The 64,119-nt window shown below is 41.5% G+C and overlaps 1 protein-coding gene across 2 annotated transcripts; it reads left to right on the top strand.

Annotated features, from left to right (window-relative positions):
• The first annotated feature begins 27,542 nt into the window (after nt 1-27,542).
• Nucleotides 27,543-38,740, top strand: UBC32 (ubiquitin-conjugating enzyme 32). Of its 2 annotated transcripts, XM_087679252.1 has the most exons (6): nt 27,543-27,874; nt 37,019-37,150; nt 37,351-37,435; nt 37,536-37,699; nt 37,799-38,205; nt 38,352-38,740. In XM_087679252.1, exons 1-5 carry the CDS (start codon nt 27,764-27,766, stop codon nt 38,174-38,176), a joined length of 870 nt encoding a protein of 289 aa, XP_087535378.1. In that variant the 5' UTR covers nt 27,543-27,763; the 3' UTR covers nt 38,177-38,205; nt 38,352-38,740. The 2 variants fall into 2 exon arrangements, with proteins under 2 accessions (XP_087535378.1, XP_087535377.1); XM_087679251.1 differs by having other exon boundaries at nt 37,799-38,740.
• The last annotated feature ends 25,379 nt before the right edge of the window (nt 38,741-64,119 follow it).

Genomic DNA, 64,119 nt, shown 5'->3' on the forward strand with positions numbered 1-64,119 from the left:
TCGGACACGCGGACCCTAAGACCCCCACTTCGCCCTAACATACCTGGTCCGATCCCCACAATCGGACCACTGGTAAATCGGACGTTTGATTCCCAGAGTCAAACCAAAACAAAACCTGACCCATCCAGGGACACACTGGGGCACTCCCCCAGTGACCCACCCCCACGTGAGCAACAAGAAGCAGCATAGGGCCCTGTGACCCATAAGACGGCTAGAACTAGAGTAGCAAAGCCTGTCAGGCCCAAAACGAGCAAGAGTGAGCAAGACGCAGGGGAAGCACTCACATCACTCTGATTGAATTTCTGCACTTGAAGAAGTCGAAAGCCTGTTTGAGCACGAGTGCACGAGTGACCCTAAGTTGAGCACTGTATTCAAAAATTAAAAAGAACTCACTTAGATAAATTGCCAAAAAAACCCACCATTAGGAGAAAACCCAAGCGTAACAAACGCACAGAGCGCAGGGCAGGATCAAGTAAGGAGCGACAACGACAAGGATCTGACTTACAACCAGGCGTGAGAATTTCACCATGACAGAGGGAGGCTCAGATCATCAGTTTGCAGGGGAGCTAGATGTTAGCGCATTTCCAGAAGCCATACAGCAAATGGTGAGCAGTCACGATGCGCATGCCAGGTACAAACACCATGGCAGGACAGTGGAGGCAATCATTGCGGACCTAGAGGAAGAGAGGAGGCTAGCCCGCAAGGCATTGCAGGGCATAGCAGACTATAATAGGGACCAACAAGCCAGGAACCTAAGGCAAAGCATGGAGTTGCATGAGGTGCAGCGAGTGTTGAACTTGGTTGGCCAAAACCGAACGGACCAGGAAAGAGCACTCGAGGAAGACCTGACGCTGGGCGAGCTCCTCATGAAATGGTTGCTCGATAACACCGCGGTGGAGCAAAGTGCCACTGCGCTAGCAACCTCACTACTTGCAGGGCTAGGGGCAACCCAGGGTTCTAAGAGCCAAGCCAAAATACCTATCGTCGCTAAGCAACTCGACAAGTACCAGCCACCGGACGACCCGTACAGCTTTGTCGAGCAATTCGAGCAGGTCTACGAAGCCAATGGCCTCAACGACCAGGCCCAACGTGCACAAGCATTCGGACTTTGCTTAAGCGATAAGGGTAGGACGTGGTATACGAGCCTAGATGCTATAGAACGAGCCAACTTCAATAACCTCAAGGACCTTTTTGTCAAGAGGTTTGCCAAACCCAGATACTCTGACAACATGCTAGTGCGTCTGATGAACGTCAAGCAAAAGGAGAAGGAGGGCATCCGCGACTATGTGACCCACATGAGAAGCCTCCTTAAGAGAATCCCCTTGGGCGAAAGACCGACGGACAGGGCAGTGTCAACTGTGTTCATCAGCGGGATTCGGAATGAAGAATTGTACAAAGCACTAGCAGGCAACTCGAGCCTGCAAAGGGATGTAGTGGCTAGGGTTTTTGAGGAAGCCATTAGGGTCGATGACCAACTGAGGGAGCGGAGCTCCAGGAGCTCGAACCCAGAAGAAATCAACCCACGGAGTTTAGAATGAGCGCCAACCTCTAGCGAGCGATCCAACGCATCATCCCACGATAAGGGGAAGGCCGCCGAGACGGACCACGGCTTGGCCGAGGTCAAGACGGAACTGGCCAAAATACAAGACGTGTTGAGGCAACCTACGCGTCCGCACGTCCAGTGCGTGTACTATGGAGGAAACCACCTGCCAGCAGTATGTCAGGACCCTAGGTCAAGACCCTGCGCTAATTGTGGAAGGTTCAGCCACGATGCCGCACACTATAGACTACCACGAAGACTACCATACACGCAACCCTACGGCCAGCTCTACCCGACTAATAGGCCATAGCCGTTCTTCGGAAGGGGAGCCCCGTTAGCCCTACCAGCACCTAACGACATGAAGCCAGCGCTCCCTAGGCTGGACATAAATCCTATCGGTATTCCTAGACCGCCTGGTCCCTACGTGACCCACCCACCGAGCGATGCTCCCGTGCACTATGTAGAGGAGCCCAGTGACGAAGAAACCTACATATACCCTTACGTCTCGCATGACGACGAGGGCAATGCAATCCTCATGGATTACCGACCGGTGCCGATGATGGCATTAGGACGAGGACGGCGGGGTAGAGGCCTGGGAGGGCAGCCACAGGATACGGTCACTTGTTGGACGTGTGGACATCCCGGTCACGTCTCATCACGCTACCCAAAAAGAGAGCAGCAAAGTAGGGACAAAGCTGACCAAAGGTGTGCAGAGTGCGGAATCACTCATCTTTTCATAGATTGCCCAAAACAGAATCCGCCTTCTAGTACAGCTAATTTACCGTCTGTCCCGCTGGGACTGTTTGGTGTTGAAAACCCCGATGGGGAGGCCACACCTATCCCCCTACGAGTGATGACCTGAGCACAAACGAAGCAGCCCGGCATCTCTCTACCAGGACCTAGCAATCTCGACGCTACCTCAGTAGGAAAGAAAAGCCGTAGGCGGAAAAAGAAGAGGTGAGAGGCTAAGGTCGGCACTAAAGACCGACAGCATTACGACCTTACCCCATGGAAAGAAAGTCTCAGACGCAGAGGCAGAGACTTCAGCCCCTAGAACTGCCCAACAAGAAAGCGCTAAGGTAGGGGAATACCCACACCCCAGGCGGCAATTGGAAGCCATAGAAAAGGTTAGGGAATGGGTGAGGGAGGCTCAACAGCACCTCAAGGATGTCGAGCCCATCATGGAGGATGAGATTGAGGACCTCTCCAGCATGAGTGCGCCGTTATCGCTACCCCAACCTAAGTCTGTCGAGGCTGTTACGCCACAAGCAGTGCCGACAAGGCCAAGCCTAGACGTGACAGAACCACAGGACAGCCGTGGCCATTGGCCCGGACAGTCTGAACAAAGGGAAGGACGAGTGTTTAGCAATCTCCTAACCACACTAGTGACCACACCTGTAACTGTTGGACTGGGAGAGTTGCTCCGGCAGCACTCTACCCTATGGCAGGACCTCAAACAGTGGGTCGAAAGACCACACGAGCGAGCCCCGGCAAATGCTCAAGACCAGGATACGGAGACGCACTTACCAAGTTTGACACTACACTCAGACCCTAAATCCTTGCACGTCAACGCCTTCTGGGAGGGCTCGGAAATGCACGCTGTCCTGCCAATCCTAGCTCTGGGGGACGCAATGAGAAAGGGGATCGTAGACACAGGAGCTGGGGTCAGTGTGCTTAACCATGCGGTGCTATAGAAGTGGGGAAACCCACCTGTCGAGGCTGCTCGGTTTAACGTCACGCTAGCAAATGGCATGCGAGTGAGACCATTCGAGGTCTTGAGGAATTGGCCAGTGAAGATTGCAGGAGTCCAGTTCTCTGTTGACTTCATCGTCATGAAGGGAGTGGACTATGACATCTTATTGGGTCGACCCTGGATGCGCAACGCCAGAGTTATCGAAGACTGGGGTAGCAGCCTGATCTTCCTGGGCAACCGAACTGACGCTCTGAGAATAGAGATGGACACTTGTCAAGATTGTGGGAGAGAAGGAAGGAGTCTTGCTTGAAGCTTTCTTGCTTGCACAATGGGGGAAGACACACAAGGGTGGAGGCTGAAAACAGTTTTCCTCTTCTTAGTTGTGTAAGCCAAAAGAACTCTCGTACAAAGAAATAGAAGAACCCTCTATATGGGTCTCAAACCAAACTCAACTAACTAAGGTGGCATACTAACTGAGCCACGAACTAGAGTAGATAAGGATAGCTATCATGTAGCTATTATTCATGGGCGGTGTACCAACTGCGTCTGCAACTGACAAGTCGGTGACATAAATACACAACGGTCACCCTGGTGTATCACGAGTGGAGCTCGATATCTCAACACTCCCCCTCGAGCTCAATCCCAATTCCTGCACACCAAGCAGGTCTCTGAACTTGCGCAGCTTCTTTGCGCCCAATGCCTTCGTGAATATGCCAGCTACCTGATCCTCTGTGCTGACATAAACTAGATCAATAAGACCTAGTAAAACCCTCTCTCGCACATAGTGATAATGCACCTCAATGTGCTTTGTTCTAGCATGATAGACTGGGTTATTTGCCAAGTGTATACTACTCATGTTGTCACAATAAATGACAACTGGCCCATCTGTAGACTGATGCATATCATAAAGTAGCTTATGCAACCAAGCTACCTCACATGCAGCCATTGCTGCACCCCTGTACTCAGCCTCTGTGCTCGACAAGGCAACTGTAGGCTGTTTCTTGCTGCTCCAAGTGACTGCAGCACTCCCAAAAGAGAATACATATCCACTGGTAGATCGTCTATCAGAAATACTACCAGCCCAATCAGCATCAGTGTATCCATGCAACTGTATCTGAACCCCAGTCTCATAAAATAGTCCATACTGCAATGTGGACTTCACATACCTAAGTATGCATCTAGCCGCATCCAAATGTGGTTTCCTTGGAGCCTGCATAAACTGACTTACCAATCCAACAGCATAGCTCAAATCTGGCCTGGTAATAGTCATATAAATCAAACTTCCTACTATGCGTCTGTACATAGTAGGGTCTTCCAGAAGCTCACCTGCATCTGTGCTCAGCTTCACATTCTGCTCCAAAGGAACTGAAATAGGCTTACAGCCTGTCATCCCATATTTGGACAGCATGTCCAATCCATACTGCCTCTGCAAGAGCTGTATCCCACTTGGTGATCTAATCACCTCAATGCCCAAGAAATAACGCAGCTCTCCCAAATCCTTCATCTCAAACTTCTGCTTCAATAGCATTTTCACATGAAGGATATCTTCATCACTGTCACCTGTCATAATCAAATCATCAACATAAATGACAAGCATCATAATACCTTTCTCTGTTTTTCTCACATAAAGTGAGAAATCTGCCTTGGAAATCTGAAAGCCAATAGTGACAAGATACTGTCCTATCTTGTCAGACCATGCTCTAGGTGCTTGCTTCAAGCCATACAAGGCTTTCTTCAACCTGCAAACAAACTCAGGATGAACAGCATGCACATAACCTGGTGGCTGCTCCATATAGACCTCTTCTTGCAAATCACCATGCAAGAAGGCATTCTTTACATCCATCTGATGTAAAGACCATCCCTTTTATGCAGCCATAGCAATGACTGCTCTTACAGTTGCCATCCTTGCAACTGGACTGAATGTTTCTTCATAGTCAATGCCATATGTTTGTGCATACCCCTTGACTACTAATCTTGCCTTGTATCTGTTCACAGAACCATCAGCATTGTGCTTCACCTTATAAACCCACTTACAGCCAATTGCATTCTTACCTTTAGGCAAAGGTACTAACTCCCATGTAGCATTTGCTTCCAAGGCATCCATTTCTTCATCCATGGCTTTCTCCCATTTTTCTTTTCCCATGGCTTGCTCAAAAGATGTGGGTTCTGGTTCCTGTATCACTTTGACCATATATGCATAGTGAATGGCTGTAAATCCATCATATTTCAGCCTATCCACAGGATACCTAGCTCTTGTAGACCTGCGCAAAGTAGGTTCACTCCCAGGTGCTCTCAAAACATCCCTGGTCTTCCTTACTCCAGGTGTAACAATAGAAGGAATACCCAACTCATCATCAATGCTCTGTTCTGAGCCACTGGATTCACCATCCACATAAGAGTGACCTGCATTCACATCAAACATGGGCTGATCAACCTTCTCTTTTCCTTTTCGTGATACCTGCATACCACTATCTGCATTGCTTTGAGAAGATTCTCCTGATCTCAATCTGCCTGTCCATGGCGAAGAATGTGAACCACTGCTAGAGGACGCTCCAGGTCCACTAATATTTTGTGACTGCTGCTGTGAATTCTGTGTAGCATTACCATTTTGTGCATCTTCATCATCAATCACATTTACTGGTTTATACCAGCTACTCATCTCATCAAAAACAACATCTCTGCTCACTGTAAACTTACGAGTAGAAGGGTTATAGCATCTATACCCTTTTTGCTGCAGAGAGTAACCAATAAAGATGCACTTCTCAGCTTTTGGATCCAACTTGGATCTCAGCTCATCTGGCACATGTACATAGGCAATGCAACCAAAAATTTTCAAATGAGAAATATCTGGTTTCCTACCAGTATACCTCTCCTCTGGAGTCATTCCATGTATTGCTGCAGTGGGAGTCCTGTTCATTATGTAGACTGCTGTAGCAACTGCTTCAGCCCAATAAAAATCTGGCAAGTCTTTTTCATTGAGCATGGCACGAGATACCTCTCCAATATGCCTGTTTTTCCTTTCTGCAATTCCATTTTGTTGTGGGGTATAACTGCATGAATATTGCTGCTTTATGCCATGCTCCTGCAAGAACTTTGCAAACTCATTTGAGAGGTACTCTCCCCCTCCATCTGACCTTAGGCATTTTATCTGCAAGCCTGTTTCTTTTTCAACCATAGCTTTAAGAGTTTTGAAATGCCCAAAAACTTCACTTTTCTTTTTCATAAAATACACCCAAACTTTTCTGCTATAGTCATCAATAAAACTGACAAAATAATGACAGCCTCCAAGAGATGCAGCTTTAGTTGTCCACACATCAGAGTGAATTAATTCCAATGGCTTCTCACTCTCTTGAACATGTCTAGGAAATGGTTTCCTTGCCTGTTTTCCAAACTGACAGGCTTCACATACCTTATGCATTTCTGCAACCTTGACTTTGGGCAATCCTGCAACAATATTTTGGGCCTGCATTGATTTAAGTCGCTGTACATTAACATGACCAATGCGTTTATGCCAGATATCAATATCTGCAACTACACCGGTCCCATGTGCAAACATTGCTGCACTCAATTCAAACATGTCTGCATCCAATGTAAACATTCTGCCCTTCTTCTTTCCTTTTGCTATCAAGCAACCTTTATTTTTCATATCCTCAACAAAGCATCCATGAGGATTAAATCTGACCTGCAAGCCCTGTTCAACCATTTGACCAACTGAAACCAGATTCTTGGTGATATTCGGGACATGAAATACATCGGACAGGTATTTCTTTTTCCCACCCTGCATAGACAAGGGAATTTTTCCAATCTGCACAATAGGATGTGCAGTATCATCACCAGTCTCCACAAATCCTGGTTTTTCCATTTTCCTTGCATCCTCCATCCAATCTGCATGACCTGTCATGTGGTTTGATGCACCTGAGTCAACATACCATACATCATTGCTTTCTTCTGCACTTGTCATAGAATTGTTCATGTGCTGCACCATGAACAAATGCTCATTTCTGTCATCACCCTGTCTATTAGAAGATGCATAATTCCCTTGTTGCAGTTTTCCATTCATGATGTCATTCTGCTTTTTATAGCAGTCTTTAGCCATATGACCTATTTTACCACAGTAGTAGCATTCAACATTACTGTTTGCATTTTGGCCTCTTTGCCATCCACCACGACCTCTTTGGCTCCCCCTGCCTCTAGAGTTTCCACGTCCTCCTCCATAGGACTGGTTTTCTTGAGTTTGCTGCATATTCTGATTTCTGCCACGGCCTCCAAATCGGCCTCCTCTACCTCTGCCTCTACCTCTTCCAGCATTTGAGTAGAAGACAGCTTCTTTTGAAGTTCCTCCTGAAGAAGATGCACCACCATTTCTCTGTTCCTCAGAAATTAGAAGAGCAATCAACTCCTCAAAATCAGGAAATCTTTCACGAACTGAAATGGATGTCCGAAACTGTGCATAATCCTTTCCTAGACCATTCAAGGTCACGGAAACTAAATCATCATCTTCCACTGGCGACCCAATGGAAGCAAGTGCATCTGCAATCTTCTTCACCTTCATGTGGTAGTCGTTGATGCTCATACTTTCTCTTTGCACATTATGCAACTCTTGCTTGAGCTGCATTTTCCTGGCTTGCGTATTTGTGCTATACATTTTTGACAAAGTATCCCATGCCTCCTTTGGCGTACTTGCATCCTGAATATGCACAATCATAGAGTCTGAAATACTGATAGACAGCCAATACATAACTTTCCTGGCTCTCTCATGCCATGTTTTAAATGCCTGCATTTGTTGTTGATTGGGAACATCAGGAAGAACTAGTTCTTCTTCATTTCCTGCAACAAATTCCCAATATCCTTTTCCCATAAGGAAATTCGTCATTCTAAACTTCCATGCCTGGAAGTTGTTCTTGTCAAGCTTTTCAGTGACAATCTGTGAAAGAGAATCAGACGCCATTACAAAATACTGCAAGAAATTCTGTCACTGCAAAAAACACAGCTTCACCCTCACAAGGAAAAATCTGCAAAATTGGCGAAAGTGGTATTTGACCACACAGTCACTTCCTAGTGACGATTTTGCATCAACAGGCAACAGGGATGATTCTGTAACTCCCAATGTCTCTGCGCACAAGCATACAATGCAATTTCTACAGTAACTTTTCACCGACCTGTAGAACAGTGGCTGCACAGCATAAAACTGAGCCTTTTCTTGAGTGCGTGCAGAAAACTTCCGTCTGCAAAACAGGCCCCAAAATGGCCTCAAATCAAAATAACAAGGTCGCCGAGGGCTAAAGCCCTCGCCCGCAGCATATACTGCCCTTTTGCTTCACCGCGAAGGGCGTCTCAACCTGAGACAATGCACTCCTGCACTTTCCGGCTGTGCTACCTGCAGAGATCTGCTCCCAAAAACAGAAAATGAAAGCAACACTGCTCCTCTTACCAGACCACCGCGAGCTTGGCTTGCTTTCTTGAGCTCCTTACCACGAACAAGGCTCTGATACCATGTCAAGATTGTGGGAGAGAAGGAAGGAGTCTTGCTTGAAGCTTTCTTGCTTGCACAATGGGGGAAGACACACAAGGGTGGAGGCTGAAAACAGTTTTCCTCTTCTTAGTTGTGTAAGCCAAAAGAACTCTCGTACAAAGAAATAGAAGAACCCTCTATATGGGTCTCAAACCAAACTCAACTAACTAAGGTGGCATACTAACTGAGCCACGAACTAGAGTAGATAAGGATAGCTATCATGTAGCTATTATTCATGGGCGGTGTACCAACCGCGTCTGCAACTGACAAGTCGGTGACATAAATACACAACGGTCACCCTGGTGTATCACGAGTGGAGCTCGATATCTCAACAACACTTGGAAGACCTCACCAGTCGACCTGGATGCCATCTCTACTCTACTCAAGGGAACCACCCAGAGCAAGGAACCCTATGGGTCCTTGATGAGGTATATCCCCTGCCCAGAGGACGAGCGGGATTGGATGCACGTTCTCGCTACACTTGATCTGCCGTTCTCAGATCATGAAGCGTATGAGGAGGCTGTCAAAACAGTTGGCAAGCCAAGAGAAACACAGCCTGCACCTGTCTACATGATGACAGCAAGCCTCCATGACGGGCCCAAGCCTGTCGCCTCCCAAGTGCCAACCAACAGGAAAGAACTCCAGGGAATACTGGGGCACCTAACGGACCGACTGGCGCGCAACACAGTCGCCAATCTCAAGCCGCTCCAAGACCTCTTGGAGGAACCCGAATGGAAGTGGACCAGAGTGCACGAACTAAATATCAGATACAACTGGGCATTGGTCCCCGACCAACAAAATGAGGCAGAGCAGGCCTTGGGGGACGATGAGCAGTCCAGTGAGGCGGATTCCGGTGACGAATACGAAGATTGCCAACCCTTCGATGAAGGAAGTGAGGGTGAGATGGACACCGTAGAATATGACACCGAAGGGCGAGAGATTGAGCAAATCCGAGCAGATGCAAAACCGCAACCGAGGCCGGCCCTTAGACTGGACCAAGGAGCCATGTGTGCAAAATGCGATCGTTCTTGGTTGGAACAGATGGGAGCTGTGGATTTTAAGCAGGCCGGCCTGACCCAACCAAAAACGGCAGGCATGCTTAGAACCGAGTCGCCATCCGAACTGCGGCCGCCAGGAGAGACCACCTCCCCTAGTGAAAATGGGAAATTTGACTGTGAATCTGAAGTTGCTTCAGAGGATGACCCAGAAATCCCTAGGCCACCCATGGCCAGACGCACCAGGGGAGACTTACCCATCCACCTGAGGCGCCGACGGTTACAGCAAAATGAAGCAGAGCGTCCCGACAATGTGCGATCGGAGAAGCAAGGGAAGCCACAAGACCTCCCTAAGAGCTTTTCAAAATTCAAAAGAGGGGACAGGGTGGTGGTTCTGCTAAGTGCCAAGCGCCAAGGGCAAACCCGCGGCCCATCGAAGGGCCAGCCAAGGTCAAGGAGATAAACCTAGCCCTGAAACGAGAAACACCCCGACCAGTGTTCATTGCTGAGGACCTGACCACAGAGAAAGAATCCAGCCTCATCACTCTTTTGCAGGAGTACCGGGATGTGTTTGCTTGGTCTTTAGATGAGTTACGTGGGGTAGATCCGAGTGTTGTGACTCACAACATACCCATGACAACGGATGCAACGCCAGCCAAGAAGCGACCGTACCCCATGAATCCAAAGCACGCCCATGCTGTCAAGGAGGAAATTGACAAGTTGATGCGAGCCGGATTCATTTACGAAATTGAGCACACAGACTGGGTATCACCCATAGTCATTGTGATGAAGAAAAACGGTAAGATTCGAGTGTGCGTCAATTACAAGAAAGTAAACGCAGTGACAAAGAGAGATAACTACCCCTTACCGTACACCGAGCACATGCTTGAGAGGGTGGCAGGTAAGGAAGCCTATAGTTTCCTGGATGGCTTCTCGGGATACAATCAGGTGCAAGTGCACCCTGCGGATAGGCACAAGACCGCCTTTGCCACTGAGTGGGGCGTCTTTGCCTATGTGGTCATGCCATTCGGGCTAACCAATGCCCCCGCCACCTTCCAACATCTCATGTGCACCATATTCAAGGACATGCTTCACAAGGAGTTAGAGGTCTTCGTCGATGACCTGTGTGTCCATTCGGCCTGGAACCAACATCTCGAAAAACTCCGCGCGGTCTTTGAACGGTGTCGTTTATACCGTCTCTCCCTCAACCCCCTGAAATGTCAGTTTTGGGTAAAGCACGGATGCATCTTGGGACACGTGGTATCCAAGAACGGCATTACCACGGACTTCTCAAAGGTCAAGGTTATCGTGGACCTTCCACCCCCAAGTAATTACAGGGGAGTTCAATGCTTCTTAGGTCACACAGTATACTACTGGCAGTTTGTACTGAACTACGCGTTGATCGCTAGGCCATTGTACAAATTGCTAATTGTCTTCGAGTGGACTGCAGCCTGCCAACGAGCCTACGAGGAACTGAAAAAAGCCCTAACAACGGCACCTATCCTACGACCCCCAGATTGGACTATGACATTTCACGTACACATCAACGCCTCTAAGTTTGCCGTGGGGGCAGTGCTGTGCCAACCTGGTGAGCATAACTTAGATTACCCAGTGAGTTTTGCGAGCAGGCAGCTCACTGAGACAGAGATGAATTATTCGACAACGGAAAGGGAGGGATTAGTCATGGTATTCGCCGTGAAGAAGTTCCGGCATTACCTACTAGCCACCCCCTTCACCTTCTTTGTAGACCATCATTCCCTGCTCTATCTAGTCAACAAACCTTGCACTACAGGACGTATAGCCCGATGGCTTCTCTTGCTCCTGGAATTCGACTTCTCAGTGGTGGTACGGAAGGGAAAACAACACTACATGGCTGACCATCTGTCCCGTATACCCACAGGAGAAGCTGCTGGACAAGGCATCGTGGACGAGTTACCAGACAGCCACTACGCGGCCCCCGCCGCCCAGTCTTCTAACTATGTAATATTTAAATATGCACACGCACGGCACTCATATAATACCTACACAGAACTAATTCACAGTTTGGGTCCTCAAGTGCAGGACGATACTCTCAGCTTGCTTAGAGTTCGACCTGTCTCCCAAACTAAGTCTTGTGCACAATACAGAGACTAGCACTACCCCTAGGGAGAGACTACCTGACGGGTTTTCAATTGTAGGTGTCAACAACCGCAACCCAAGTGGCATTCGTTCTTCATTGACCTCCAATGTTCATTGCCCACCCAACATCCAGCGAGCTGGACAAATCATCCTATGCGGCATCCCCAACCAACCCCCACGTAACCGGTCACCAGTGCAGACCCCAAGCCCCTGTCCCCCCGAAGTCTTCAGTGCATACCACCACTTGCTCCCTACGCCAGTAAGTGCCATGGGACTGGCACTCGTCTAGGAGGGGGGTAATGTTAACCCCAACACGAAGAGAGCAAAAGAAAGTGGAAAAGACGCAGGGCAAAGGCGGAAAAAAGGTAACCCAACGGAAGGAAAAGAAGGAGAAAAGGCCAAAAGCGCAAGGACAACCGTTAAAGACCAAGGCAACCACGAAAAGGGAAAGGCACATAAAAAGCGCACCCTAAAATCTTGTAAAAGAGTGCCGGGCTCTCACCCGTGCTATTTGTAAATATAGAAGGGTAGTGAAAAGGAAGCAAGGAAGATAAAAGGACAATGGAAAACAGGGCCTAGGCTATGACCGGCCATGTAAAAAAGGGAAAAAGGGAATGACCGCCCAAAAGGGAAGTAGGGTTTTGTATATAAAGTTGAAAAGTGAATGAAGAGCTCATTCTTTGGTGTGGCAAAACTAATCTTCTTCTTCCTCTCTTCTTCTCTCCTTCTTGCTTGTGTATGCTCTTGAGAGAGGGAGTGTGAGAGTGTGAGGGAGTGAGTGTGTGAGAGAGTGAGGAATCAAGAGGGTGAAGCTCTCCACCATCTCCTCTTCCCTTCTCCTCTTCTCTCTTCTTATCTTCTCTTGCGCGCGCGGCTATGGAGGATGAGGCTTGGAGATGGAGGAGGCTTGAGGATTCTTGAGCTAGCATCAAGAATCGTGGAGCTACCGAAGTGTGAGAGAGAGTAGGGTACTCGATCAAGCATCAAGGTAAGTTCACTGCATTCGTAGGATTGACGGCGCATCGGCTAGCTGAGAGATGGCCATGAGAGCTCGCTTGGAACGCTTGAAACAATAAGCGGTCCATGGGTCTTGGCGGTTGAGCGAAAGCTCCCACACTCACAGTAGCTGTCATGAAGCACCCAGTGCAGCTGGCATGCAAGGATGCTATACGCCATTGGAGGGAGCATATGGCACAAGCTCCTGTGCCAAACTGCTATGTGCCTACCCTTAAGAGGTACGCACCGTAAAAAGGCCCTAAGCGACACCACCCCAAACACATGCCAAAAACTTCCCAGGCCAGGAAAACGAAGGCTCAAGGGAACACCCGGGGGGCGGCAACCCCGACCGTGGAGGCCCTCACCAGACGCTCGAGCACTAGGTGCTCGAAAGAGGAGAAGGCAGCTAGAAACAAGAGGGAATTTGATGAATTATTTAAAAGAATTCTTGAAACAGATGTGGCCAGGGACTACACCATTCGAGTCCCGGTTGATATCTTCCCTCCCCGGCCTGATGGGAGCCCCTCATCGGTATAGCCCAGTCGCCTGACCATCCGAACTCACCCTGCCTCATACAAAAAGAATAGCCCCTATGTTGTATAAGCTACTTAACAAAGGCCATCTTGCCATAACTTTTTGTCCTTAAGTGGTTAAAGGAGCAAGCTCCCCCCAACTGTATAAACCTCTCTTATTATTGCTAACACATGGCATGTCTTTAACAAGCGCCGATGAGATGCATCGTAGTTAACACCATAGGATTTAGATGAAGTAATATCTTTTTGCGTTGCATCTGTTCATCATAATTGACACATGTGATTTGCATATACTCTCATGAAGCGTCAAGTGGATGCAAGATGACACAAATCTTCATAATGAAAGTGTTTAGGGCCCAAGTCACCACAAGACCACCAACCTCACAAGGAGCCATGACAAAAGCCTCGCTGTTGAAAGTGAAAATCACCCTTGCCAATCACCTACATCACATGACCTAAAGAAAGATCAGGGGCCACTCTCTCTTTCGAGATTAAACTCTACACTTGTCACTCATAGCAGTTGTTACCTCAATTGTACCAACATCGCACGGTACAAAGAGGTTTTGCAAAATCTCCAGTGTATCTCCCCATCTCAACAAGTGTCTCTCTAGCAACGAGGTTAGTAAAACAATCATCTTTGTAATATCCATTTTTCACACCCTTTGGATCTCCACATTTCTCAATCCAAATGAAAGGCTGATAGCCTCAACGTACTATAGTGGTTGCATTCATTTTATCCACGCAAAAAAAACCAAAATAAAATTAAAAAACAGAGAGAAAATAAAATAAAATAAAGAAAAAAGAAAAGAAGCACCCACGATTACAACACAACACCTAGGGGTACTTAAATTAGGTACGTCCAGTGATCTTGGCCGGCTAACTCCGTTCCTAATCCCTTAGCCCTTTAACATCACCCACAATTGTTCAGGGCACATCAATGGTAGGACATACCTAGGGAGCTCGTCTCGCCTATGGTTAGGCAGCCTGTCACCCTGAACCATATTTGCACAATTCTTTTTCGCACCCCATCTCAGTGCCATTGCAATCAACAGTGGTAAGCAAGGCATGGAAGACCACATGGAAAGTACATTGTACTCTTCAACCACTACAAGTAGCCACCGGCTACTACCAAAGCTAAGGCATCAATGAGCTCAATTATACTACATCATGTTGTCAAAATCACAAATGATGTCTCAAGAAGCCTTCAAGTGTACTTCTCCTCAACATCAACAATTTTTTCCACCCCATCGAACCCTTGCTTCATCCACCCATTGCTACAAGGAACCAAACCAATGGCCTTTTAACTACATAATATCTAAGTATGCACATACACTCACATAATATCTGCAGCGCAATATATACACAGTTTGGATCCTCAAGTGCAGGACAATAGTCTTAGCCTGCTTAGAGTTTGTCATGTCTCCCAAACTAATCAAACTACATCTTGTGCATGATAAGAAGACTAGCACCACCCCTAGGGAGAGACCACATATGGGAGGTTTTTAATTGCAGGTATTGAAAAATCCAACAAAAGTATTGACATCTCTTCATCAACACTCAACTTTGAATTCTTATCCTTCATCATTATGCATGCCCACCAAAGAATCGTCACGTGCAGAATCCCCAAAAAACAACACCTGTGCTAGCCCTTAGTGCAATTCCCAACAAAGAACAACCCTATCACCAACTCCGACAACCCTATCACTAGCCAAGCAAGCCAACAACGTGCTTCCAACGACCTTCATCCGCACCATCACCAAAACTCCTCCAAGAAGGCAAACCACAGATGTCTCTTCCACCCATGTCTTCAGTGCATGCCAAAGCCTATTATCTACGACGATGAGTGCCATGGGACTGGCACTCATCTAGGAGGGGGGGTAACGTTAACCCTCAAACAAACAAGTTGGAAAAGCTAGAAAATCTAAAGCAGGAGACAAGGCCAAGGCAAAAGTGAAACGGAAGACGAAGGCTCACCAAGAACAAATTGGAAACATAAAAAATGCAGAAAAGTCCTAAATCAAGGAGAAAGGCGCACAAGAAAAGGCACAAGTCAATACTTTTGTAAAAAAGGCGCAAGGCGCACCATGATTATTTTAAGAGTGCCGAGCTCTCACCCGTGCAATTTGTAAAGGTAGATGGGTGGTAGGAAGAAAGCTAGAAAGATAGGAGGACAATGGGAAAAAGGGCCTAGGCTACGGCCGGCCATGCAAAAAAGGGGATAAGGGGATGACCGCCCAAAAGGGATTTAGGGTTTTGTATATAAAGTTGAAAAGTGAATGAGAAGCTTATTCTTGTGTGTGGCCAAAAGTGGCGCTCTTATTCTTCTTCTTCTTCTTCTTGCTTGCTTGAGCTTGTGCTTGAGAGAGGGAGTGTGAGAGTGTGAGGGAATGAGTGTGTGGGGGTGAGGGACCGAGGAGGAGAAGCTCTCCATCTTCTCCTCTCTTCTTCTCTTCTCTTCTCTTCTCTTGCTCGCAGCAATGGAGCTTGGAGCGTGGAGCTTGAGGATGGAGCTTGCTTGAAGCTTGCACTTGGATCGTGGAGCTACCGGAGTGCTCAGGAGAGGAGGTAACTCGATTAGGTATGGAGGTAAGCTCACTACACCCGTAGAGATGGATGGCGCATCGGCTATGTGAGAGGTAGCCATTAGTGCTTGGCTTGTAACGCTTGAAGCAATAAGTGGTCCGTGGGTCTTAGCAATTAATCGCCACTACAATTGGTAGCATATCAAAAGCATAGTTGGAATCTTTGATGCATGTCATGTCTATATTAGCGAGAGTAGTTGTCATTACTAACCTTAAAAAGGTTATTAGTTGAGGAAGGTACATTCTTTTATGATATACTTTACAATGTACCATTAAGCATGATAGGATATGGATGTATCTAACCTCTTCCACTCCAAACTCTAGATAGCATAGAATGGTTGATTCCGCAACCTAAAAACATGTGAGTCTTTTAAATTAAATATTTATGCAGATATTTAAATATATATGCAGCGCAACACGTCGATAAGCAAAGATCATAGTACTCATACCATTAGATGTTTTTGTGGACTTCTTTAATGATGAGAAAGTTTTAAAAACATCATCATCAATATTCATATGCAAATATCAAAGAAATGCATGGACTTCTTAGGTGAAAGTTGGGATACAAAAAATTTGTGTAGGATTATATCTAAAGTGTGCTGGAAATTGATTGTCTGTAAATATATGATTGAATTGCAACATTCTATATTGACTTTATATTATGTGAGATGGCATTATGAAGATGAAAAGATTGTAATGATTGATCAAGACTTATAAAATGACATTGATAATCCTATGATGATGTTAGAGGTTTGGTTAGAGGATGAGCTCTTAATGATGCTCCATGTAAGGGCAAACATCTCTTTAGGTCACGGCAAATGGACCTAGCAAATAAGGACATAAGTATCCTTGCTACTTATTCGTTCAAGTGAGATATCATAAGGTAAATAAAAGACGCAATCTAAAATTGTATTGCATTGTCTAATATACATGCTTTTAAATTACTAATAATGCTAATCATGGTGAACCTTATGTGTAGGTGCCGTAAAGAAAAGAGAGAAATGCCTTATGTGGAGAGATTATTACGAAACAAATTTTCCTCTAATAGGAATACACATGCAATAGTTGTAACAAGGATAAAATGTAATTAAAAAAATTGTGGCATATTTAAAATCTTTGCATCCTCTCTATATCTTAGCTCTCAAAACCATCAATGATACCTCTACTTTGTCTCACTGAGCTCCACATTATCCAAATGTATAGTATTCAGATGGGATTCTACCCTTCTGACTTCTTTGGGCATTAGGCGAGGTGGTGAAGGTGCATAGGTAGGTGGCATTGAGATATTTCTATGTGTTGTGCAATCGATCAGATTTTCAACCATTTATGCTCTAAATGAAAGAAGGTCGTCATCTATATAGTCTGCCAAATGAATACCTTGCATAAAATTGTATAAAATGAGGCTAACTATAAAGTTATTGATGTCAAAAACAAAGTTTTATAGCATGGAAGGTCATAGTGACATGGACAATGAATAGACCAACTATTACACAAGTGGATTAAGTTCCAAGATGAAAGCTTGGACTCATAAAGACATTATTGTGTAGGATGGACAATGACACTGACAATGACTCAAACTGATAGTTCCATTGCATTGAAATGAGTGTTAAGTACATACTTATATAGCTTTTGGATAGTACCACTCTATCTCACTTTACTTATGGGATTCTGTCATCTCTTTCCTAGAGTATACATCATATGTCTATCTTTTATACAAAGCCACTTATGGACACACATCTAGCCTCTATGGGCATACATATCAAGTATCATTTGCTATTCTCAACACCACCCTCCCCAAATAACGAGTTGCTATACTTGATGGCTTTTGTGCCTCCCCCCCCCCCCCTCCTCCCACACCCCCCTACATGATGACATGGCCCAGGAGACTACCTCATAGGTAGCCTAGTCAAGTTAAGGCTTGAAACTTTACATATCTCGAAAGGGTTTGTTTTACAAAGCAAATCCACTAAGGGAAAAAAAATCCACAATGGGAAAACATAATATCTTCTATGGGAAAACATAAGATCCACTATGGGAAAACATAAGATCCACTATGGGAAAGATAACTTCAAAACAATCTGTTAGAGTTGTTGTTAATGGGGCAGAAGCATCTTCCATCTTCTTCATTCATGAACTGATTTTGATGGTTACCATTTTGCACCTGTTGTGCTAATTTTTTATGGAGACATTCACTGGCCATGTGCCCAGTCTTACCACAATAATGACATGTGACCTGATCCTTGTTGTTGGTATTGAATCCTCATCCACATCCTTTTGCTCCATAAGTTTCCTTGGTGTACAAGAGATTGTCCTTTGAGATGATCTTTTTGGTCTTCTTCATGGTCTTCTTGACTTTTCTTGCATTAGTCTTCATGTCCCCCTCAAGCAAAGATATCACCATTTTTTAGGTATCAAAATTTTCTTTAGAGTCTTCAAATAAGATAACTGATTGCACTTTAGTATGGGTTATCTATATACCTTCCTAGAAGTAGGTCAAACAAGTCTTCCATGTAGTTGAAGTGAGGAACAATGATTATGTCACTCTTCATGAGAAGTATCCTCATAAAGGACTTGATTTTGGTCATTCCCATGATGGAAATCAACTTCAAATAACTAAACTCTTGCAAATCCCACAATAGTTGATTTATACCAGAATCAACAATATCAAGTGACCCAAATTGTTACACTTGGTACACTAGAGGGTTTTTGTTGCAAAAAGGTGAGTATCCTCTTAGGATTTTAGGTCCTTGTCCTTCTTCTAGGACTTTTTGGGATTCTTGCCTTCCTCCTCCTTAGAGTCTTCCTCATTACTGCTATTGTCTCCATTAGAGTCCTCATCTGAATTTGAGTTGTTGTCATCTAAACTACAACTTTTTTTTAAATCGATGGACTTATTGGACTTCTTTCCCTTCCCTTTCTTATTACTTGAAAGAACCAATTCCATCTATAGGTCTTGTTGAACAAAATGGTTCAAATATTTTACTACTAGATCTTTCATAGTTAATGCTCTATGGATGTTATGATGTAGCCCTAGAAATACATGGAATGTAATATATCTCACACAAGCTCATTAGCCAAAGTATTAATTCTAGCCACCAATACTCGAAATCGAGCACTATAATTTTGGACATCGGAATCCCCTTGCTTAAGGCTTTGCAAACGATCCAACTTCTAGGTATCCATCCAATCTTGCTGAAATCGCTTTGTGATGCCACTGTCATTACATCAGGAGTAGTCCACCCTTGCTTTTCTGCCAGCCACATCACTACCTTCCTTTGCATGCATGATTCAAACACTGCTTTTTGATGGAGGAGATGATTTTGATTAGGGAAATTGATGTCATAGGCCACCTCAAACTACCAAATAAAGGCATCCACATCCTATGACACTGATCCCTTGAACTTAGGAAAGAGGACTCTAGGCACCATGAAACAATAGTTAAGGGGAATAGAAGGAACGACAACCAGGATTGCCAAGGAGAAGTATTGACTAACTAACATCAATGGTGTCAAAGGGGCAATTAGCACAGATGGTGGAGATTCCTAGGAGGAAGGAAGTGACTACAATCACGCAGGGTATAGTCATGCAAGAATCCTGACCTCATTTGGCTTCTCATCAATGTGGGAGGTGAATAAGCCAGAAACCTCTAAAGTGTATACCCAACTGATGCTCACACTGCAAATGTTGCCCAACCATAAGAGTAATGAGGGGTGTCTGTGGACCTTGCAATGCTTGCACATTTAGACTCACGATGTTATTTAGAATGCACAAAGAAGTCTGAAGCATAGAAAATTTTGCTCATCATATTGCATTGCATTTTTCATTATATTTATTTCATTATAGCATTCGATTACATTCTGCTCAATCGGCAAATTCCTATGTGCTTGACTTATTCAACTACATGACTCTTATCTCTTTGGTATTTGGTTTGCCTAATAGTAGTCATGCTTGCTGATCAACACCCAACAAGCGTAAGTTTGAGTGAGGGACTAGTGAAGGTGAAGCTTATCTTCACCTCTTTCTTCCCCTCTTGCTTCCATAGCTCAAGGGAGAGAGAGAGAGAGAGAGAGAGAGAGAGAGAGAGAGAGAGAGAGAGAGAGAGAGAGAGAGAGAGAGAGAGAGAGAGAGAGAGAGAGAGAGAGAGAGAGAGAGAGAGAGAGAGAGAGAGAGAGAGAGAGAGAGAGAGAGAGAGAGAGGCCATTGGAGGGAAGCTCCCCTATTAATTTCTTCTTCATCTTCTTCTTCTTATGTATCATCTTGTCCCAACATTGGAGCTACACATTGTGGATGCAAAGGACTAGGGTGGCAACTTGAAGTGAAATACATGAATCATGAGGCTATCCATGAACATGCAATGCATCGAACTATAACAAAGTGAAGACAAGTAGGTGAGTCTACTACACCCTTTGTATCATTTTGGTTTCTTACTTACATGAAGAGCATGAAGGGAAGATATGTAATTCAAAGCTAGAGTATGAGCCATTGGATGAGAGATAGCTGAGCTCTAAGAATACTAAGCTCTTAAAATATAAGAGACTCCCTCCAATGTCCCAATTTCGAGCTCTCATTGAGCCTAACAAACTTTGAGCTAACAAATTCCTTAAATGGGTCAAGATAAGGTTGTGACATTGTGACACACTTTGTGATCTCGATTGCATGATTTGGGATGGAAGACCTCAACTTCTATATAGAGATGTTGTGGATCCCATTGTGTAATGGTGGTGCAACTCTATGTGAGTTGGAAATCTTAATCAAAAGGAATCCAGATAAAGGTGTGCTTAGATAGTAAACTATGGTATGTGAGTCGAATGAAGACTGGGTGGATGTGATCTCTATAATTGCATCTTGTGCACGAGTGGACCTAATGAGTGTAGAAGCTTTCCAAAGTTAAGCTCATAGTAGATATTAATCAGGCTAATATGCATGGAACCCTTTTTAGGGAAAATATGCACAAACATGTCTACTAATTCAATCCACAAATAGATTACAATATGCACATAAGATATATCAAGCATCATATTTGTCTAGAATAGATTAACGAAATAGAATTTAGCCACACACAAGCTAAGCATGCATCAAGGAAAGGTTCTAAATCATACTTGATTCTAATCAATGAAATCCAAGCTAAAGAAGCAAGAATACTCCTAAATAACAAAATTTCCTTGATGCATTTTTTGATTATTTTGTTGAAGATTTACCATTTGGCTTACCATCATCTAGACTCTAAGACCATACAATGTGTTTGACCATACAATGTGTTTGACTCTAGTAAGTCAACCACCTTGTAAAGCCCCATCTAGGCATAATCAAATAGAACAAAAAGAAATTACAAATCAAGTTGAGGAATTAATCAACCAAGGACTTGTTAGGCCTAGTAGTTCCCCATTTGGAGCTCTTGTCTTTTAGTTAAGAAAAATGATAAAACTTAAAGGATATGTGTTGATTATAGGCCTCTCATCAAGGTCACTATTAAGAATGCTATCCTATCCCTCATCTTGATGATCACCTAAAAGGCTTTGAGGGGGCATGTGTTTTTAGTAAATAGATCTCAAATCTGACTAACACTAAGTTTGTATGGCTACACTTAATATGTGTAAGAAGGCCTTTAGAACCGAGTTTGACCACTACAAAATGTTAGCCATGCCCTTTGGCTGAATTAATACCCCAATCACTTTAAGTTAAATGAATTATACATTTTTGAAGTTCCAACCTTAAATAGTTGTTTTCTTTGAAGTATTCATGTTTTCTATAAAAGTGAAGCATATTGTAAAGAGCATTCATCATTAGTATTTAGTAAAACAAAGTCAATTATAGGTGAATCTAGAAAAGAGTGATTTCTTTCAATCTAAATATAATATTTAGAACAAATTGTTTTGGGGAAGGCATTAATATAAATCTAAGGAAAGTTGAACCCATCTCTAGTTTGTTAAAACCTAAACATGTCACAAAGTTACATTGTTCTTAGTGTTGGCAAGTTTTATTGAAAGTTTCTTCGTAATTTCTTCTTGCGTGCCTTACTTATGACCATGTTGCTTAAGAAATGAGAATTTTTGGTTGATATGAGAGCCAACAAAAGTCTATTGAGTTATCAAAGCATACACTAGCCCACACACCTATTTGTAATTTTCTAAATTTAATTTTCTTTTCTTTTCAATTGTTATGGATGCAATTGCTTCTAGTATTGACATTTTTCTTAATGTAGGCTTTACACCCATTTCATTTTTCAATTGCAAACTTAAACATATTGAACTTACATACATTACCATTACAAAAGAAATTTTGGTTAATTTATGATTTAAGGATATGGAAACCCTATTTACTTAGCTCCAAATTCATGATAAAAACTACTTAGCAAATCTTAAAACATTTTCTCACCAAGCCTCATATGTTTGATTGCCATATTAGATGTGTTTCTTCATTTAATGTTTGCATCTCCTCATTCATTATCAACTTGGCCATGAAAATAATATCAACAATGCTTTTAAGCCATCAACCTTCTTTTCAAAATATTTCTATGTTATCTTTTACATCTCTTAATTCCTTGAAGAACACCCAAAGAACACTTATTTAAATGATGTTAACTTTAGTGAACCCTTGCTTAAGTTATCCCATAAAAATTGGATTCCTTTGGTTCTGTATTCTTGTTAGAAGTATAGCATGAGAACATCCCTATGTAAGCAGGGGTGCATGAGGAAAGGTGAGGTGTGAATGGACTAGAGGACTAGGAAAACCCTAACCCTAGCTCATTCAGTGGCTATATAAACATGGCCAAAGGTCACTATTACTAGACGAGAGAGTGTACCAATTGTACTTAGATGAGCAACTAAATAAGCAAGATCTTCTTCTTGTACTTTGTGAGTTCTCTTCTCCCTCTTGTGAACACTCTTCCATGCTGCAACTGCGATATTCCAACATGGTACCAAAGCCATATCTAGTCCATTGAACTTCCCCTAGCTTCATCTTTGCCAAGTGCACACGAGAGTTCCATTTTTCATCTTATCCTCTCAACCTCCATAGCCCGTTCTGGACCTGCAAACCTTGGAGGATTTGGTGTGGCCAAGGGACGGCATTTCAGCTCATGGTCTCTTTTGGAGACTTCTTTCACACCTCAAGGTGCAGCATCCCATCAGACTATCATGACCTATGTTGATATATCCATAAGTTGATGGGAGAGATTTCCATCCATGGCAAGTATTGGTGAAATATAAAATGATGGAGAGGGGTTACTGACCCTTCATCAAGGGGACCAAGGCCATTGACCCATCCAACCTTATAGATGTAGAAGATGATGAAAGAGCCCAAGCTTTAATAATGTTGCACCTAGATGAATCCTTAATCCACCACATTGATCAACTTGCAACTGCAAAGGAGAAGTGGGATGAGCTTGAGAAATTGTATGGTGTAAGAGGAAAGAATGCCAAAATCTTCCTCAAAATAGAGTTCTTCACCTTGGAAAACAAGCAAGGAGAAGACTGAGAAAGTTCATTTTCCACATGAAGGGGCTAATGGCCCAACTAGCTACAATCCAAGCTCAAGTTGTTGAAGAAGATGCCATTGCAATACGTTTAAAGGCTATTATAAGGGGAGTCTTCCCAACTCTTGTAACTACTCTAGCAAATGTACCAAATCCTATACTTGAAGGTGTCATTCAATCTTGTTTGGATGAGGAGAAAAGAAATCAAAAGGAAGGGATGACTAGTTTAGCATCTACCTTAACAACCCATGATCAACTCTTAGTTCATATAGTTTCCACTAAATGTTCCTTTTGCAATAAAAAATGACATGTTATAAGCAACTAGTGGAAAAAGTATCCCAATAAGATGAAGTGCAACAAATGTAAGCAAACAAGACATATCACCAGTAAATGTCCTAACTCCACTAAAGCACCAAAAGAATTGGAGGCCAACTATGTCTCCAAAGCACCTAATGACCACCTTTTCTAGTATCCTTTGTATCATCTTTCCATAAACATCCTTGTAGCCTACTTTATAAAGGCATGCCATTGATTGATTGAAAGGGGAACATTTACATGCTATGTAATCCAATGCCACCCTGGCATTTGGGGGGGAAGGGTGTTAAAAGTATAGCACGAGAACCCTATGTAAGCAAGGATGCATGAGGGAAGATGAGATGTGAATGGACTAGAGGATTGAGGAAACCCTAACCCTAGCTCATTCAGAGGCTATATAAACATGGTCAAAGGTCACTCTCAGTAGATGAGAGAGTGTAGTAGTTGTACTTTGATGAGCAACTGAATAAGCAAGATCTTCTTTTCTTGTACTTTGTGAGCTCTCTTCTCCCTCTTGTGCACATTCTTCCATGTTGCAACTTTCAGATATTCCAACAATTCTTTTGTTGATAGTTTCATATTCTTTAAGAAATATATTTGTGTTGCCTCTCCATTTTGTTCCTCTACATTCAATAAAATTTATAATCACATTATCAAGGCCATTGTTATACCGTTTTTATTTTTTATAGTCTTTGCAAATATTTATTTTGGCTTGAAATGCAATATGATGCAACTTCTTTTGTTTCCAAATGCGAGTCTTGTCAATGGGTTAAGTGACATTGTGGGAAACAACATGGTCCTATAATGCCACTTCGAATTCCTAATGCACCTTCAAATCATATTTTAATGGATTTTATCTCTAGTTTGCCTACTACTTATTCTCATCATGATATGATTTGGATTATCACTGATTTTTTAGTAAGAAAGCTAACTTTCTCCAATACAAGGAAAATATTACTAAATATCAAGCCACTTCTTTATTTTGTAAGATTGTTGTCTTGAATCATGGTGTGCCCAATTTTATCATTTATGATCATGATTCTTGCTTTTGTAATCTCTATTGATCACTCTCTTTTCTAACTTGGATATTAAATTTGATTTCGGTTCACCCTTCCATCTTGAATTAATGGACAAACTGAAGCTACTTATAGCTTCATTTTTTATCTTCTTAGACCTTCCACTATCTCTCGTCCAAACACTTGGGATAACCTCACAATATACTTCAATTTAATTATAATAATACACCATTCTATTCAACACATAAAGCTCATTTTGAAGTTATGCACAGTATCTTGCTACTAAGCATTCGCATTGTTCTCATGGATGTCTATAAATCTTCCATCCACGTGTGCACATATGGAAATCTTGTTCTCTCTCTCTCTCTCTCTCTCTCTCTCTCTCTCTCTCTCTCTCTCTCTCTCTCTCTCTCTCTCTCTCTCTATGTGTGCTCCAAAAACTCAAGTAGTATTTGTTGAAGTAGCTAGTAGCACCACCTTGGAGAGTGCTAAGTAGCAAAGTACTCGACATTTCCTCAAATCTCTAGTGACATAGCTCTTATCAAACCCCTCGTTTTTTACTTGAGAACCCACTACCTCAAGTGGGCTCCTTCACCCCTTGACTTGAGAACCCACCTTAGGGGATTGATACTAAATGAAGCTCTGGAGAGGACCATTCAAGGCAATCATCTCCTTGAACACATGCCTTGCGTTGAAGGAGAACCATTTAAGGCGCCCATTCCTTCAATGACCCACACAAGGGGGAACCATTTTAGATGTTCACCCCCTTGTGTAGGTGCCTTCTAGCAACATACCCTCGGTATGGGGTAAACTATTGACCAAGATAGCAAGGATAAGCATTCATTGTATGGGTGGTCATGTGGTTAATATTCTAAATAGCCTCAAGTTCTAACATCTCAAATGGCTAGTCATAAATAGGATGAGTAGATAAGGTCACTTAAAAGGCCCTAAAACGACTAACATGGAGGATATGATTGATTGTCTAATGAGAGAGGGTGAATCTACCTTGAAATCAACCTTATGAATAATACAGAAAGGGCCATGAAACCTAAGGGTTAACTAGACATTTTCTCAACACTTATCAATCTTCGTATTTTAATATAGAGCTAAACATAATCATTAATGTTAAAAGCCATTGCTTTTCTTTTCTTGTTAGCTTAGTTAGTGAATGATTGTTGGGCTAGCAATCACTTCATGTAATTGAGTCAAAGTAGAAGAATGATACTGTACAATGGTATATATTGGCTACTTAAACCTTATGAAACAAATGTTTGGTGATAGTGGGAGAGGTGATGTTTTGGGGCCACCCCATGATCACGCAGAGGTGGAAGAGGAAGGAGGGAGTCCTTTGACCTCTCTACCTTGCTTGAGTTGTGAACCCTTTTGTCATGCCCATTGGGATGTAATAATCAATTGCCTTCTAATGTTTTTTTTCTTGTGTTTGACTGTTTTTGGTTTTTGCAGCAACATTTCATGTGTCATGGCTAGTTGATGGTGCACCTCATAAAGGGGATCCCACCTTTTAGGTTCCTTGCTTTTATGGGTTCATCACCCAATGCCTCATTTACATTTTAGCTTGCTGGTTAATGATTCAAGACATGTAGGATGGAAAGGCCATAGAACTAATATCTTGAGTATGCAAGCGCAAAACCCCAAGGGTGTGTGTACATCTCTGTTTATGAACTAGATCATAATCAAGTATTTTGTGTGTGCATTTCATTGTAAATGGGATTCATGACTAGTTTCAAGCATTATGACATTAAACATGAATCCAACAGTTTTACACATTGGGCGAGTTTTAGAAATAATTTACATTGATGTGTACATCAAGTGTGGACACGAAAATATATAGCTGATACTAAACTCCTAGATGTGTTAGGGTCATTCCCCATTAACTTGCATCTTAAGCACTCTCTCTTGGCAAGCAAGCTTATGTCCAACACCCCTACGTGTGCCATAAAATACCAAAAGCTGATTTTGCCTAGTTGATAAAACGTTTTGCTTATGAACATAAGTAATTGGTTCAAATCTATGCAAATTCACTTATAGAAATTTTATTTACCGTTTTGGCATGTTTACTAATGCTTGAATAAGTGAGTAGGGTTCTTGGGCTTGATTTGGAGGCGATATGTGGCCCAATTTGGAGGTGATATGCGTGACCGTGACCCTTGTCTTCTTTTCTTACTAAATGCTAAGCACTTTGGGCTCGTAGCCAACCTCATACTTAGTTAAGCTGGTTTTAAGAAACTGGTTTCCATATATTTTAGTGGAAGTTGGAAACCCATCAGGGCACATGGGGCAATTTGTGGTTCTCAAGACAAATATGATTTTCCTTCACAAATATGGGTTAGAATGATGTCTCAACTTGGAAACCAATCCATAGCTGTGGGGCCGACACATGAAAAAATGCTTTGAAATGAAGATCAAAGGGACGCGACTGCGCTTGCAAGACGTAGCATAGTATCTTTAAAGGGAATTGGAATAAAAAACATTCCGATCAATTGGTGAAATCCAGAAACTAGTCCTGGTTTTCAGGGCTCAGAGAACAGACATGAAAACGCTCCAAAGGGCAACCCTTCGGAGTTCTTGCGAAGCGCAACTGGGCACGCTTTGGTATCCGGTGTTGTGGATGTGCGAAGCCTGGTGATACATAGGAACGCTTCCCGACAGGATGGTCGGACTTGCCGACCAAACATTTGGGGTCTTCCTGGGAATCTCCCTTTCTCTCTTCAGAGTCAATATATATATATATATCTCTTTCTCTCTCTCTCTTCCTCTTTCTCTTTCTATGTTCATGCATCGATCCATTCACGCATCCATCCATAGTTTCGACCTTCGCGTCGAAGATTTTTTCCTGTTTCTGCGTCCTTCCTTGAGATCAGATCCTCCTCTAACACAGGTGAAAACCCTAGGTTTCTGTCTGTCTCGCTAGACTTTGCGTGCACAGAAGCCTTGAGCTTCTCTCCTGTAGCAGCTCTTCCCCCCGGAGATGTCGTCGCCGAAGTACAACCTCAACAACCCTGCCGTGAAAAGAATTTTGCAGGAGGTCAAGGAGATGCAGAGCAACCCTAGCGATGACTACATGAGCCTTCCTCTTGAGGTACACGCTTTCTTAATCCGGTGGACTGGCTGCATACGTCTTTTCAATCGTGATCACGATGTGTTTGCTTACGATTACCAAAGATCTGCAACGATTACTGAATGCATTCCTGAATTCAGGAACTTAGCGTTCTGATTTATCATAGGCCCGTGGACATGCGCATTGTGTTTTGCGTTTAGTTTGTGAGAACGCTTTTTTCCATTTAGTTGGTCAGAAATTAAGCAATCGTAGCATGTACTTTTAGAGCTGATTGAAAGGAATCTGAAGGATTTAAATGCACTTAATCAGAAATATGCTTTTGAGGGATAACTGCTTGCTTGTTATGGTATAGGTAGAATCGTGGACCGTTTGCAGTGCATTATCTGGTTTTATATGCTTACTAATGGGGACCAAATAGAGATGCCTTTTCTCGTAGTTCGGATGTTTTGGTTGGGATTTTTGCGTCAGTTTTTCCTGTAATTTGACAAGTCATCCCATATTAATTCTTGCAAGCGTTTAGTAAATGTATCATATGCTAGGTTAAAGACAATATTAAATGAATGGGGCTACTTCTGTAGTTTACAATGCATGGCTCAAATGGCTTCTCGGCATTGTCTTTGATGTCTTCGTTGGCTTGATTTTCATCCCGTTTGGAGAACTGCAATAAGTTGGATCTTCACACTTTTGGAAAGCTCCTCTGCAAAGACACATCTAGCAATAGATGCAGAACCATTTGTGGGTACAAACTGTTTGAACTGAATCAGCATTTGCTCAGTAAGCTAGGGATTTTGAAGTGTTAGATGCAGCTATTACACACAGCTAAAGGGACTTTGGCTGGATGCATAATTGGATGCACAGCTATATGAACTGGAAACAGTTGGTACATACAAGTTCATCATCTACAGTTGTTTTCATAACAGTTTTATTGGAAACAAGCATACTTGGATAATTTTCACATGAAAGAGGCATAGCTTATTCTTATTTCTTCTATCCCTATGCCTACTGTTGTTGCCTGCAGTTCTTTGCTACATGACCAGATTACTGGCAATGGGTAAAATCAAGAAAAACTTTGGTGGATAAATATTACTGCATCACCATCATAGCTTTCACCATTTCATGCATATCTACCTTGCAGCTCTTCCTTTTTCTGAATGTTCATGCCTTTCTTGAACTTGTTGCCAATTCATTGTCTTGTCAATCTCAGTGCATACACAGTCAGCCAGTCTAAGCTAAGATTGTAAAAAACCTGTAGTACAGTGCCAATTGACCGTTGCTATGAAATGCTGTACAATGCCATCATGGATAGCATTTTCTGCTAAAGTGGAACTTCCTGAAGTTCTGAAAATATCTGCGCAGTGGCCTGCCCTCTAGAGGCTTCACTAGCTTCCACATTTAAGGCAGTGAATTTAGGGCCAAAGTGAATCAACTGTTTACAGTCTGTTAATCTCATGGCTGACATGTGACTGCCATTTGTGTGAACGCCTTCTTTAAACTAATAGGTCACATCATTTTGTGGCCATCCATGTACATCCTAGGTGTTGGTGATGTGTGTAATAAAGGTGCCTTATTGTTTGAAAATGACTTTCATGAAACCACATGGCAATAGCCGTAAGATTTAACATTGGATAGCTTTGTGAAACTGTATGCTAATTGGATATCCCTAGAATTTCAAAGTAGTTTTTCATCCCAATTGATGGCACCACCATTAGGGTTGATGCCTTCTGTGTGAAAACGACTTTCATGAAATCACGTGGCAATAGCCATCCAATTTTGACATTAGATAGCTGTAGGATTTTGGTGAGACCATACACCAACATTGGATAGCCCTAGAATTTCAGCACAGTTTTTCATTCTAATTGATGTCTAATTCATTTTAGGCCAAAAGAAACACTTGGTCAATTTCCCTAAAGGAGATATGTTCCTGTTATAACCCTAAAGTATATCTGTCCCTATTATAGCTGTAAAGCAAGCTCTCATATGAATCACCATATGGCCATCTAATATGTTGGATAACGTCTGTGTTGATCACTTGTGATAATGTCTGAGATTCAGTTAAGTGCCCCTCTGTTCGACCGTCCCAACAGCACGAGAGAGATCCTTTGATTCACCACCCAACCTCGCCTAGAAGATTGTTGGCTCCTCTCCCTAATTCAACTGCCAGCAGTTCGCTTCAGATGAGTCCTACTATTCTTAGAATCACTTACTCTCTAGGCTCCCCTTGACCCCGTTCGGGTGTCCAAGGCCCCCGGACGGTCATCCCTCGTGCCTGTCTCCCATAAGTTACATTTATTAATGTAACATTTCCTTCCCCTTAATAATCGGTTTCGTCCTTGAAAACGTTACTTGGAAGGTTCAACTGTAAATTGGGAAACCTTTTCCTTAAAGTACTTACTTGCTCTCATGTTGAGCTTTCTTCTGAACAGTCTTTCCATTTGACCAAATATTCTTGATAAATAGTATTCCTTGTTCGTCTGTTATGAGCATTTAATATTCTTTCTGGTTCATGTGGATTAGATTGGTCATCTAATAGCTCCTCAATGTTATCATTTAAGATTAGATTATCCAAATCACCCAGCTTCTTCCTTAGCTTAGTTACATGAAAAACTAGATGTGTTTTACTACTAGCAGGTAGTTGGAGCTTGTAAGCTTGTTCTCCCACCCTTTTAAGTATTGTGAAAGGACCACAATACCTGGGTGAAAGCTTTGGACATCATCCTGTTTTCATGGTTTTAGTTTTGTTTAGGCACCTTAAGATAGACCAATTCTCCTTCTTCAAAGAAGATGTCTCTTCGGTGAGGATCTGCATAAGCTCTAGCTCGATTTTGAGCTTTTTTAATATTTTCTTGAGCAAATTTTAACATACTATTCATATCCTCCAAAAAGTCATTGACTGCCTGAACCTTTTTCTTATACAGTCCCACTGCATGAGGAGCTATGGGCTGAAATCCATACATTAGCATAAATGGACTATATCCAGTGGAAGAGTGCTTGGTACTATTATATGCAAACTCTGCTATCGGTAGATACTATTCCCAATTAGTTTGCCTTTTACTTACATATGCCCTGTGCATATCTTCAAGGATTTGGTTAATCCTTTCAGTTTGCCCATCAGTTTGGGGTGGTCCACTGTACTCATGCTAAGTTTAGTATCCAATTTCCTAAATACAACACGCCAAAATTGAGTATCAAATTTTCTATCTCGATCAGAAACTATATTTGCCGGAAGGCCATACAATCAGTATATGTTCTCTATGAACAATCTAGCCAATTTTGGTGTTTTAACATCAGTTGAAGTTGGAATAAACCTAGCGACTTTGGTTAACCTATCCACTATCACCCACACAGAGTCGTGCCCCCTCTGTGTTTTGGGTAATGTAACAATAAAGTCCATGGAGATACTCTCCCATTTTCCCTAAGGAATCTCTAATGGGTGGAGAAGTCCTCTCATTTTCAATCTTTCAGCTTTATTAACCTCGCATTTATTACATTTGACCACATAGTCAAGGATGTCCTTATTCATTCCAGGCCAAAAGAACTGCCTTTTAATAAGACTATAAGTCTTATTAACTCCTGGATGTCCCGCACTAGGGGTATCATGACACTCAAAGAGTATCTAGTGCCTTATTTCTTTATCTTTCGGAACACATACCCTACCCTTGTAGAGTAAATAACCATTATCAATGGTAAAATTCTTCCACTTGAATCTCATTTGAGCAACCCCTGATACTCCATTTCCTTGATGAACATCCTCAGATATTCCTTCCTCTGTGGAGACTACCATTTGGATTCCTATTATTTATTGCTTTCCATATGTTGGAATATGTCGGATCAACCTGGCATTTCCCTTTCAAAGTTTCAAGTAAATCGGAAGTGAACTGAGTAAAACTCAATTCATTTATGATGGGCATTCTGCTGAGTGCATCAGTCACTATATTGTACTTCCCCTTTCTATACCTTATTTCATAGTCGAACTCTTGGAGGAGTTCGGCCCATCTGGCTTTACGCCCTTGTAGATCCAGTTGGTCATTAAGCCACTTAATGCTTTCATGATCCGACAATATCAAAAGTTTGGCACCGTACAGATAGTGCCTCCATTTCTTCATTGCATGTACTATTGCATGCAGCTCCCTCTCATAAACAGAATAATTCCGTTTTGCACAGTCTAATTTCTTGCTTTCAAAAGCAACTGATCGACCTTCTTGTAATAAGACCGCGCCTATCGCTTTATCACTGGCATCGGCTTCAACCACAAATGGTTTATTAGGATCCACAAATAATAGTACTGGAGCTGTAGCAATAGCTACCTTAAGTTTTTGAAAGCTTTCATTTTGGTCTGTTCCCCAATTAAAGCTCTTCCCTTTCCCTTTAAGTTGGTCTGTCATTGGAACAGCTATTTTGGCATAATTTTGAATGAATCTATGATAAAATCCAGATAAACCTAGGAAGATCTGCAGCTCTTCCAGGTTCCTTGGAGATGACCATTCAATAATTGCCCTTACTTTTTCTGGATCCATCTTGATTCCCTCTTTCGAGATAATATGCCCCAAATATTTGACCTCTTGTGCAAAGAATTCACATTTAGTTTTCTTCGCATAAAGGGAATGTATTCTTAACAATTGGAATACTAATTGTAAGTGTTCCAAATGTTCTTCTCTTGATTTACTAAAGATCAAGATATCATCCAAGAAGACTACTACAAAGTATCTAGATAGGGCCGTGACACACTATTCATTAGCTTCATAAAAGTAGCTGGTGCATTAGTGAGACCAAAAGGCATCACCAAAAAATTATAATGCCTATATCTAGTATGAAATGCTGCCTTAGGAATATCCTATGTCTGTATTCTTACTGGGTGATAGCATGATCTTAAGTCTATCTTTGTGAAGAATTTTGCCCCTTGTAATTCATCAAAAAGATCTTCCATTTTGGGCATAGGAAATTTATTCTTCACCGTTATCTTATTAAGTGCTTTATAATCAACACAAAGTCGCATAGAACCATTTTTTTTCTTTACCAATAAAATTGGCGAAGCCCAAGGTAAATTGTTGGGTTGTATAAACCCTTTATCAAGATAATCTTTAATTTGTCTTTCAACTTCTTGGTGCTGTGTTTCACTTAGCTTATAGGGTGGTTTAGAAATAGGGTGTGTATCCCTATCTATGTCAATTGGGTGATTTACATCACCCCTATTTGGTGAAAGGCCACTTGGTAAATCAGAAGAAAACACATCTTCAAATTCATCTAGCAAACCACTTAATTCATTACTTACATTCAGCTCACAAACATAAGAAAATTGTTGCTTTATATTATAGAAAATAAAAGTGTTCTGTACAGGAAGGGACCATAACATATATACCTCACAAGCTTCCTTCTTTATCAGCTTCTGAACTTTAGTGGAACACAACAAAGGGTTATTAGATACTTCATGTTCACCTTGAATCACAAAAGTCTTACCATCCCTTTCAAAGTCCATTGTATTATGATGATAACTATGTTTTAAGGATGGTTGCAATCCCCATAGCCACTCCCTCCCTAAAGCAATATCGGCTCTTTCCATATTCATAATTTGAAAATCAAGTTTATCTTTATATCCTTGGATCTCAATTTCCAAATTGGATAACATTGTATCCCATATTTGATTATCCTGACCTTGCATCATACGAACAACATATTGATGCCCACTCTTTTGTTGGGGAAGTTTCAATTTTTTGACAAGTGCATAATTTATGAAATTGTGGGTGGCAAAGTTGTCAATCATGACTCTAACCCTCTTTCCACCTATCAATCCATGCACTCTAACCAAATCATGTGTCCCAAAAGTAGGCTGCCACATAGAAGTTGACATACAACACGTGTGTTGTACATCCTTGTGCAAGACCTCTAAAGATTTATACTTTCCATGCCCCTTTAATTCCAGGGTCTGCACTATATGGATTTGTTTTTCTTTTCCCTTACCCTTATTCTTATTCTTTCCTTAATCTTCCCCCTTTTTTCTTTGAGGGCAATTCCAGGCAGCATGGTTAGGGGATATGCAATTGAAACACAGCCTTTCTTTTTTGGCCTTATCAAAGTCATCTTGACTTAACTTTGGTCTTACATATTGCTTCTTTTCAAAGGGTTGTTTCTTGCCCTTAAGAAATGACATTTTTATTTGAAATTTGCCTACAAATTTTGAGATTTCAAATTCCTTAGTTGTGGGTTCCGTATCAATGAGACTAGTGAGTGTACCTGGACGCGTATTATCTTCATTGATTAATGCAAATTTAATTGCCTCTTCAAGCATCTTAGGTAAACTCCTTTTCACTTCCTTTTTACAGGCCTTATCTAGTCCCCTTATGAATCCTCTTGTCTTTTGAAATTCGTCTATTCCTTTCAATTTGAGGATTATCTCACGATACTCCTCCAGATATGTCAGCAGGGGTCTTCCCTTTTGTCTGACATAATCCCAATCTTCCCAATTTCTTTCCATTTCATTTTCAGGAAGGAATTCTTTCAAAAAGACCGGCTCAAATTGAGCCCAAGTTTCAGGTATTTTATTTGCCTCCTTTAAAGTTCTCCACCATTTATATGCCTTTGGCCCCAAGGTTAAACTGGCCTCCAGCGCTTGGAGATGTAGTGGAGTATTCTTAAGTTTGTGCAAATCCTCCCATTTTTGGAGAAAATTAAAGAAAGTGTCTTTATTTCTGTCTTTTTGCTCCCCGAGAAACTGAGGGGGTTTCATATCTTTTAACATTGGGTTATCCCTTAACTTTTGGTGGGGTTCCCTAGGATCTCGCATAGTCACATCTAGATCTTTTGATAAAGATGGAATGTCCGAGGTTTCTACCTTATTTTTATCCCTTTCTAGTAACAAGGGTAATTGAGATTTTATTTCTGTGAGTGCTTGAGTTAGCAACTCCATTTGAACCCCCTGTGCTTGCACACGAACAGTTAAATCATCAAATTGTTCTCGTGTAGCAAAAAATTCTTCCCATTGTTCTTCTTGAATTTCTGTTTCATGGGGATCCACTATAGGATGGTCCCTAGAACTAGAATCTTCCGTCACCCCCTTTTTCTCTTTACCCTCCATTAATACATTGGAATTAGAAGCAAATATAAGAAGTTTGCGTACAAGATGAGGTACTTCCCTTATTATAGTGATAAGGCAGCTATCAGTGCCGGACGCGTGAGAGTAAGACTTGTCTAGTAGAAACACATGATGAAAATGGGATTAAACACTCCCCCGGCCAGGTCACATATGAATTGGCTGTGACCACTATTGTCACTAAGGCGGGATTTCGCCCGACACGTCTTACATCGTCCCCCTTCCCTGCTGGCAACGCTTGCGCATGTTCGAATCCTGCCGTCCCCCGTCCCTCTTCCCTACTGGCGACACTCGCTTTAGCCTAGTGCGACTGCTTTGTGTTGATGTGGACAACTGCAGGATTGATGAACACCACTGTCAACTAGTAATGCGCCAGCGCGCCAGATAGGAACGGGACCCGATAGATCCAAATAGGGACGAACCCGACGGTTCTTTTCCAAAAAAGCCTGCCACGCTTCCGTTGCGACAAGGAGGTAAAGCCCTTTCGACTCTTTCTAGGTAATGTCGCCTAACGGCTCTGATACCAATGTTGGATAACGTGTGTGTTGATCGCTTGTGATAATGTCTGAGATTTAGTTAAGTGCCCCCTCTGTTCGACCATCCCAACAGCATGAGAGAGATCCTTTGATTCACCACCCAACCTCGCCTAGAAGATTGCTGGCTCCTCTCCCTAATTCGACTGCCAACCGTCCGCTTCAGGTGAGTCCTACTATTCTTAGACTCACTTACTCTCTAGGCTCCCCTTGACCCCATTCAGGTGCCTAAGGCCCCCGGACGGTCATCCCTTGCGCCCGTCTCCCATAGGTTACATTTATTAATGTAACATAATACCACACCCACCACTGTACACACACACCCCCCCACCACCACCCCCCCCCCCCCCCCCCCCCCCCTCTGCCCCCGGCCGCCCCGCCCCCCAAAAAAAAAACACACACACACACGCACGTGTGCATGCATATATTTGTGTGTGTGTTTATACAGATGCACTAAGCATGCACTTGTGCATGCATGTGAACAAAGGGTTGTGGATGCCCACATTGGCATGGTAAGGGCAAAAATCACATGGACAAGTCGCTTCAAGGAAGTGATAGTGACTTAGCATTCTACTTTGGTGTGCCCAAGACAGTGACATGCAGAGTTCTAAATCCTCAGGTTTGAGTTCCATATGGTGTCAATATGAAGAGTTACCAGAGTTCAAGGGTAACGGCTGAGTGGAATTGTGGTAATGGCTGAGTGCTTTACTCCAATAGGTGTCTTCTTTATGCCGGTGCCCACAAGGTGGGGGTACAATTGAGTAGTGACATGTGACTAAACGTGCTTGTGAATATGGATGCTTATGGTGGTAATGGCAGCTACCCAGGAACAAGGACACTTTTGGAGAGAAGTGATGGAAACCACATTGGTGGCAGTGTCAATGACAGTGAGAGTGTTAATTGCATTAGGGTAGAGAATGATGTAGCTACAACCTTTCCTGGCTATCTAAGTATTGAGTGAATAAGGGCTACAAACAAGATGAAGTGAAATAAAGAAAGAGAAAATCCTTTCTAGGTAAAGTTCCTCCATGGATCTGTTGCCAGACTTGACAGATGCTAATTGAAGGAGATCGATGGTGATTATGATAGTGATGATGACTATTGTAGATGCCTATGCAACATCCAGCGATATGGCATCTCAAAGAGACAGTGATGGTGATGACAATATTTACAGTGACAATGATAGATGGAAACTGTGTCAAACAAGGTTGTTACATCCAGTGACATACTTTCAAGAACATTAGACTTTTTCTGCACTTGGTGGACTCTTGATTGATGTGGTGGACAAGTGTGCCTGCCAGCTTACAGTTCTGATTAGTGGTGTTTTGCAGCAGAGGCAGCAGATGCACAACCTGATGTGGTCGTTTGATGGATGTTAACATTTGAGAAAATACCACACTATGTATCACAGAGGTTTTCAATTGGTCATGTGTATGATTGACGTGTGCTAGCTTTCACTATTTGGTAGCTTTCACGTATGCACATTTGGTGTGCACATGAGTTTTCTTGATGATTTGACTTTAAGTCAGCTTTGCTGGCTGAGTGCAGGATAACATTTTCGAGTGGCAGTTTGCTATTCGTGGACCTCGAGAGACAGAGTTTGAAGGGGGCATTTATCATGGCCGCATTCAGTTGCCTGCTGAGTATCCATTCAAGCCTCCTGCTTTCATGCTATTGACGGTATTTGTGCCTCTCTCATGCCCTTTCATCCTAATATAGTGGTCATGTGCTGCAATTGAGGCGTACTAGTACAACATGTAAACATGGCATATTGTGTGGCATCTGGTGTATGGTGCATTACTTGTGTATTTAATTGTGTATGCTTTACTTCAGACCGTGTTTATGTGACAATCACATTATAACTCACATTTACACTGCAGCCAAACGGAAGATTTGAAACGCAAACAAAAATCTGTTTGAGTATCTCTCAGTATCATCCAGAGCATTGGCAGCCTTCCTGGAGTGGTACAGATATTTTTAGAATTTTAAAAGTTTTTGGTGCTGATTCTGCCTGTAGGACGTTCATCTTTGTCTTTTCTTATAAAAAATGTGTGTGTGATTACAGTTAGAACTGCATTAGTTGCACTGATAGCCTTTATGCCCACCAAGGCAAATGGTGCTATTGGCTCATTGGAGTTCAGTAAAGAAGAGAGAAAAACTCTTGCTCTGAAATCGGTTGAAGTTCCCCCAAAATACGGAACTGCTGAGCGTCAGAAAGTGATTGATGAGGTGCCAATCTTTTCACTGAAGTCTTAAATGTTTTTCAAGGAATGGGAACTGACCAGGGTTTTTCAAGGAATGGGAACTAAGGGTTTGACCTGTGATCAGATTCATGCAGAAATGATAAGGCGAACCCAGAAGCAACCTGCTGATACTACCCCTGCTTCTGCTACCCCAAAGGTGGATGCAGTTGAACATTTAGACATTGAAACTTCTGACAAAGCTGGGGAAGGTTCTCATCAGAATGTAACTGTCGATCAAAATCTGGCTGCCAGCGATGTCATGTCCCGGGTGTCAGTTCCAGGTCCACAGAGCTCAAATCCTGTTACATCATTAGCAGCACCAACATCCTCCATGAGACCAACTAGAAGGCAGCAAGCATCTGATGATCAATTTCTGACGCTATTAGCCATTGGTCTGGTAGTAGCACTTGCAGCACTTCTAATGAGGAAGGCCTTCAAATCTTATTGGTGGATTAATTTCTGAGAGTTCTCCAAGGATAGAGATTATAGCAGGTATCACGTCAATTGTAGTAAACAATTCTTATCTTGTCAAGCTCGGTTGGAGATCTGCCCAGTTGTATTTGCCTAACCTGCACCAACACTGTATTATCTATGTAAATTTTATTTGGTAAAGATATTGGTGTTTTTGCACTTGTCAGTTGGAGACGCCAGGACAATACCCCTGGAATCAAAACAATAAGTGTGGTTGGAGAAGCTCCCCTTTCCAACAGTGCTCCATATGGCTTTGCACACCTTAGCACTCAAAATCAGATATTTATTGTGCTCATTGTACTATTTGGGAGTCTGGTTCGAGAATCTGTGCTGTACTCAAGCTTGATATTTGATCTTATGGCATGACATCTGGCTAAAAGCTGAAGCTCTTACTCTGTGTAGGTGCTAAGTGTAGTATATATGTGGACACTACAGCAGTAGTATGAAATGTGTGATAAGAGCAGCTTCATAGCTGAGATATCAGTGAAATCTTTCTAGGGGCTGATTGCTCCACAGGCTAAGCTGCAAAATCTAGAGAATTAAAGACTTGCATTGATTATGGGAAATTCCCACCTTCTTTTATTACCTACAAAAGTAGGACCTACTGTTTACTATGAGTGGTCTTTCTCCGATTGACCTGTTTCCATGCATTTGCTCGCATTTTCCACATGTGCACGTGTGTTCAGTACTTGCACACCTGCATCCATCCATGCATTATACATGATTAATAATGTTAAGTACATACATATTTTTGCATGGACCATTGCCTGCACGATTAGGCTTGAATTTTGATACCCCAAGTGGCACTGAAATATGCAATGTCTGTAAGCAAGCTCTAGTCTCAAAGGTGGTAGGTAATGACTTAAAGTGGGGAGATAGTTGGTGTGCCACTTGTCTAGCCCACAACGTTAGATATGGTGCAGTCCCTATTGGTGTGCACACTGGCAGATTGTAAAGTAATTGCAAATCACAAATGTCAAATGACTAAGAGTAAAACTCAGTCTGTCCTCATTTTCCATGTAAAACTTTTAGTAAAAGCTCCTTGAGCATTGTAGTGTTAACGCAAATGTTGAGTTTGGGTGATATTACACAGTAATGAAGTGAAAAGGCTGATAATTCATGGACCATTATACTTGAGCTCATCTGCAGTGAGCTTTTAGGCACGCAAGGTAAGTCTTGGGGAAAGACGAGAATACATTAGGTGAATTTTAGAGTACTTGGACTAAACAAGAGTGTTGGAATTTTCAAATCTGAGTCTTTTGAGAATTCCTCCACACAAAATATACTGTCTTGATAAATTGTTCATAGATGCTGTTGATCATGGGTGTCCACGCGGTACTTGTGTGGGCATCGCAAAAAAAGATTCAATGTCTTTCTTAGAACCGGGTATTCTTAAGTACAACAAAGGTAGGTGGTTCGTTAGTCTACTTTCATGTCACCCAATGTAAAAGGATCAACACATTCATCATGGACCACGAGCAACAGTCTCCAATAACAACATAAGTTCAATGCAACCCTAAGTTGTGTTTGTAGGTATACCATATGTTCTACTGAATTTTAGTCCCTCGATCTATTTTCAAGCCAGTATTAACATGTTCATTGTGGATCTATGGGCGGAGCAATTTACCATTTACAACGCAACCTAAGTTGGGTGTTATTCGGAGTGTAAATGTATGGTTGAAACTAGCCTTTTTTTTGTGCATGGGTAGTAAATCCTTAATTACAACTTAATTACAATAGAAGATACTTAATGAAAATTTGAAAATACAAATTTACTTACTGATCTTGGACAATGCACATTCGATTAGCTCCAAAATTCGCCACTTTCGGTATTTCTTTAGCTTTATTGAAGAAAAAGTTGATTTACAATGGGATTTTCTTTATCCCCTTCATAATCAAAACTCCCCTTTTTGTTCAAAATAACCAATAAGTCTTTAATCTACTTTGCCCCTGGATTCGGCACTTAATTGGTCTTCACCCACTTTATAGACGATGGAAATGTTCCAAATTCAATGGTTGGCTAGTCTTTCACTTGAATTTAGTTGAAATTCACCTTCAATCCTATTACATCCAAGTCTTAGAGCTTTTAATTTTTGGCATGCTTCCCAAGGTTGTTGCTAAATCCTCCTTCTATCTTTGAATTTCACTTGAATTTAGTCTTTCACTTGAATTTAGTTGAAATTCACCTTCAATCCTATTACATCCAAGTCTTTGAGCTTTTAATTTTTGGCATGCTTCCCAAGGTTGTTGCTAAATCCTCCTTCTATCCTTTCTAACAACACAGACATCCTTAGTGGTGCCTTCCACTACAAATCAAGTCCATTGGAAACATATCAAAGGATGGAATAATACATATCATTTGGAACTATATGGATGACATGTAATATATGGCAAACTTGCAACTTCTAGTTGACTTACCTCTATTGCTCAAGTGCATTGTTTGTTGCATTGTTGGGATTACGATCTACTCTTCATTGTGTGGCATTAATTGAGGAGCCTATATGGTCTGGTCGTTATGATTCATTTTAGAGAAATATTTTCACTACAGGAATACAAAAGATGTCTAGACTATAGTACTTTAAAACATCAAACCTTTTGGGTGTGGAGAAATCAAATTAATTGGTGATGAGGGTCGATCTTCGCTAGGCCTTTCTTCAACGATTCTAAGTGTGTGATTGCTCTTCTATTTTCTTTTTTCAACAACCACACTATTAGTATCATTTTCTTGTAAATCCATCATAGTCTCTTTATTAGGAGACAACAAGTACAAAATACTCCTAAGAATACAACTCATTTTACATACCATGCCTTTGGAACCTTGAATCTCTTGCATTTGTTTTTTCCTTGAGTATTTTTGGTACAAACCTTTCTCATTAGAGGGATATTCACCTTTTGGGCAGTCAAGGAAGATAGAAAATCTTTGATATATCTCCTCATCCCACTCTTGCTCTATATGGTAATTCTTATACATATACTAATCATCCCATAGGTCCACCTAGTCGTATTCTCCTGCTAGATTTTGTATAGTCCCCCCTCTCTATCTACCCATAACATGAATCTAAAATAAAATTCACCATTATATTTTTGGAATAGATTGGCAAAATAGCATCACAAACATTATAAAAGAGAAGGATATTGTGCACTACCTATATAAAAGCTTCTCAATATGAAAAGACGTGTAAATATCTTCATAGACTAAACGTTCACTTATTAGTATCGCATCTTCAAAATTATATCATTCCCACGGCATATAGGCTACCAAGACGTTTTTACCCAATGTTGATTCGCCCCCAACAGTTGTTGCTCCATCCACTAAGATTTCTCTACACCTTGAAAGTTCTCCTTGAGCAACTATAGGTTTCTGGTGCATACAAGTATTATTGTTAGAATGTTCATAGACCTTCAATGGAATATCCGCAACATTTCTTTTGTGGCTGGACCGTGTCTTGCATACGAAGGAGCATGACTTTCAGTGATAATTCTAGGCCTTAATTGCTTTGTGACACACAGTTGTCCATGCATTATCAGAAATCCATCTCTTAGCACAAAGTGTCCATGCCTTTGACCATTACAAAGCTGATCATACGCATTAGCAAAGTTCGAATCAGTAACATATTGCTCTTTCATGGCATCCAACTCAGTGTGATAAACCATGCTGACAGCTGAAATTTGTGGCTTACGTGACAGTGCATCAACCACAACATTATTTCTACCATCAATATGTACAATCTGAAAATGAAACATAGAGAGAAAATTTGCCCATCTCATATGCTTCTCTGACAACTTTTTCTGCATTAGAAAGAACCTCAAAGTTTGATGGTTTGTTTGCATTGTAAAATCAACCCCCAACAAATTATGTTTCCACGTAGATAGTGTATGAATTACAACCAAGAGCTCTTTCTCATAGACCTGCAAATTCTTTTCTGCACCGTGGAGAATTCTGTTCTCATAAGCCATAACTTGGTCGTCTTGCATAAAAACAACCCCAATGCTGTTACCACATACATCACATTGAACTATAAATGACTTCCTTAGATCAGCAACACAAGCACAAGATCTGAAGTCATATATTTCTTCAACTTTTCAAATGTTAAAATTTCCATTGTTGTCCATCTAAATGACATATCCTTTTTTGCAAGGCATGCAATGGAGATGCAATTTCAGCAAACTTGTGTACATACTTCATGGAGTAAGAACATAAACTTAAGAAGTTGCTGATCTTATGCACATTCCTCAAAGGTGGCCATGATCATATTGCTTCAACCTTTGCAGGGTCCATGTGAATACCATCAGCCGATACAATATCCCCAAAAAGTGGATTTCATGCAAGAAGATTTCACTTTTCTTGTCATTGATAACCAGCCTATGGTTATGCAATTCATTGAACACAATGTCCAAATGCTTTCTGTGCTCTACCTCATTCTTTGAATAGACAATAATGCCATCAAAGAAAGTGCCCATAAATCCTTTATGTGGCCTAAAGATACAATCCATCGTCCGATTAAAAGTGGTAGGAGCTTTCGTAAGTCCAAAAGGCATAACAAGAAACTCATACAATCCAAACGATGTCCTAAAAGATGTCTTAGACACATCTTTTTGTCTAATGCGTATTTGATGATACCCACTTTTCAAATCTATATGGCTAAATATGGGTGCCTCTTGCAATCTATCCATAACATCATCGATCCGAGGAATCGAAAAGCGATTCTTTATTGTGATCTTGTTCAGAGCATGATAATCAATGCACATACGCCATGATCCATCCTTTTTCTACACCAAAAGCAGTGGAGAACAAAAAGGAGATGAACTGGGCTGAATCAACCCTTTTTCTAACAACTCATTTACCTGACTCATAATCTCCTCTTGTTGGGCTGCACTGACTCTATAGGGTGGCTTATTAGGTGGGCTACATTTAGGGATGAGATCTATGCCACGATCTTTTGGCCTTTTAAGCGGTAGCTGCTCTGGAAGTGACTGAGAGAAGCAATCAACATACATTTTTAGAAATGACACACGATCCTTCTCTAACTTAGACATGTTCCCAACATTCTCACTATCATCTTTATCCTTAATAAAAACCAAGTACACTAAAAGATGATTTTTCATTACTTTGGAAATGACAGCTGCAGGTACAACGGGGACAGATTCATCTTTTAACTTTACATCAAGTGTGAGTACCTTTCCCTTATGCTGAATAGTGATATTCTTTGCACAAGAATCAATCAGTGCATGCATACGGTTACACCATGGCATACCAAGAAATACATCACAACCCTCAAGTGGAGCAATGAAGAACTCTTCGCTATCCACATATCCTTGTATATGCAATCGAAGCTTTCCAATGAGCGGTGTGACAGGGACTGTGCATGGCCTTTACATGCCATTCCAACTTTCCCCATGGGTCTCGTCTCATCCTCCCTGATGCCTAGATGGGCGGCCATGTCAACAGAGATGAAGTTGGATTGTGTACCATTATCAAAGAAAATCAATGCATGATGATCCCTAATTTTGTCCCATGGTTTGCACAACTTAGTAGCATCATCATTGGGCTGATCACTAACAACATTGGGCACCAATCCCACTGATGTTTTGGGCTTCTTTTCTTTAGAATCTCCTTGATTTTTTGATTTTTCAGCTTGCTGCCTATTAGGACAATCCCTTGCAATGTGACCCTCCTGTTCATAAATAAATTATTTATTTACAGCCATCAATTCCCTATGTTGAGCCAATGTTTTCGAGCCCTTTATTTGCTGTTTTGGCCTCTTTTCAGGCTGACTTTTAGATCTGCCTCTTTTCTTAGCCTTGAACAACTTTTTATTCGGCTTCTCCCCACTATCTAGGAAGCTCGAATCCTTTCCACATAGCAAAGCATTGGCTGCTGTAGCAGTCTCTATAAGCTGAGACATGCTAGGCATGGTGGATTTAATGCAAAAATCCTTGATTCCTTTGGGTAGTCCACAAACATATTTTTTTACTTGCTCATGAAGGGGTATGGGGCGATAAGAAGTAAAAGGCAGTAATGCATCCCAATACTTCTTATTATATTGCTCCAAATTCTTACATTCCTTAGCATCCAACTTATTCCAAGCTATCATAATGTCCACCTCAAAGGTACTTGTCAACCAATTTGATGCAAACATTTGCTTGAATTGTACCCACATTGACGATGCTCTACCTTGCATCAAAAGAGTGGACCACCACTGTAATGCATTCCCTTTCAAGAAAAAGGCTACCTTTTGAATCTTTGAGGACTCCGCAAAGTTCCCCCTTGAATAGGTTGCATCAAACTTTTGAATGAAAGTCAAAGCTTTCAACCTATCTTGTACACCGTTGAAGGACTCAAACTTCGCTCCTTTTTCACCCTCATCATAGTCATTTGCTGGCCCTTTGGGTGTCAAGTTGTCATACACTGACTGCTGCAAAAAGGATGCATTTGCTGAATTTACATCAAAACCAAATCCAAACGGAGCATTTGCATGACCAACATTCATTCCTTGAGTCCCATAAGCATTCCAGGGTGCAGATGCAGTACCAAACATGCTACTTTGTGCCCCAGGCATCAAGTCAATGCTGCCATACATAGGGTTTTGCATATTTCTAGCCATACGTGAATACATTGGGCCTTGCACATCATGCATTGGTTGCTGCATACCATAGGGATTTGTGCCAAACATTCCCGTATGCGGTTCTTGTCTAACCATAGCATGAAAAATCATGCTTCCACCAAAATATCTTGGTTGCCCCATCATAGCATGCATGCTCAGCTATCCAAAGCCCAATGGATTGGCACTTTCGTGATGGCCTTGCATTTGCATTCCTTGCCTTGTATGCACCAACTGTTTTATTTCATTAGCATCTTTGGGAGCTTCAAATGAAGGGTTTGGCATTATCTTCGGTGCATCTTGCTGTCCCGAAGGTGTAGAAGATGTCTTCTTCTTCTTGCCTTTGCTATCCTTCTTTGGAGCATTCAAAAATCGGGTAAATTGAGAATCCTTTGCCAATTCAGCAAAGAGTTTTGATGCTGTCCTCATCTGATTCTTGAATTGGTCATCAAATTCCCCTTCACTTTGCTGGTCATTAGCCTCCTTATGCCTTGAAGGTCATGCATCTTGCCCAACAGTAACATTTTCAGCTTGCTATCCATGGTCTAAGCCTTAGGCATTGCATTTCCTTCATTCCCATGTGAACGTTCATACTGAGAGGCATCATCATTACTTGAATCCATCTCATTGTATGAAGACATATTGCTGTAATTTCTCAACTAAGAGTATAAATCAGCACTACCACAAAGCTTTGGCTTGCAATTAGGTGCTTTGGGCCCATCTAATAAAGGGATCGAGTGGTATCCCGGCAATGGAACCATGAAACTAGCCTTCCTTTCATGGATGGGTGGTCAATCCCTGATTATAGCTTAATTACAGTAGAAAACAATTAATGCAAATTTAAAAATACAAATTTACCTACTGATCTTGGACAATGTATACCCGATTGACCCCAAAATTGGCATCCCTTTCGGTATTTCTTTAGCTTTATTGAAGAAAAAGTTGATTTACAATGGGATTCTCTCGATCCCTTTCCCAATCCAAACTCCCCTTACTGTCCAAAGTGACCAACAAGTCTTCAATCTATTTTGCCCCTTGATTTGAATGCTTAATTGGCCTTAACCCACTTCATAGATGATGTAAATGCCCCAAATTCAATGGTTGGCTAGTGCTCCACTTGAATTTAGTTAAAATTCACCTTCAATCCTATTGAATCCAAGAAATTTGCAATTTCCTAGCCTCCAAAGTTCCAAATGTTGAGATCTTCATAGCAAGGCTGTGAAATGGCTGGGATATGAGAGAGAAAGCTGCAATGAAGCTCTCTCTCCCTCTCTCCAGCTCTCTAAAACCCTACAATGCAAAATGTAGTCTTCCTTGCCACTCCTGGCCCCTTATCACCCTGCCCATGCCTGTACTCACCTTAGTCTTGCTCTCCTCACCAATATTTAACCCAATTTTTCATTTTTCCTCTTCTTTTCCCTGTTTCAACCTATTATACAGCAACAAAAAAACCCTACTACGTGCTCCAATGTTTTGCTTCTATCCTACCTAAATGCAAGGAAAAATCATAAGGGAAATACCTATACTACTCCAACATGCTTTTCCAAGTCCAAAAATCAAAAACCTACTTGCTAAGGAGATCGAATACCTCTTTAAACTCCCTCGCTTCCTACCTATCTACTTCAAGACCGATTCGGGAAAAACCCTACTTCAATGCTCGATTCGAAGCACACAAGTGCTCAAGGCTGGAATTCGTTCGTCTCCAAAACGGAACCAAAATGTAGCAGTGATCAACTGCCAAGACCCACGGACTGCTTATTGCTTCAAGGGTTCCAAGCCAAGCACTAATGGCTACCTCTCATATAACTGATGCGCCATCCATCTCTACGGGTGTAGTGAGCTTACCTCCATGCCCGATCGAGTTACCTCCTCTCCCAAGCACTTCGGTAGCTACACGATACAAGTGCAAGCTTCAAGCAAGCTCCATCCTCAAGCTCCACGCTCCAAGGTCCATTGTCGCAAGTAAGAGAAGAGAAGAGAAGATAAGAGAAGAAGAGAGGAGAAGATGGAGAGCTTCTCCTCCTCAGTCCCTCACCCTCACACTCTCACACTCCCTCTCTCAAGCACAAGCTCAAGCAAGTAAGAAGAAGAAGAAGAGAGCCACTTTTGGCCACACATAAGAATGAGCTTCTCATTCACTTTTCAACTTTATATACAAAACCCTAAATCCCTTTTGGGTGGTCATCCCCTTATCCCCTTTTTTGCATGGTCGGTCGTGGCCTAGGCCCTTTTTCCCATTGTCTTCCTATCTTTCTAGCCTCGTTCCTACCACCCATCTACCTTTACACCCGCTTTTTCTCGTGCGCCTTTCTCCTTGATTTAGGACTTTTCTACACTTCTTATGTTTCCAATTTCTTCTTGGCGCACCTTCGTCTTCTGTTTCATTTTTACCTTGGCCTTTGTCTCTTGCTTTAGATTTTTCGACTTTTTCACATTGTTCCTTTGAGGGTTAACACCAATATTTGAGGTTTAATGAATGTGTGTGTGTGTGTGTGTGTGTGTGTGGAAATATTTTAGTAAACTTATAGTTTAGTCTATGGAGTGACATGTCAATGGACAAGTTCTATAAGCATAGTTTTGAGTACATATATGTATGTTGTATAAGTATCTCATTGATTTTTTTTCATGGTTCTTTGAGCTTGAAATCCATAACTCGCCCCTTTAAGTGTTAATGAATTCATTTCCACATCTTCTCCTCTTCTTTGTCTCCAAAATAACCCAAGATCCAACAAAGATGGTAGTAAGAATTTACCTATTGTTATCAAGGTCAAAATTGTTATACATTGTGATTGCTTTGATAGAAAATGAAGGATGCCAAGGACATGAAGCGTTCATTGAAATAAAAGATACAGCAAAAGAATAAGTTGAGTGAAAGGAGAGAATAGTAAATCAATCGCAAAAATGAAGAGAGGGTATTAAGCTTTTTGAGATGTTTGAGAAAAAGAGAGGAATACTACTACAACAAAGGAAAAAATATTTGGATGCATTACTCAAGAATTTTGAGAAAATGATTGGAAAACTGCAAGGTTATGCAAGAGTGATAAGAAATGTCTCTATCTAGTGTCTTTAATTGTACCAATACATCTTGTATTTTGTGTCTCCACAAATTTTTGCTCCAAAAATATCTCAAAATTCTTTATTTTAAAAATATTTAAATATGAGATAAAGGAATTTAAATTTGAAAACCCTAATTTTACCATAATGCTAGCTCTCTCCCTATTGGTTGAGAAAGGCTTTCTCTCTCAAAAACTAAAAGCCCCAAACTTGAGTCCAAATTTCCCCTAATATAACAAGAGCCTCAAATTCCACATCTACCACTACCCACTAAGGTAGCTAATACATTCATAATGAAACGATATGTAAACATCCTCATGATTTCAATTATGAGTTCCCTTCTAGAAACAAAGAACTAGAACCTGCATACTCTACACAAACCTCAAGCCCCTTAACGTTCAGTCATGATAATACAACTTCACCACCAATAATTGGGTCAAAGGATCAAAAGACCCATCAACTTCAACCCTCTACTAGCACTAACATCCAACCCAACCAAAAGCGTAAACAATAGTGACTCTAAAGAACTGATTCCAAGCATTCCTACTACTCAACCCTTGACCACCTCACCAACAATTGGCTCCCCATGCCAAAATTCTTCTAACGACTCAAGTGCTAGAAAGATGACACCCACGACAACAACCAATCCTAAAGTACCAACAAAAGACCACCATGCAAAATCATCCCATGAGGTCACGTAAGAATATCCACCAAGCATGCAGAATGCCTAGACCTAGGACTTTTGAACAATGATACAATTACAGCTATTAGGACCCTTCATTGCTCATGGGAAGAATATGAATTCATTTTCACAAAATACCCCACCATCTCAGAAGAGTTGATAGGTACTCAAGTGACTAGAGAGGAAGCTCTCAAGGGATGGTTGAGTACATCCTTTAAACATAGATATGCGAAGACCACACATGAGGACCTAGAGGAATTAAACAATTTGCCAAAATTGAGTCCCTATTTTTGCAAAAATGGTTCGCGCCCTACAAGCACAATGGGAAAGGATTAGCTAGCAAATCATGACTAATATCGAATAGCAACAGAGAGTAATATTAACTACTAGATATGATCCTACCTATGTTGCTTCTACAATATTTCGAGCACTTGCTCTCACTCATGATTGTTTGGAGGACCATATCATGCTTCACTCTTATTTGGACCAAATTTTAAGTGAGGAAAAACATGTGGCTAGTCACATAGGTTCATAGGATTTTCTCACTCGTGTTCTTACCTACATTACACATGTGAGCATCAAGTCGTGCGATATGAATCACTATGCAACAATAGAATGCAACTCTCACTTCCATGAATGGTTACTACAATGAGATCCCAAGAGCAATAGGATATTCCTACACCCTTGTACATAAGTCTACTTACTTTAGGGAGTTCTCGAATTACTTTGCACAAGCTTACTTAGTCCTCTTAAAAAAAAGCGGGGGGGAGGGGCACAGAGGGGGTTAAAATATTCACCTCTCATATTACTTTTCCATACCCCAATAACCCTTCACAAAGCTAGGAATCATTGCAAGTTTCCAGGGAAGGAAGGGGCAAAAGAACAAAAGAAAAGAGGAATAATCATGACTTGTCAAAAGATTCACACATCTAGGGCACCCTAAATATAAAAATGATGTAACTCTTTCACCAAGAATGGATTTTGTAATTCTGAACATATCTTCTTGGTTTTACAAACCACTAAGGGAATGGCCGGCTAGTGAAAAGGTCATTTGCAAATAGCAAGAGAAAAAATATTCTCTTCATTGAGGAAGAATAGATAAAGTACAACATGAATTCTGGCATGAAATCTAAGGTACATGCAAATTCAAAAACTGAACCAGGTCATAGAAGGTGAAAATAAACTCAAGAGTTGGTGGAAATGTGCTTCCTTGAAAAGTATGTTGAGAAGTTTGGAGGGAGAGTGAACCACCAGAAGTGCACAAAGTTCCTAACCAACAACAATCATATTAAAAGGATGGGATAATCACCAACTTACCTGAGCATTGGGAGAGGGTGACTAGCCAGGAAATGATTGGCCTATGATCCAAGTTCAAATACTCCAAGAAGGAAATGGGCAATGATGGTTTCAAATTTGAAGATATCCCTAACCCAACCCTAAGAATGCAAGCTAAATTGATGCACGCTCTCTTCTTCAACATCAAACACAATTCCACCATGAATAGAATTCGCATGGGGTTGTTTGAAGTCCTTGTGACAGGGCATGTGAAGAGCCTAGACCTTAGTGCCTACATAAGGAACACCATACATGTAGTTGCCAAAGCCCTAAACTTGAACACACATGATATACAAGAATTTGGAGAGGTCACAATATGAAGCATGAAACCCACTAGAGGAAAAGCCTTTGGGGTGTTGGTTTTGGTGGAGTATTTGCTAGCAAAATTGAAGAAGCTATGAGAGACCCCAACATAGTCAAAGAATTTGGAACACATGTAGCTAAGGGGACATCAACGTCATTGGTGTAGGAAGTAATCTCAAAGCCTAAGGAGAATGGAGGAGAAGATGAAGAGGGAGCTCAATTGGAAAGAGAGGTTGGCCTAGCAAAGAAGAAATTGGCCACTCACACAAGGAAGCTAGCAAGATTACTTCTAGTGCATTTGCTCAACAAGTTAGATGCAAGGGACTAGGGTCTCACGAATGACACCAAACTAAAAAAGATTGCAAACTCAAAGGTAGAAGAAGATAGAAGAAGAAAGAATAAAAAGAGGAGAAAAAGCTCAATAGGCCGAACTAGAAGCCCTATAAAAACTGAAGGGAGGTGAGCCCCAAAGTGGAAGCATGAAGTGGAAGCAAGAGCTATGGTGAAAGAAGCAAGAGCAAAAGAAAGAGACACACACAATGTGGGAACTCCAACAATCACAATGTGTGATAGGCCTTCTCTTTATTCAAATGTCACTCAAAGAATAAAGAATGAAGTGATACTAATGGGCACCCACCACTTGCAGTATACAGGTGTGTGGGTATGCAAGTATTGTCAATGTAACTAATACACAAGTGGCTAGGCACAAGCGCCTTTATCCCCAACAACCTTCCACTTAAAGGCAAATGTGCCCCTAGAGTAAGAAAAAAGTGACAAAGTACAAATGTACAAAAGTACAACAGGATCAGGAAAGACGTCATCTCATCCAACATCCATCAACTTCCTAAGGAAGGCAAAACACTATGCTAAGAGACTTTGGTGAGTAGATCTACAGGATTTTGGTCAGTTGTTGAGATCTTGACAAGCTTAATAAACTTGTCCTCAACAACCTCTTTAATGACATGGTAATACACCTCAATGTGTTTTGTATTCACATGGAAGACTGGATTCTTGGCCAACTAAATGGCACTCATAGAATTTGAATGCAATGTAGAGACCACATTAGTGATGCCAAGGTCTACCACAAGACAACCTAACTAGAGAACCTCCTTGCAAGCTTGAGTTCCTATAACATACTTTGCCTCTATACTAGATAGGGCCGTGCATTTCTACAGCTTGGACATCAAGGAAATGACACCTCCAGCAAAGGTAAAGGCATAGCTACATATGGACTTCCTATTGTTTGCATGCCTTGCATAATCAAAGTCAGTGTATCCCATGATTCCTATATCCTAGCCACCATAACATATGCACATAGCTATTATGCCCTTCAGGTACCTCTCATGATACCCTTGATGGTATCACAATGCCATTGGCCAAGTGTAGCCATATAGCATACCACAACTCCCACTACAAATGCTATGTCAGGATGAGTGGCTATCATGGCATATATCAAGTTGCCCCCACTGTGCATGCATAAGGGATCTTGGCCATCTCAGCCTTATATGCATTAGGAAAATCTGCTTGACTAACCTTAGTCATCTTCACAATAGGAGAAAAGACTTCATCAAAGTCCACGCCATGTTCCTACTTGAAGCCCTTGGCAGCCAATCTGGCCTTTGTATCTCGACTTGGGGAATCCAGGGGTACTTTTCAACTTGTGCACCCACTTGCATGCAAAGCATGCTTGCCACTAGGCAAAGGAACTGAACCCCACATATGATTTTTCTGCAACAAGTCATACTCTAATTGCATGGCCCTCTCCCAAAACAATGACTATCATCTCTGTGTGCATGGCCTCATCATATGTAAGAGGCTTGTCAGTATCTATCACAATAACATAATCCATAGAGTGCTCAAACCTCATAGGCTATCGTCTATCTCTAGTAGACTGTTGGCTATGGAGCATGTACATTCTGTGGAGCATCAGGGGCATGGGCTACTGGGGCATCAGTTGTTGTTGTTGTTGCGCAGGCTGTCTAGTTAGTTATACAATAGTACGAGGCTTCTCCTGAAATATCTCCCTACATATCTCAACGACATGCTTAGGCTGCTTATACCTTTTTTCCTCATAGAAAACAACATCATGACTGTGGATAACCTTCCAAGCCTTTGGATCCCATAGGCGATAGCCCATCTCACATGCATCCCCATAACTAAGAAAGATGTATTTCCTAGACTTAGGATCCACCTTATTGCACTTGTCCTTTGGTATATGGCAAAAAGCCTCCAACCAAAGACACACAAATGAGCATATGAGGGAGGTTTTCTAGACCACACCTCCTTTGCAACCTGATAGTCAAGAGCAGTACATGGGGACCGATTTATCAAGTGTATGGTAGTAGTAACTGCCTCAATCCAAAAATGTTGTGGTAAGCCTACCTAGCTAAGCATATTGCGAACTCGCTCCTAAATTTTTCTATCCATGCACTCAGCCATACCATTTTGGGGTGGGGTGTACAAGGTGGTCAACTGATGCTTAATACCCCTCTCATCACAAAACTCCTCAAAGGCTTTAGAGGCATATTCATCCCCATTATATGACCTTAGGCTTTTCATCCTATATCTAAAATAGTTCTCAACCAAAGAAATCCAATGCTAAAATGTAGCCAAGACTTTAGATTTCTACTTTAATAGAATATGCCCAAATTTTATGCGTATAATCATTAATGAAAGTAATGAAATATTTCATGCCACCTAATGGCTTGTAGGGCATGGAATCATATATATCCAAATGAACAAGAGCCGAAGGCTAACCCATGTGTGCCATACTAGACTTTTTATGTGTATTGCATGTCTGCGTGCTATATAAACAATGATCATAAGACTCAAAGCACTTATAGTCAAGGGGTAGAAGATACTACAAACAACTAAGCATTTTCATTCCTTTCAAGGACATATGCCCAAGGTGATGATGCCAAAGAGATACATGTGAAATTGCATCCAATACCAAAATATGGTCAACAGACCCAGATACAAGCAAGGGGTAGAGAGTATTGGACTTAGCACCACATACAATGAGAAGATTTCCACATGTTATCTTCCATGAGGAATCACCAAAAGAAACTACATAACATACATCATCCAAAGTGCCAACAGAGATAAGGCTCTTCATGAAAGCCGGTACATGATGTACATCATAAACAGTAAACATGCAACCTGAACCAAACTACAATTGGACATCACCAATATCAACTATCTCTAATGCCAGGTCATTACCCAAACAAAGACATCCAGTCAAACTGCGATAGAAGTGAAACCACTCTCTATGAGGGGTCACATGAAAAGAAGCCCCTAAATCTATCAGCCAACACTGAGTATACCTTGACAAAGCATCAATCAGCTATGAAGTATCAAGAGAAGAAGTTGCCAGTATAAAATCATCATTAGAATCAATTTGCACAACATTATTTTCTTCAATCTTAACATTGGACTTACTAGGGACAATGTTGCGATCATCATTTTTGTCTTGTGCTTTACCCTTGCCCTTTTCTTTACACTTGACTTTGCGCATTTTATGGCACTGTGGCTAAATATGCCCTGCTTTCCCACAATAAAGACAATTCAATGAAGACTTATGGCCACAAGACTTACTGTGAGAATGTCTACATGATTGAGAGTGAGTTTGCTGAGAGTCTCTACTACGGAGATCATTACTGCCCCTACCATTATTGCCTTTAATTGTCAAATCATGAGAGGTTTGAGAAGCATCAACATTCTTCTTGTTAACCTCTTTAGTCTCTCAAGAGTGCGCCCTCTACATTTTGCAACAACTTTAACTCATCAATAGGTATGTTAGCACACATAGCAGTCCAAAATGTATCTCATGATCCATGCAATGTAATAAGAGAAACAAGGGAAGAAGGGTGTGCTTAAATTCAATCCTTGTGAAGATAAGTGATTGATAATGGAATGGAACTCATTTAAGTGGGTTGACATAGAAGCGTCCTCCTTCATGTGAAGGTCCATGAGTTGCTTTAGCCCCAATACATTTAAGAAGCATGGCTTTGTTTGTCATAGACATTGTGAATCTTTTCCCATAATTCCCATACGGATTGCCATTAGAGGCAACACTATAAAACACATGCTTAGAGAGTGATAAGATGATGGTAGACTTACAATGTTAGATAAGTCCACTAAGCATGAACTACATGCATAAAGCATGACAAGAATACATACATGTCGCCAAGTCCCACAATCTCACTATAAGACCCTCAAGCTCAATTTTGTAACTAGAAGCTCAATGTAATCGTCAAATGTCAAGAAGTGCCTCCCACTGGAATGAAAGTTGAATGCCAGACAAGCAAAAAAAGCTCAAAACATCATGTGGAAGGCATCCATACATCCAAGATCCAAGTAGTATACATTTGGAAGCATTTGATCCAAGTATCTTGCAAAGCTCTTACTAGAGCATCAAATAACCATACATAACAGTGAATGACATCCAATGTCAAGATTCAAAGCTCCACTCTCAACTCAAATGCGATCTAGAAGCATAGCCAAGCATGTAACATGAACCATAAGCATCAGTACATAACTTGGAATAATTGGTAAGCACCCAAGGGCAATAGGCATATGCTTTCACTAATAAAATAACATCCATTCTACTTATTATAGTAGTAAAAAAAACCTCTGTAAAACTAACCAAAAGAGTGCATCAATACATAAGTGTACATACATCTGGAGAAGCATAGCATCCAGATCCTCATAATGAACATTATGGCTCACAACTCCATGAATCTCTTTAGCCTGTTCTACAATTATTACATTTGCCTGTGGAGGTCTATTTTGTTGCTGTTGTACTGGTGGCCTTTGATTGTTGTATCTGACAATGGGTATGCCTCTTTCCTCTCTGTGTTTACACCATAAAGGACAGTTTGGACCCTGTCTATGACCCACCTCTGCACAGTAAGTACAAGGATCAGCAGGTCCTTGTTGATTGGGTGGTACCCAATTATTTCTTCCTCCAAATCTATTTTGTTGGCCATCCCCTGCTCTGCTCCTGTCAGGTTGTACTGCATTAGCAGCAGATACATTGGCTCTCTGTGTTTGCTGGTTGGGATTTGCCCTGTTATTAGGGTTGTACCAACAGTTAGCATCACTATGACCATGTTTCTGGCAAGTATTACAGTAGGGCTTTTCCTTCTTTGCTGAAGTGGAGATCCCCATACTTTTAAGAGTGGCAGAAATCTGTTTAGTCAGGTCTTGAACCTTCCTTTTGGATTTTCTGTGTTCTTTCCTGTCTCTAGAGTCCTTACTCCTGCTTTTCAGTTTGTGTTTCCTTTTCTTCTTCTTTGTTTTAGTTTTTCTTCCATCTTCTTCTGAATCAGTATCCTCTGAATCTGAATCATATGCTTCTGACTCTGAATCTGTGTCAGAATCTGTATCTGTACCTGAATCTGAATCCTCCTCTGAGTCAGAGTCAGTATCATGTTTTTTCTTCCTGGATCTGGTAGAACCTAATCTCTTCTCTGCTCTCCTTGCAGCTGCCACTAGTTCATTAAAGCCTCCAACACCTCCAGGTATTTCAGTACTTGCTACTGCTATCCTTAAAGTTCCCCTGAGTCCATTGCAGAAATATTCCCCCAACATCTCATTGGTAGGTCTTTCTGCAGGTGCTAATCTCCCATTCAAATCTAGAAACTGTTGTGCATAATCTTCAACAAGAAGTCGCTTATGTTTCATTGTTTTAAGCTGTTTCAAAATATCAGTTGGTGTCTTCCATTTTCTGAATCTAGACAGGAATGCTGTCTGTAATGCCACTGTGTCAGGAAAATGAGCTGCCCCATACTGAGTAAACCAATTCATGGCTTTTCCCTCCAATGTGGCAGCAAATTGCTGCTTTTTCACATCATCCCCATACACTCCTGCTAAGCCACTTGCCTCCCATTTAGTGCTGAACTGTGCTACATGGGCATTAGGATCCTCTTTTTTTGAGTGACCCTTGAAGTGAGAAAATCTGACTCTCAGGTCTGCTGGGTTAGGGGGTTGTGCCATTATGACTGGTGGTACTTTTGGTGCAGTCTTCTTCCTCCCTGACAATTTAGGTAATGGTTGGAATTTCAAACTCCTTTTAGACTGTCTTTGAAGTTGGGACCATGCCAAACTTCCTAGAAACCTGTTCTTGTTTCTCTGTTCTTCATCTGGTGTAAGTGGTGTAAATGAACTAGGTGCAACATCAGGGATACTCTGGCTTGGACCAACTTCTTCAGTTTGTATCTCCTGATCACTCAGATAGCCCAGATCCAAACTGTCTACCTGACTTCCACTGCTGGACCTGTAATGTCCCTTTCCTTTCTGTTCTAATTTCTGCTTTTCCTCTTGCTCTAGCCTTGCCTGTAATCTTGTATAATACTTGCCAAAGCCTTCCCCTCTATACTTCTCTGCTGACATAAAACAGGGATTTCTCTGTCATTAGCCTGTCTTAGTGCTGTTCTCCTGTAATGCAGCAGTGACAATGCTGACAAGTCAAACACAAGTTAGAAGTTCTCCCCCGTCTGTATCTGGATGATATGGAATTAAAGCCATATGCATGGTGGAACTGCCATTTCTCATGATTAACCCATATCCTCCTGATCTCTGCAGTTGTCCGACTTCTGGCTATTGGGCAAACCTTGCTCAACTGAAATTTCCAGACCCTATCCCTAACTAATCTGACCACGTCCACAGGTAAGTCAGGAAAATAATCAGTCAAGAAATTTTGGCCATACACCTCAAATTCCTCTTCTGGTGTAGTCCAATTGTAAAATTCCCTGCAAAGAGATTGCGCGAAGGCTTCTTGCTCCTCTGCTTCTGTTGTCCAATGTTTAAAATCCTCCAACCAAGATAGTAGGACCTCTTCCATTCTGAAAGCGAGAATTAGACAATTCTGCCATTCGCATGCATAAGACCTGTGCCGTCTGAACAATTCGCAGGATCGCCAAGTGTTACAGGCTAATTTACTGCCTGCGATTTACTCCCTGAAAAACTACTCTACCTGACATTTCTGAATCCAACTGACTTACTTTCTGACTGCACTGACTTCATATAACTTTCATACACACATTCCATCATTACAGTACACCTTTACAGAACCATCTGACTTCATTTCAGCAATAAATAACATGAATACTGAAAACAGTTTACCACTTCAAGACAGGGAAACAATATCTGACTCTGAACTGTTCTTCATATCTTCAGTTTCTTGCTTACAAATAGACGCGCAGACATGATCTACACCCGCATATGCGCTCAGACTTGAACAGTTACATTCGGGGATTGATAACTCCTCACATCCCTTACTTATGACTATTCATTCCAAAAACTTACACCCCTTCATATCTGACTTACCCTAAGGCTTAACTTGACTTCTAAACTCCTAATACATAACTCTAAGGTGTGATGTCAACTCAGTCTTAACAGGTATGTGAGTATTGTCAGTGTAACTAATACATGGGTGGCTAGGCACATGCACATTTACCCCCAACCAAAAAAAAAAAAAAAACCAAGTTTGAAGAGGAGGAAAACAAGAGAAAAAACCCTACCAAGGGTGGAAAAAAGAAGGGTGCTAGAAAAAATGATAGTGAGCCATAGAATATGCCATTAGAAAAAGAGGATGCAGTGGAAAGGGCTTTTGAGGACTCTGAGAAAACAAAAGCTAAACAAATAGCCAAGCTTCAGAAGAAGAAGAGAGAAATAGAAAAGAAGGCAAAGGATTACAACTTGTCCATTTGCAAGTTTGTGGAACAACCAAGTAGAGTTTAAGAAGTGGCCAATGAAATACCACCTCACCTCCTAATAGAAGTAGCTTCTAGCAAGAGTGAAAAAAAAAAAGATTTGAAGCATAACCAATTATGATGTTCTAGCACTAATGGAAGGTAAAAGGAAGGAGCTTTTATGGGTACTACCACCACCACCACCTCAACCTCAACCAAAAGATTTATCCTCGATGCTTGCCTTTCCATTACCTCCACCCCCTACTACAAAGAAAGATAGTCAAGTATCATGGAAGGAAATGTATTGGTGGCTTCAAAATGTCTACATGATCATGTTAGGAAGCTAGTCAAAAGGACATACACTCATAGGGTCAACAAGGTTGTCAATCCAAGTAGATGAGTTAGAGAGAAGAGCAGAGAAGCTTCCCAAAATAGAAGGCACATCTACCCAAGTGCCCCTCCTCACACAAGGACCCTTGGAAGGCTTTGATGACTTACTTAAAGCCATAGAAGAGCAAAGGGATAAAAAGGAGAAAGAAAGAAAGCAAGTAGTGCATGGTTTGGAAAAAGAAAAAGAAGCCCATGTTGCTTTTTAAAGACAATACACCAAGGACTACAACCTTGGGTTAGAAATGGCTACCCTAGCAAAGAAAAGTAGTCATAATGACAAGTACAAGGATGTGCTACTTCAATACCAACAGGAAAAGGAGAATAGAGAAAGATTGAGGACTCAACATGAAGAGACCATGAAGATCATGCCAAGATTGGAAGAGGAGCTAAGCATACAAGCTCTACAAATCAAAAAGCTAAAAGAGCACAAAGAAGAGGTAGTTGAAATGAAAGGATAACTCTACTAAAGATAGTTGAACAGTGGGAAGAGGCAAAGGGAGATGTGAAATGGTAGAAGCAAAGAGTGGATGATTTAGTCAAGGAAAATGAGGAGTTGTAGCATCTTAAGAAAGAACACCTTGTAGCCCTTGAATCCTTGATCAAGTATTAAGAAAGATGGCTAAAAAGAAAAAGCAAAGAGAAAAGTTGACTAGATGGAGGAGAGGGATACAGAGGCAATCCAAGAGTTAGGCCACAAATTAGCTAGAGTGAACCTCACTAAGAAGTTAGTTGTGGATAGAGCCAAGGTAGTGGAAGAGCTCCTAAATATCCAACAACAAAGCTTCATACACATGCTCAAAGGCATCTTAAGCTGAAGTGAAGAGAACAACATGGAAGAGCTAAAGAGAAAGCTTCAAGTAGCTAGGGAAGCTCTCCAGATTAGTGTAGAGCGATTGGCACGGGAATCGAAGAATAAGTCCTTGTGAGATGAGGTGGTGCAATAGCGCAAATAAGAAGTAGTCTCAACTAAAATACTAATCAAGATGGGATTCATGGATCTTGAAGAACCACCGCAGTAACTAGTACCATTAGAGGCAAAAAAGTATGACATGCTAGATGTTGTTGGCACTGCTCCTCTAGATCACCAACTCTGGGCAATCACCGATCAGTTTATCTCATCTGATACCAGCATGGATCTAAAGCAAAAAGTAAAGAGGGAAATGGAAAAACTAAAGGAATGGTGAAAGGAAACCCCTCAATCGTGCTAGACATACCGTTCCAAAAGGAAAAAGAAGCCATGTCCATCAACTGGGAGGGAGAAGTTACTACCTTGGGGAGATGAAAGTCTCAAGCTTTGCTTTTTCCCTTCAATTTTAGAATGTATGGAAAGCTTAAATTGGTGTTGATTGTGATAGTGATATAGCAAGTGCTTGACATAGGGGACGCCTTGAGCAAGAGCTGGATAGATGAGAAAATACAAAACCTAGACCTTTGACATCAAGAAGAAGGAGTACTGGTATAACAAGGTTGAGGAGATACCCAAAAAAATGTGAGGCTTTGAGGCATAACCAAGCTTGAGAAAGGCCATCTTGGAAGTTGACAACAAAGCGTGGATAGCATTTTGTACCACCACATCTAAAGAAAGGGGAAATCCCACCTACCTGCCCAATCCACAAAGATATGGAGTGGAGTTCAACCCTAACCACCATGGCATGTATGAGTTTCCAATCATCTATAACATTAGAGCCATGGGACTAGAAGACCGCCTCAAGTTCCAAGAACAAGATCTAATCCCATCCTTCAAACACTTTCTTGATACCTTATCAGAGTGCTTGGATCTAGCCTCCTTCACTGCCTATAATTGATATTGTTATTGAACTAGAAGAGAGCTATAGAAGAGGAGGGGTTGCATGCTTTATTTTTTTTATGTTAGTACAATGATAGATAAGTGCACCATGTTTAGACTCATCCTTGTGCCACCATATTTCCAACCTTCTACCTCAACCTCTTAAAGGATATGAATTCAAGTCACTTCACTAGTTGTGGTTATCCATTCCTATCCACCACTCTAGTAGCAATTGGAGATATGATGAAGAGCTACCTCATCAGCAATGCATGCTTAGAGTGCTCCCTTGAGCCACTCCACTCACCAAGTTGGGATAGAGGAAGATGAAAGGAATAGTGGGTCATCACCACCACCCAAAAAAAAATCCCACATACATGCACAACATGTAGGGGTCCTCAAGATAGGGGGTGTCTAGTGACTTCAATTGATTGGCTCCACCTTCAATCCCCTTTCCCTTTCCCCCACAACATATTTAGGGTCCTCAAGGGCAAGACATCCGAAGAATTTGATAGACATGTCACCTTGAACATCACATCACAACAAATATAATCCCTCATCGATTGGGTCCTCAAGTGTGGGACGGACCTAGGAAGCCTCAAATTCCTTAGCACAAACATGTCTCCCAATTGCACCCTTCCCCCACTTACACTTCATGCAATGCATAAAACTCTTCCTTGTAGGTATCCTAAGGAGCTAAGAAGAACCACCATCCTCCACCACTCCTTAATCATCACATAACCTCTTATCCTTCTTGTCACCATTCCAAACCCTAAGCATCCTGACAAGTGCCATAGCACTCATAGTAAATAGTGAAGTACATGGAAAATTAGAAAGCGAGAGGTAAGAAAGATGCAAATTCAAAAAATAAGTGGGAAAAGGCCTATTAAACTTTTAGAGCTAAGGAAAGAAGCACATATAAGAGGAAAAATGCACATGACACAAGATTGGAAGGGAGTGCAAGAGCCAAAGACAACAAAAACATCAGTAGGGACTCTAGGAGCACATTATGTTGAAAAATGTGTAAATGAGTGGTTAAATTTTGAAAACACTTTTAAATTGCCTTTTGAGTGGCATCAAGACTCCCATGCAAATTGTAAAATTATTCAATGCATAATTAAAGAGCAAGAGAGAAGTGAGTTAGGAATAATCAAATACTACCACACAGATAGGTAAACAAAGGCCCAAGAAATATGTATAACTAAATTTGGTGCCACAGGCACCGCCCATAAATTAGGCCTTTCCCACTTGTAACAAGAAAATGAAGAACCCCATATTTAAGTGGGGAAGACCTTAGTGTAAGGCATTCTAGAGTGTGCAAAATCAAATGGCTTAATATCTTTTTTTTTTACACTTAACTCATTCTATGTTGCTCTTCTCTTGAGAATATGATGTGCCCATGTGTTGCATGCAAGCTTGGGAGAGAGGTTTTGTGCATGGGTGCAATAGCTTTCTCTCTTCTTGTGATCCTTGCCTTGGTTACAAGATAGCTCCAACCTATCTTCTCACTATTGAGAATCAGAGTTTGCAGCAGTAGAATGTATGCACAAGAGGGAGAGAAGAGCTCAAAGTACAAGAATGAAATCTTGCTTACTAAGTTGCTTAGAGTACAACTTGGGTACACTCTCTCACAAATGATAGTGACCCATAGGCTGTTTATATAGCCCTTTGCCAGCTAGGGTTAGGGTTTCCCCTGCCCCTAGGGCTATTCACACCCATCTACCCTTATACTCCCTTGCTTACAGTGGGTTTCTATGCCCATCTTCTAACACCCCCCCTCAATGCCAGGGTGGCATTGGATTACAAGACATGTAAAAGATCCCCCCCCCCTTTTTGGGATGCCTTTATAAATCAGGCTTACAAGGTTGTTTTAGGTAGATGATTTAAATAGTCAAAACAATCGATCTTCAGATGAATTGGAGACATAATTGGCCACCAATTATTTGGGTATTTCAGGAGTGTTGGGGCATTTACTTGTTATATGCACTGTTTTCTTGCATTTGTTACATTTCATCTTCTCGGGATACTTCTTCCAACAGTTGTTTACAAGATGTCCTTTTTTCTTATAGAAAGAACATTTAGTGAGAACTATATGAACCAATACTTGTTCACGAGAATTTGAAGTTGCCTGATTGTTGCTGCTTTCTTTGTGGTTCCTCTTTTCTTCATCCAAACAAGATTGAATGATACTTGCCAAAGTAGGATCTGGAATGTTGGTGAGAGTGGTTACACGAGTAGGAAACACCTATTTTACAGCTTTTAGGAGAATAGCAATAGCATCTTCTTCAAGTATTGGAGCTTGTAAAGAAGCAAGCTGTGCCATAAGTCCCTTCATATGAGAAATGAATTTTCCCAAATCTTCTCATGAACGATATTCCAAGCTAAAGAATTCAATTTTAAGGAAGATTTTAGTATTCTTGCCAGTGGCTCCATAAAGCTTTTCAAGCTCATCCCATTTTTCTTTAGCAGTGTTTAGTTGATCAACATGATGAATCAGGGATTCATCTAAGTGTAGCATTATGATTGCTTGAGCACATTGGTCATCCTCTATATCAATCATATTTGCAGAGTTTACAACTCTACTGCCTTGAATAAGAGGCCAATACCCTCTCTCCATCATTTTGTATTTTATAAGTACCTGCTATGGGTGGAAATCCTTACCATCAAACTTTCGAATTTGAGGTCGGACATCAACATATGTTGTGGTCATTGGGAAGGTCTTACCACTTGTTAGGACAAGGGCAGTGTCTAGTCCCTTACAAAACTTTCATTGAATGCGGAAGCAAATTAGACAAAGTGAAGTCAAGGTTGCAATGAAGAGAAAGGCTGAAAATCATATAAGTGTAATATTTCAAAGTATGACTTTGGTGATCCTTTCTTATGTGCAAGCTTCTTCCGTGGTTTAATAGTCTTTTTAGGTTTTAATGAAGTAAACCTAGACTGGACTTCAGGCTCCTCCTTGTGGTACAGCTTAGTGGATGAAGCTTGTGTTGGACACGGTTTGTCTATGATCTCAATGCTTGTTGCTGATGATTCCGAGGAGAGTATGATGACACTCATGCTATTGATTTCACTGATCAATGTACTTGAGACAATGTCACTTACGGTATGCAATACACTTCTTGTGCATAATGGTCTATGTGTTTATTTTACACATAACCTTACAACAATATATAAAGAGGAATAAACAACTCACTGGTTTTTAGTGAATGCCCAGCAAGCTATTCAACTGATGATTTATGATTAGTGTTAAGAGAACACTATTGTCAAGCTTAGTGAAGTGCTTGAATGGAACCCGGTTGGAAGTCGACTTCCCGATGCTTGGTGATGTCCGTTGATCATGCCCAAGAGCTTTAGACTCTGGAATAGGATTCAGAGACTCTGCTTCAGTGATTAGAATCACTGTAAATGAAGCTCAGAGTGTAAAAATGCCAAAATGTCAAGCTTGGAGCTTGTTGGCTATGGCTGCCCAAAAAAACACAGTTAGGGTTTGGCTTGTAGCAGCTAATAGAAGAAGAATTTCTCAGAGCCCTCTTAGCTGAGGATAGCCCACTTGGGGGGCTATCAAAGCCCCATGGTGGTGGCTGAGATTGTGCCGCCGACTGCCCGCATTTCACCCCGAGATCTGCACCTATCCAGACTACGCCGTTTTTTGGAATCCACGCAATGCTGCTCTCGACGTCCACCAATCCCGTGGTTTATCACTCCAGGCTGATTCGCCCTGAGGTAGAAAAGAAGTTTCTAGAAGAGCACAGGAGCTGATATGGCCTCCTTTGTCCTCCCCAAGTCCTCCAATGGAGGTAGGTTGCAGGCAGCTATGGAGGAAAGAAGGATAGGATGAAGAAAATGACAGCTCATGTGCACTTAGTGATGACTGATACTGAGGGAGGCTGAGGGGATCAGAGATGGCTCTGATACCATGTTGAGAATCAGAGTTTGTAGCAGTAGAATGTGTGCACAAGAGGGAGAGAAGAGCTCAAAGTACAAGAATGAAATCTTGCTTACTAAGTTGCTTAAAGTACAACTTGGGTACACTCTCTCACAAATGATAGTGACCCATAGGCTATTTATATAGCCCTTTGCCAGCTAGGG

This window comes from Lygodium microphyllum, chromosome 6 (assembly GCF_053477565.2).
Source record: "Lygodium microphyllum isolate KBCC chromosome 6, Lygodium_microphyllum_v1.1.10, whole genome shotgun sequence".
In the NCBI taxonomy this organism is placed as follows: domain Eukaryota; kingdom Viridiplantae; phylum Streptophyta; class Polypodiopsida; order Schizaeales; family Lygodiaceae; genus Lygodium; species Lygodium microphyllum.

Coding starts and splice junctions, on each gene's coding strand:
- UBC32 (XM_087679251.1), top strand. CDS start 27,764: ATGTCGTCGCCGAAGTACAACCTCAACAACCCTGCCGTGAAAAGAATT. Junction 37,151..37,350: donor CTGCTTTCATGCTATTGACG/GTATTTGTGCCT, acceptor TTTACACTGCAG/CCAAACGGAAGATTTGAAAC. Junction 37,436..37,535: donor TTGGCAGCCTTCCTGGAGTG/GTACAGATATTT, acceptor GTGTGATTACAG/TTAGAACTGCATTAGTTGCA.